Source organism: Juglans microcarpa x Juglans regia, chromosome 8S (genome assembly GCF_004785595.1).
Source record: "Juglans microcarpa x Juglans regia isolate MS1-56 chromosome 8S, Jm3101_v1.0, whole genome shotgun sequence".
Lineage (NCBI taxonomy): Eukaryota > Viridiplantae > Streptophyta > Magnoliopsida > Fagales > Juglandaceae > Juglans > Juglans microcarpa x Juglans regia.
In genome coordinates, this window is record NC_054609.1 from 11596465 (window position 1) to 11668553 (window position 72089).

The 72089-nt window shown below is 37.4% G+C and overlaps 1 protein-coding gene and 1 long non-coding RNA gene across 2 annotated transcripts; one reads left to right on the top strand and one right to left on the bottom strand.

Moving 5' to 3' along the window:
- Window positions 1–13328: 13328 nt before the first annotated feature.
- LOC121244444 (ribonuclease 2) lies at window positions 13329–43853 on the bottom strand. Its single transcript, XM_041142518.1, has 9 exons — window positions 43560–43853; window positions 42108–42136; window positions 41673–41746; window positions 28252–28353; window positions 28135–28138; window positions 27226–27317; window positions 15075–15236; window positions 14567–14666; window positions 13329–13557 (listed from the first exon to the last, which is right to left on the bottom strand). The coding sequence occupies exons 1-9, from the start codon at window positions 43772–43774 to the stop codon at window positions 13502–13504; spliced, it is 834 nt and encodes a 277-aa protein (XP_040998452.1). The 5' UTR covers window positions 43775–43853; the 3' UTR covers window positions 13329–13501.
- On the top strand, window positions 37340–38188 carry LOC121244445. The gene is made up of 3 exons (XR_005936429.1): window positions 37340–37409; window positions 37513–37582; window positions 38145–38188. It is a non-coding gene; the product is annotated as an uncharacterized LOC121244445 (long non-coding RNA).
- Window positions 43854–72089: the final 28236 nt, after the last annotated feature.

Here is a 72089-nt window from a genome sequence, read left to right on the forward strand (position 1 = left end):
AATTTTCATTCAAACAAAGTAAATATGACACTTTATTGTTTTTTCGGAAATCAGACATGGGTATTGTTGTCCTTTTGGTTTATGTTGATGATATTGTGATCATTGGTTCTGATTCTGCTTTACTTGTGCAACTCAAGACTCATCTCTTAGAGTCTTTTCTTATGAAAGATCTTAGGTCTCTCACATATTTTCTTGGTCTTGAGGTGCATCGAAGTCCCTCTGGTATTTCACTTAATCAACATAAGTATGCTAGTGACTTGGTGGCTACAATTGGACTATAGGAGGCTACCTCTGTCGATACTACCATTGAATTAAATGTCAAGCTTCGCAAAGAGGAGGTGACTTACTTGTTGATCCCAGTTTATACTGGAAATTGGTGGGTAGCTTGTCTATCTCACCATTACTAGATTGAACATTTCTTTTGTTGTACAGCAAGTCAGCCAGTTTCTTCAAACTCCTCGTCATGTTCATTAGGCTGTTGTCTGTAGGATCATACGCTATGTTCAGGGCACTTCTGCCCATGGCTTATTCTTTCCTGCAGGCACTTCTCCTTGTCTTGCTGCTTATAGTGATGCTAATTAGGCTGGTTGAGTTGATACACATCGCTCCATCACTAGTTGGTACGTGTTCTTAGGTGATGTGTTGATCTCCTGGAAGACTACAAGCAACACAAAGTTTTTAAGTCATCTACAAAATCTGAGTACCAAGCGATGTTTCTTGTTTGTTCCTTAATTATTTGGCTTCAAGGTCTTCTTGCTGAGTTACACTTCTCTGAGACCGATCTACACCTTTACACGCCGATAATACAAGTGCGACTCAGATCACGACCAATCCTGTCTATCATGAGCACACAAAGCAAATTGAAGTTGGCTGTCACTCTATCTGTGAAGCCTTTGAAGCTCGTGTTATCACTTTTCCACACATTTCCACTGAACTACAAATTGCCAATATCTTCACCAAGACTCTCACTTGTCATCGACATTGCTTCCTAAGTAGCAAATTGATGCTTGTTGATCAACTCGCATCAATTTGATGGGGGCTGTCAATTTTCTGTCCATTATTCGTTTCCATATTTCTTTCCTTGATTTACTCTTCTGTATAATTAGCATAATATTTGACAAATTGTATAGGAATAGAATTAGTATATACCTATTTCTTTCCACGTATAGAATTCTTTGTATAGTTTATATAATAAACAGAAATCACAAGGCCCATTGATTCGGCCATTCTCACAAACTTTGACACTTAAAAGAGCACGCAAAGCTTGAATGTGATTATGATTAGCCCCACAGAATACAAGTGTGTCATCAGCAAATAATAGGTGGGTCATCCCAAGTGTGCCGATTCTTGCATCCCCAACAATAAATCCAAGTACAAATTTCCTTTCCATGAGATCTATGATCATTTTACTAAGAACTTTCATTATGAAAACAAGTAGTAATGGGGATAAGAGATCACCTCACCTCACACCCCTTGAACTTCCAAAGAAACCGATTGGGGTACCGTTTACAAAAATAGAGAAAAGAATTGTGGAGATGCAAAATTTGATCCAAGAATACCATCTTGCTCCAAGTACACACCTCTCAAGCATGTGTAACAAAAAGTTCCAGTTTACATGGTCATATGATTTCTCCATGTCAAGTTTGCATAATAATCCTGGTTCACCCGACTTGAGAGACTCTCCAAACATTCATTGGCAATGAGCACCAAGTCAAGATTTTGCCGACCTTGTATGAATGCATTTTGGGGCTTGGATATGATCTTCTCCAATACCATATTCAATGTATTAGCCAATACCTTTGAAAGGATTTTGTACGTACCGCTCACCAAGCTAATAGAACAAAAGTCCTTAATCTCCACCACCCCCGGCTTCTTTGAAATAAGAGCAATGAAGGTAGAATTTAGGCTTTTTCAAACTTACCTCGTTCATGAAACTCATGGAAAAAGCTCATGATGTCGTCTTTAACTATCTCTCAACATGCCTTAAAGAAGGTCACAGTGAACCCATCCAGACTTGGAGCTTTGTTGCCTGCAATACTTCTCACCACCTTGCAAATCTCCACCTCCCCAAATGGCCTTTCTAACCAACTTGCTTCTTGTTGGTCAATTGACTTAAAAAGAAGACCACCCAAACATGGTCTCCAAGAAAACTACTTCGAAAGTAGTTGTGCATAATAATTGGTAACGTGATCCATGATCTCAGTCAAGTTTGATGTAATCCTCCCATCTACCAATATGGACTTAATGATATTGTGTATTCTATGTGAATTAGCCATGCGATGGAGGAACTTGGTGTATTTATCCCATTCTTTTAACCATAAAGCCCTCAATTTTTGTCTCCACGAAGTCTCTTCCATTAGAGCCAACCTTTCAATATCCAAGATGAGATGCTTTTGGTGAGCCTTTTCTTCTTCTAAAAGCCCCATCTCCTCCTCCACGTCTTCCAAGCCCTATAAATTGTCGAGAATGGACTTTTTTTAGTGTTCCGCATTCCCGAAAATCTGCTCATTCCACTTCTTCAAGTCCACTTTGAGAGCCTTTAGGTTACAAGCCAGCACATAACTCAGGTTGCCTTGTATGAGATATGAAGACCACCATTGTCTAACTCGCTCAACAAAGTCTTCTGATTTCAGCCACATGTTCTCAAACTTAAAATGTCTTTTATCTCTTTGGATGCCTCCACAATCAATGAGAATGGGGGAAGTGATCCGAATATAACCTTGGAACCCGTTTTTGGATTAAGTCCGAAAACTGTGCATCCCAATCAGGCGAAATAAGGAATCTATCAAGTCTTGACCAAGCTAGATGTTCTCTATTATTGGACCATGCGAATGTTCCACCCAGTAGAGGAATGTCCAAAAGTTCTTGCCACCCACAAGAGGCACTCCAATGCTTAAGTTAGTCATTCTTATTTTATCTTTAGTGAAATTCAAGAGAGAAAGTGAGAGTATTCTCTTCCCCTTCTTTGAGTTTTCCCCCGTGCCCTTTCCATCTTAAAGAGTGGCATTTTATAGGATTTTTAGAGCTCATAGATGCTTGCCATGTGTCAACTTTGAATCAATTAGATAGTTGAGAATATATGGTTATTCATTGAAAATGGGGCTCATAGCCATATCTATGAAGTGACTTTATACAGTTATCACCGTGCAGTGCACTTTGTGAGTGGAGACCACTAACTATTCTTATGATTCCCAACAATAATCATTCGTTGACCGTTGTGGATAGGCATATTTTATTTTGCTACATTACCCTATATTAGAAACTTGAAAAATGCTAAACACAATCCGCTGGGGGAATTGTCGGGAAAAAGTTGCCCATATGGCATAGAAGAAACAGTGTCATTTATATCACTATATATGCACCAAACTTTCTCTCCTTGCAGCCCACTCTGCCCTTAGACTCACCACCTTCTCTTCATCTTCTTCTTTATTTTTGTCATCTTCCTCCCTTCGTCTTCCCACAGACCCACAAAAACTTCTCTATACTATTTCTTCAGTGTCCTTCGAGCCTCTCTCCTAAAGTCCTTCATCTTCGTAGCTTCGTCTTCGCATCTCTTCTTCTTCTTCTAACTCGGATCCAGAGCCATGGAGCCAGAAAATCTCTACTACTCACCCAAAAAATCTGATCTTTTTTTATTTTATTATTATTACAGAAGCATATGGAAGTCAAATGCACGCATTGAGGTCACAGAAGCACAAACCCAATAATAGCCAGAACCCCTAGTTACCAAGATCCTCAAGAATATCCAACTAAAGAAGTTCTACGAAGTCTAACTCTGTTTGAAATGTCATGGACTAATCCGGCCCCATCATAACAATACCCAGATGCCCAAATCAGTAAAAAAACTAAAAACCCCTTAATTCCAAGCATATTTAATTTAGCATGAGAATGATTATTTACTCGAATTTACAGAGAAAACAAAGTTAATGCCAACATCAAAAAAAGAGGAAAAAAAAGTCCAAAAGCTTTTCCATGGACACCCAAAAGTAGAAAAGCAGGTGATATGGAGATGGAGAGGGATGGATTTAGGATACGATATGGAGAGGACGAGGGAGAAGCAAACAAGATGGAGAGGGAGAGGGAGAGGGAGAGGAGGGAGAGGGAGATGAAGAAGGAGGGAGGGAGGGAGAGGGCCAAATAGTTAGGAGGATGATGGACTTCTGAAAACATGGAACACCAAAACGCAAGATTGCTTTTGATCCAGAGGATGGCAAGCCACAGGATGTTGACGTGTCAGTCGATTGTATCACGGTTTCGCATGGGCGGTTGTACCTAGCAGGATTGTAGAAACTTATTGTTTGGATATCTTCATATTTTCCGTGTAATCCTTTAAAAAACTCACTTTTAGACTGTGGGAGGTTTAATGCAGTCTCAATGAGATTTAATTGATTTTAAACATGGCAATATATGTTCTCCTATACTACTTTAGGTAGCTACAACTTCTTATCTAATGCTAACATATGTAGATTTCTTCTTTTGTAGGGATGAAAAGAGAACATTCCTGGCCTTGGAAATTTAGTACTAGTATTTGAAGTACGAATCTACCTTTGGATTTTAACTCTATGATATCGTAAAAGAAAAATTCTATTTATCATCCCCACACACCATATTTTTTTTCTCTTATCAAATGTGTGGTATATGGATGATGAGTAGAAGAATTCAATAAGTTTATAAAGAATAAAATAAAAAACAAAATTTAAAAAACTGAAAAAAAAAAAAAAAAAAAAGGTGTGGTGTGTGGAGATGATGAAAGCTCTTCACTGTGCTTGTTTTCTTTATAAGATGACTTGATTATCATCCAAAAGATTCTTTTAAAAGTTAATCGACTTTTACATTATTTATCTTCATGCCCAATTGATTTTTTTTATTCTATATATTCTTGGTGGTTGTAAAAATGGTGAGGCTAGTTTTTTGGCTTTTGGGATTTTTATTTGAGTTATTTAGTGTGATAGAGCCTGTACTAACAATATTCTAAAAAAAGTTGAAAAAAAAACAAAAGAGAAATACTTTTATCTCACATATTGAAAGACCACTATTCCTACAAATCCTTCCTGAGAATATTTGATACTCTTTGACATTTAACTTGAAGACCATTTAACTGTCAATGACCCTTGTGTTTTTTTGCACTTGCATTCATAGAAAAGAGACTAGAAACACGCATTGGTCGCATAATCTATTTCCTAGTATGAACAAGATTGAGAAAAAATTAAAAAATGCAGAATTGGGACCTTGCCCATTGTGTGCGAGTGGAAGATATAAGAGAAGGGGCGACGACAGTGGCAACACCCATTGACCTTAAATGTAACGTCTGACCATTATAGCTACGATGTTACACTTGCATTGAAGTGGCCAAACGGCCTCTTCGTTACAAGATAAGAGGCTGGCCTTTAATGGCTAGCCAAGGGGGCACATAAAGGGAAGCTCATGGAGAGCTTCTTCTAATTCTTTCCTCTTTCTTTTAGAAAGAACGGAAAGAATTAGAACTCTCTCTCAAGTGTTGATTCTCTTTAGTCTTGGTATTTAGGTCATAGAGTATGCAAGTGTTGCTCTAGTTTTTACCACGTAATATACTCCACCATCGACGATGATGAATTCAGACAAATAACAATGGTAAAAAAGTTTGTGGAACCACACCCGATCCAGTATTTCCTTCTAAAGGTAACATTGCTTCTGTTGTACTCTGATCTAGAATATCTAACACATACATTTATAGAAAAGAGACTAAGAAAGTGCATTTAAGAGAATACAATAGAACAATTCTCTAGGGTGGCAATTTTTTCTTCTAGTTTGTCTAGCGTGGGTTAATCCAAGTGTTTTACTACACAACCTCCACCACACTCCACATTCCACATTTTTTTAAATTTTTAAATTTTTTAATATTTTTTTTAAATATTTTTTGAGTTTATTCTTTTTAAATTATTTCAGATTTTCTATTCATTATTCATATAATAAATATTTGATAAAAGAAAAAAATAATAAAAATTAAAAAAAAAATGTAGAATGTTGAGTGTGAGGAGGTTGTGAAGATTTATTCTTAATCCAAGGGTATGAAAAAAAAATTCTTTTATTAAATATTTGTTTAGACAAATAAGTTGTCAAACACTGTTTATAAATCTAAGTAGGTCTGACTGAGTTGGGCAAACTACATGATTTTGATTGGACTATATAAATATATTATTGCATATACATTAGAGGGAGGTGTATTCTTCACATGTATTAGTTGAACACATTTACCTACTGATGCCTGTAAGGGAGGGCAGTGGGGGAGGGCCCCGCCCCAGTATAGCAGGGCGGCTTACCCCATCCTCAGTATGGGGGGCGGGTGGCCCCACCCGCATTTGGCTCCCGTCCCGCCCCGTATTATATATATATATATATATATATAAATATATAAGTATTTATGTATATATATATATATATATATATATAAGCCTAGGCATGAAACGGACGTCGTCTCGTCGTTTCATGCCTGGTTTTTTTTTTTTTTAAGAAATATGACAAAACGGCATCATTTCATTATTTGTTAAGATCTACCCCCACCTCCCGGTGGCGTGAGCCCCTTTCTTCTTATTTATAATTTTCTCTCATCTCTCTCTCCCCAAGTCTCGTTCCCTCTCTCTGCATCTCCTATTTTGGAATCTTCATCACCATCGAAGAACAAGTAAACTACGACATCGCCGTCATGAGCCCTACGCCGTTGCCATAGCCTTCCATTTTCATCTCCATCGCCAAAGGTAAGAAACCCTAAATTAAAGTTTTATTTTTTGTTATTTATATATTATGGAATGGAGATTGGAGTGGGGTTTAATCGGAGATGGGGGATGAGATTTTGTGAATTGTGTGCTGTGGAGACTTGATTATGCATGTGGTTTGAATCGTTGATGATTGATGAACGATGTGTGATTGTGTGAATATGTCCGTGTTTTTTATTTTTTTGGGTTTGTATAATGTAATGTGTGTGAATTTTGATCATTGATGACTTTATTTGTAGCTAATTAATTCAGATTGAAATCCTAAATTAATTTAGGGCATTTCAAAATACCTTAAATTTAATTTGGATTAAGTTTGAAAACTTTGCTTAAAAAGAAATAAAGTTTAACCATACAAGCTGGCTCTTATATATATATATATATATATATATATATATATATATATATATATATGTATATATATATATTGCTTACTCGATATCCATTGCATTCACAGCTCTAAATTTTTTTTTTTTGTTTATGTTTGAACTTTTTTTTTTTTTCGTTTTCTTATATCACAAAGCTGATCTATACATATATATATATATATATAATATAATATATATATATATATATATATTTATTTATATGGTTCAAAATCTCAACTCAAAACAGAATATCATGAAATAAGTGACTTTCTATTTTAAGAAAAAAAATTTGATACCATTTCCTCAATTTTCTTAATCATTTCCCCCATCTTCCAACTTCCAATATATATGTTAATGCTTGGATGTTAATTGTTGGGACGTTAGTTTTCATAATTAATATTTGGATGTTAATGCTTGGATGTTAATTGTTTGGCATGTTACTATGTTTGCTATAATTTCATATTTCTTGTTTGTTTGAGTTCATGGATATGCCGGCAGATTCTAGTGCTAGCTCCCCTTTCCAGGCCCAGGGTACCCCTACCCCTACACCTACCCATACTCCTACTCCTACTCCTGGCCCAACACCTACTCCTACAACACCTTGTCCCGCCCCCAAGCCCAGCAAGAAATCTGCTTCCATAGGTTGGGCTCATTTCACTAAACTAGAGGGTGGTGACTCCAATAACCCCCAGGCCAAGTGTAACTACTCTGAAAAAATTTATGGATGTCACTATAAGAAATATGGCACCTCACAATTAAATGTGCACTTAGAAGAGCAATACAAAAAGGTCCAATATTAAGATCATTACAAGAGAAGAGCCAATCTAGATTAGAAATTGGACTTCAAAAAATGGCGGATGAGACTAGTGGGGGTGCAACTTTGAGGGGATATATTAAGTATGATCCCGATGAGTGTAGAAGACACCTAGCTCGTATGGTCATCATGAATGAGCTATCTTTTCAAGTTGTTAATGGGAAATGGTTCCAAGCGTATTGTTGCTACTTGGAACCAAGGTTTAATATTCCTTCTCGTTACACGGTGGAAAATGATATAAAAAAATATTTTTGGTATGAAAAAGAGAAGTTGAGGGGTCAATTGGCGGGTCAATTTGTTTACCTTACCACTGATACTTGGACATCAGTCCAAAATTTTAATTATATGTCTTAACTGTGTATTTTGTTGATTGTCGTTGGACATTGCATAAGAAAATTATAAAAAATTTTCAAATCATCGATCACAAGGGTGAGACAATTAGGAAGGTCTTGGAGGCCGCAGTAAAGGAGTGGGGGTTGACCCGAGTTGTTACAGTCATAGTTGATAATGTATCGTCTAACGTTGAGACATCTGAATACCTATCTTAGACAGGCAAATAAGACAATCATGTGTGGTGAGTGTCTGCATGTGAGATGTGCAGCATATATTCTGAATCTTATTGTCACTGATGGTTTAAGGGATCTTCATGACGTGATTGCTCAGGTTAGGACTACTATGAGATGTGTGAGATTTCCCCTTGGAGGTTGGAGAAATTCAAGGTTGTTGTGAGGTCTGCCAGCCTAACATCCAAGAAGTATCTTTGTACTGATATGCCTACACGATGAAACTCAACATTTTTTATGTTAGAGCTGGCCCAAGAATATAAGCTGACATTTGCATTATTGGGTGACGAAGACATCTAATATCTTAAATATTTTGATGATCACAAGGGATTGGGGAAACGCGTACATAATGATTGGGAAATTGTATTTATTTTTGTAAAGTTTTTAAGACTTTTTTACGAGGTCACCACGACGCTATCTGGAACTTTGTACCCTACATCCCATCAATTATGTCAGCAAATATGTAGGGTAAAAGAAGAATTAGATGACTTGGTCGCAGATGGTTACATTAGGCTGCGGTAGATGGCATTAGTTATGAGGACAAAGTACGACAAGTATTAGGGAGATTTTAGTAGAGGTAATATTTTGTTATATGTAACTATCGTCTTTGCCCCTCGGTTTAAGGTGGATGGCATGGTATTTGGATTGAGCCTTGCATACGGGCAAACATGAGCGGAGCTTATTACAGCAAGGGTTCAGGAAACCCTTAGTAGATTATTTGATGAGATTACCATCCTGCGGGGTGGTAATATTGCGGCACCTACACCTATCCCCCCACAAGTTCCAGAAGCCGAGGTTAGGAAGAGACGTAGAATGGACTGGGGTGAGAGGTTGGAGCAGACCCCCTTCATCTGAAGTTCTGTAAAGGCTCAGTTAGAGATAGACAGATACTTAGCAGCGGAGCTTCTACTATTTTCACGAGATTTTGATATATTAAGTTGGTGGAAGGTGAATGCCATAAAGTATCCCGGCCTTGGAGAGATAGCTCGCAATCTTTTGGCCATCCCTGTTAGCATTGTAGCCTCATAGTCGGCCTTTAGCACTGGAGGGCATGTATTGGATTCATTTCAGAGTTCATTAGCTCCTACCACTGTGGAGGCTTTGATTTGCATGCAGGATTGGATCAATGGAACTTCGATTTATGTTCCGGATGTTCTTGAGTATGAGGAGGCCTACGTCGAGGAGGAGGGTGGTGATCAGCCTGGATCTGGTAATCGTGGGACTTGAATTTCATTTTCTAATTTCTTATTTTAATTTATTTATTTTCATTTAATTGGTATTCATTAATTTCATTTCAAATTTAGTTGTTATAGTGATACATGAGACGGCGTCTACGGCTACCTCCGATGCAATATGACTTTGTATGTATTGGATCCACCATTGCCATGGTTTGCACAATTTGTGGCTTAATTGATTTTTACATTTATAATTTTATATAATATTTTCGTATCTAATTATTGTTGTCTAGCTTTTATATTGTCAATATACATATGTCGAATCCTAATGACCGATTTATGCTCATCTGCCTCATCTTCATCCCAAATTCCAATGGCCTAATCTCAATCTCATCTTGGTTAGTACTTTTAATATTTTATACTTTAAATTTTTGTTTCATCTTTATAACTTTATAATTCGAATTTGTTTTATTTTTAACTTATTAATATTTCAGGTTTTATAATTTATTAACTTTTATAATCTTAATTTTCAGTCTCACAACAGTCGACACAACTCATCACTCAGTGAACTTACCGCCATAGCGCCACCCCAAATTGATCAAATTGAAATATTATGATTTTGTTAATTGACAATTAATTGTAATGTTTCTACAATAGTTAATAATACAATTTGTAATATTTAATATTTTTAGAGAAGTTTGTAATATTGTAATAGTTTATTAGTTCTCTTAATTTGTATAATTGTAAATTGTAATAGCTTAGTACCTTAGTGATGATTATTACTTAATTAGTTAATACTTAATAGTATTAGTTGAAACTTAGTGTATAGTTAATAGTTCTATCTATATATTTTATTTTCTTTTTTCTTTTTTTTCAATATATTTATTTATTTTAGTTAAATTTTAGGCCAAAAGTAGCCCAAAAACATATTCTGGGTCCAAAGTGACCCAAAAATAAATTATGAGCCATTTAGGGTTCAAAAAACTGAACTGGGCCGAAAGAGGGGCGGGGAGGCGGACGGATGGAAGTCCACCCCTGCACCCTCGGCAGTGGACGGGGTATCCCGCCCCCAAATGGATAGGGGTCGGGTACGGGAAAGGGGTGGCCCCATCCCGTAGGGGCGGATAGCACCCCTAGATGCTTGTATCTTGTTAGTTCCCCTTGTTTTTATTAATTGCATTATTTACTCTTGATTTGTTTGGTTTATGCTCTTTTCTACTACAGTTTCTGCTGAGGACCCAATAACATGGTGAATCAAGAAGATAGCACTATTTCTTATCAAACACATTTGAATGAACGTTTGAACAACTAGGGTCTTCGTAATTATTCACACGCATTGCACGAGTCTACGACTAGTATGAATAAATCCCAAACTTTAGCATCGTCATCTATAAAGATTAGAACTTATGACTTTCAATCTAACTTTCAAAGGGGGGAAAACCATTTTCATTAATTAAAAAAAAAAAAAAAAAAAAAAAAAAAAAAAAAAAAAAAAAAAACAAAGGGGAGAAACCATATTGATCTAAATGGCCTGGAAACGGCCATCCCGGTTGGCTGAAAGTTAAACATCACTTGCAACGTCTTTTGTCTTTTTTGTTTTCTCAATTTATGTCATTTTAGAGTTGGTTTGGATGGTGAGATGAGATAAGATAATTTTAAATGAATTGAATAAAATATTATTAAAATATTATTATTATTTTGTAATTTGAAAAAGATGAATTGTTTATTATATTTTGAAAGAATTTGATAAAGTTGTAATGATGAGATAAGGTGAAATGATTTCTGTATCTAAACGAGCCATAGTTTCGTAACAAATAGAATTATAGAACTTATTAAACATTCAAGAAAGTCAACGAACTTATAAGTTATAATGTACTCTTACCCTCTCTCTCCATTCAGATAAATTTTTTGAAAATTAATGTACTAATTCAACACTCTTTCATAGATTTTATTTATTGTATAATGCCTCAAAGTATGTTATTTTAGTAAAATATAATTTTTTTCATTTTATAAATAAAAAAATTTTCTCATCAACTACTATTCACTACCTCACACCCTACACCTTATGAAAAATATCCTAAAAAAGCTATAAGTGTGGAGCGTGTGAGTAAATAGCTCTTATGCATAATATTCATCTTTATAAATTTAATCATTCATGCTCATTGCGCATGTTTATGCCGAGTTATCATTATTACCGAGTTAGCATAAGATTTGGTTCTCTTTAGTGAGACACGTATCTCATAACAGAACAAAAAGGACGTGCATCCCTCATCTAGCATATCCCATAGAAAGTCATAATATAGGTGGTGAAGTTCTTTCTTTCAACGGTAGATCGTTGTTCGATTGGACCACTTCAGCACTATTCTCGACTATTCACATTTGAAAACAGTTCAAAAAGAAAACGATAGCAATTATAGGGACTTGAGAAACAAAAACCTTGTTGCTGCAAAAAAAAAATTGAGAATTTTATCTGAAAAGTAGAATTAAATCATAAGAACAACCAAAAACGTAATCTATGGGTGCTGGTGGGGCATTTTGAAATGGTGAGAGAATGACATTTCGGTCAGTTTGAAGCATTTGCACATGAATAATGCTACTATGCCGTCTCATTTTGACCGCTCATGTATTTATTTATTTTTTTTATTTTTTCTTTTAGTTACTAATTAAAGAAGTGACTATTAGTGTATTAATGTATTTTTTTATTTTTTAAAAATATTTAAATATGTTAAAAAATATAAAGAAAAAAATAAGAAAAAATCAAAAAGTGAAAACTATACTAGTGAGCACCCCCAACGATCAAAGCTGGCGGCACAATAGCACTACCCTTTGCACATATAGGACACTTATTGTACATATGACAGAAAACTCAAACACGGCATCGTTCCGTTCACGAGTGAACAGAAATTTTAACAAAAGGATCTTGAAAACAATATTGTTAAGCAAAGGGGGGTATCACTAAAAATGAAGCACAAGATAGAATTAGAAGTGTTTATACATGTAAGTGATCATATGGGAGAAAAGAAAAGCTAAGATTGATGAAAGGAAGCTTCATGGGAGAAAAGAAGAGGAGTCCGTATGCATTTGGGAATTGGGGATGGAAGAAATTGGCAGAATTTTGTTAGGTCCAAAATGAGAGGGAGCAGACCATCCGACCAATTGAAGATGGAATTTGAAGCCGCCCCCACCACACCACCCCCCCCCCCCCCCCCCCCCCCCCCCCCCCCCCCCCCCCCCCCCCCCCCCCCCCCCCCAAAAAAAAAAAAAAAAACAGAGAGAGAGAGAGAGAGATCCGAGATTACATAGAAGGAAAAATAGGAAAAGGGTTCTGTGCATTTCATGTCCTAAAAGACAGACTGCACAGAACCAGGATATACACAAAATGCACCCCACAATGTTAAGAATGGAACATACTTTAACCATAAAAGAATTATACAAAAGTCAACCCATAAACTGATGTGACTTGATGTGGTATGTCAGATTATAAAATTACTTTTATTATAAAATAGATCTAACGGATTTCATGAAACTACGTCAATTTGTGAATTTACTTTGTACAATCTCTTTGTGTCTCTTTGTGTCAGTAACAATTCTCTTTAAGAATTTTGTGACAAGACTTATAAATAATGCTTATTTTAAGAGTAAAGGGAGGGCTATTCAGATCATTTATCATGCTTTATAGATACATTAAATATCTATAATGGTAGCAATTTACATTTGAATTTTCTGGCCTTCACTTACACAGGATAGAATACGTTTATGCTGATGTTTATTTCTGATAATCGGGTACAGAGTAAAATAAAGCATTTTACAACACATACTTGCTGCCAAGATCTTAAACAATTCCATTATCAGAAATCCATGAAAGGGCAGCTTCAACATGGCCAACTCCTACAAATTAATAAAAAAATGGCAATACTAGTGTCAATCTCTATCAATTACAAGGCTACTCTTCATATAAAAACTATTATGATCAAAAGAGTAAACCTAAATAATAACAGCAATTCTCAGGCACAAATTTATAGCACCAAACCTCAAGGTGTAGTGAAAAAGGTTTATATATTATGATATTTTTTTTTATAAGTAGTTTATATATATATATATATATATATATATATATATATATTTAAATAGACGAAGGTCCCCTATTTATAAGTAGTTTATATATTATGATATATCAATGTAATGTTAATTCATTATAGTATCCGTTTGTATAAATTTGTTAATATCATCTTGAAAGAATATTAACATTCTGATTCACATTGTGGAAATCTAGATTCATAGGTTGCCTTGATGAACTGACTTAACACAACAAAAAAAAAAAAAAAAAAAAAGAGGAACATGATAACGTAACAAAAAGAGCGAAAGAAAGATCTTGCTAGATGATTGAAACTTTAAGGAGTTGCAAAAACATGAGAACCCAGATTTTATTATGAACAAATATCTATCCAATTCCTTGCTTAATCAATCACGTAGACTTTGTTATTGCTGTTGTATAAGTAGTGGAACAACTGACAACACTATTCAGCCCCAACCGTACAATCTAAAAAAAAATTACAGCAAGGGAAATGCTAAATATAAAAACCAGGTCTTAACATACATTGGATGCAAGTTGGATATTTCCCATAATTTTATTTCCTTTTCAGCAACAAATCTACAAGTAAAAAACAACAGCCTTCGAAGATAGAAGGGCAACGTATAAACTCTACATCTTAAGGTGCATATTGCAAGGGTATGCATACGAGAAGGATAAGTAAGATTCAAAAGATCCTAGTTGCAGATTATTAATAATGGGAACTCATAGATCAATGAATAGTTAACACTATACTCGTGCTAAATGTTTTTATTTTTACTTTTCATTTCACGAAACGAAAGTAAGCAAAAGGATCTTCTTTCTTACCTGGTGGAACATATGCTGGCAGGCTAACATAACGGGGACAAGAACTTTTTGAAGAGATCATGCCATTTTGAATGGTAGATCCAAGTGCACAATCCCGTGGCTGTAAAAACATCAAAGTTTTCACAACATACAAAATCTTCTAAACAAATATGACATCAAATCAAAAGTTTTTTAGACACATAGGATGGTATTTCAGCTGGAAATACTTGAACCATTATAGATCTTGAGTTATCTTAGAGAACCTATTAGAAGAAAAAAAAAAAAAACCAAGCATCCACGCTGTTCCTTTCTTAGCATGTACAGAGTTAATTAATTTTAACAATGGAAGGTACACTTGGTAGCAAAATTCAATCAATCTAATGCCTAGCTGCGAGAGTCAAAGATGGTATAAATCAAGTTGGGTGGGCCATGACTGTTGGCATCTGACATGCAAACACCAGATTGAATCTTCCTTGGTCTAATTCAGTTCAACACCAGATCTAATTTTAATAGCATTAAAGAAGCTAACCTGGAAATCTTTATAGAAGCATAAACGAAGTTCCTCCACAGAGTCTTTTGAGCACACCAGTAATGGAGTTGCGTGGAAAGCATTCTCAATTGCAGAAACAATTCCTCCAAGGGGATATTTTTCCGTATTAGAAGGAAAGTATCCAGCTTCGTTAAGAACTTGCTGAGTGCAAGAAAATACAAGTAACAAATGAGCATAACTTCTAACAGGGGAGAACTTAAAAAGAACAAGTTATAGATACCATGTCATGGAATCAGAAAGAAAATTTGGAGAACATATTGGTTAGTAATTCAGCAACAGTGGGGAGAGCCATGATATATTGGCAACATCGAGGTGATTATGCCTTTAGTTGAGCCAAGACCTAAAATTAGGTGCCCATCGCTATCCTTCGATGAATTAAATATCTATCATGTGTAAAAGGTCAGAAGGATTTAATCCAGTTAGACTAAACCTGTGCCTGCACCATTTCTCCAGCTTATTAAAAATTTGTGATATTATCCTTTGTTTAGATCCACGCTCCTTTAACAAGCCTTTTGAAAGAATCTGCACAAAACTAAATTTATTTTTTCCAATATATATATATATATATATATATATATATTCTAAGAAAGTGAATTATGTCCATGTGTTCTATAAAAATATATATGCCTTGAGTAGTAAAACTATATCATTCTAAATTTTTGTCCAGCAAGGTACGCCTGCATTTAGAGGGTAAGAGGAAACGTCATCTATCCAACATTCAATTAACAATTGCTAGGCTGCAGAACTAACCAGTGCCAAAGTCCTAACTAAAGCAGGGATGCACTTTTGTTCCAACCAAGTAAAAGGATACCATTTCCAACTTCCAAGCCATTCATGGGTGGTTCCAAGCCAAGCAGACCTCCAATCCACGGGATTGGAAGGAATTTGACTAAAAAGGTCAGACTATCGCTATATGTGTGATCTGGAGTTGTGGAAACCATGAAGACCTGTTTTGTGAGCGGCAGCAAGGAGAGAACTGGAAGGTATGAAGAGTTGGTCAAGAATGTCTTGCTTCTTTTCTTTTATTTTATTTTTTTGTGCCTAGTTCATCTAAAGAAAAAAATCAATGCATGGAATAATGGATCCCACAATACTTTAGATACATAAGTTCAAGCCCTTTACAATGATTCCAAGGATTTTCATCGTAATAGGTACTAGTCCTTTAGGAGTATGGGCCCAAATGTGTCTTGGGCCTTCCTCGGGTCATTACAAATGGTATCAGAGCTGAGATACCATTTGCTTTTTTGTTTTTTTATCGGTAAATACGAATGTTATTAAAGAAAGGTGAAGCCAAGTATATGGGAACATACAAGAGCAACACCTAAGCATGAGTGTCTAAAGATACAAGGAAGTCATGTAAGTTCATGTCGTTAAAGTCTATTACAATCGACCAATGGAATAAAGTTCGAAGGAAAAAGGTTCTAAGCTTGTCAATGGTCTGTTCACAATTCTCAAAGCTGCGACCATTCCTCTCCATCCAGATGCACCACCATAGACAGATTAGAATCATCTTCCACATAGCTGCAATTTGAGAATTACCCCGGAGGCCTTGTCAGCTGACCAAAAACTCAACCCTTCTTGACATCACCCAAAGGAGCCCCTCTCTAGCAAAGATATCATTCCACAAACTCATAACCATGTCACAATGCAATAATAGGTGATCCACAGACTCCCCACTTTTCTTGCACATATAACACCAATCTAACACAATGAGTCATCGTTTCCTTATATTATCTAAGGTGAGAATCTTCCCTAGTGAAGCTGTCCATACAAAAAAGAAGCTTTTAGAGGGGCCTTAGGCCTCGTTTGTTTTCAGGAAACATCTCATCTCATCTCACTTCATCATTACAACTTTTCCAAATCCCCATACAAAATAAAATAAACAATTTAATTTTTTTAAATCCCAAAACAAAAATAATATTAAAAAATATATTCTAATAATATTTTATTCAACTTTTTAACTTTAATCTCATCTCATCTCATCTCATCTCTGAAAACAAACGAGCTTTTAGTCTTCCAAATGTTCTTCCATGGGCATGCTCTTGTAGCATGTTTCATTAGGGACTTATAGTACGAGCAGATGGTAAATCTTCCCTTCTTGGACCGTGACCACATCATCATATCAGCTCCTTCATTCACTCTATAGTTATACACAAGATGGAAGAAATATGCAAATGTGTCAATTTCCCAATCTTGCGCAACTCTAATGAAAATGATATTCCATTGAGCAGAGCCACTAGATAGATCCATGAGTTTTGCAACTGTAGCCTCTTGTTGTCGTGCAATGCCATATAAAGTTGGGTAGGCTTCCTTAAGAATTTGGTCTCCACACCAAAGGTCATTCCAGAATTTAATTCTGGATCCATCCCCAGCTGCAAAGTGCGTATATCGCTGATACCATTTGAAATACCTAGGTTGTGTATAGGAAGGTGCTAAATGGAATCCCAAATTGCTTGAGACGTAGAAGTTCAAGCCCTTTGTAATGGTTTAAAGAAGCTCCAATTGTAACCTTCTTTCGAGTATGTGCCCATATGCCGCTTAGGTCTTCCTTGGGTCGTTACACATTAAGACCTCTCAATGCATGGGAGGAATATACATAATGGCCGTTGAAGGCATTAATATTGATGCATTGAGGCCTTAACTCATGTAGATGTTTTACTAGAGGTATTCTATAACAACCCAATGAAAACACAGTCAGATGCTACATGGTGTTACTAGGTCAGCTCTGATTCCATTTATAATGAACCAAGGAAAGCCCTAGTCACATTTGCACTTATACTCCTAAATGACTAGTCAAGTTTATAATCGAAGGTCCTTGGAATCAATCTGAAGCAAATTTCAACCTAGCAAACAACCAATGTGATGCCAAACAGAAATTAGAACTACAATAACACCTTCCACCAGCAAACCCGAAAAATTATACACGGACACTTGTTGACTCGGTTTGGCTCAAAATGGTAATTCAGGTTGACTTCTATTGAATTTTGATAACCCTAAGGAAAACACAACTACAAAGTTATCACCTACAGGCTACAACCAAACAAGAGACTGCCTTGCTAGTTTGACACTGGAGCATTTGGATGGAAGTAATCTTTTAGGATTCCTAGGAATTCTACAAGATTAGCATGTTTGGAGGCAATTAAGTAAATCCAGATGCCCATAGAATGATTCACTCCTAAACCCCCTTTGATGAGAATGTGGATTCCCTTGCAAGGAGGTGGGAATCCGCATTCCTATTACCCTAGAAATGCATTTTTATTTCTTTTATAAGCAGCATATTATATTAATAAGAATAGGCATAGCCAAGTACACGGGGTATACAAGAGTTTACACCTAGTTAAGAGGAAGAGATAGAAACAAGAAACTCAAGAAAATCTAGCCCATTACAATCTACAACATTCGCCCATAGGAACAAAGTTTTAACAAAGAACAATCTAATCTCCTTCAATGTTCGCTCCTTATCTTCAAAAATCCAATCATTCCGTTCTTTCCAGAGGCACCAAAGAAGAAAATATAGGAACCACTTCCACATAGTTGTAATTTATGGAATTCCGCCCAAATTATTCCAACTGGCTAGGAGCTTAACCACTGCAGCAGGCATAACCCAGACTAACTCCAATCTTCTAGAAACATCATCCCAAAGCAATCTAGCGACCTCACAATACTGTAGAAGATGATCCACAATCTCACCATTCTTCCTGCACATACAACACCAGTCCACAACAATCACCCGGCATTTCCGTAAGTTATCCATAGTCTCTTGCCTAGAGAAGCTGTCCAAGCGAAAAAGTTCGCCTTAAGAGGCGCCTTATTTCTCCAAATACTTTTCCATGGAAAGCTATTATGATGTGGATTGATGAGGGATCTATAAAAGGAGTGGAAAAAAAAAAGGTCTTTACTAGCAGGTATCCACCACAACTTGGTATCCACCACAACTTATCAGTCCCTGAGTTCTCAATCTCATCACGTCCAAGATTCTGAAAAAATCAGCAAAGTTGTCAACTTCCCAATCATAGGCCGCCCTCATAAAGTTCACGTTCCATTGGATTGAGCCATTGGACATCTCCATGAGATCAGCCACTAATGCTTCCTATTCACATGCAATCCTAAAAACTCTAAGGAATGTGTCCTTACGGGCACGATCTCCACACCATAAATCATGCCAGAACTTTATTCTATATCCATCACCCATCACGATTCTAGTGTGTCGAGCAAGCAATCCCCCCCCCCCCCCCAACCTCTTCGTATGTGCTTCCAAACTCCCATTCTACACACCCCTTGTACCTCCCTAGTACTCCACCCTCCCCCCACCCCCCACCCCCCGCCCCTAGCCCACATACACTCGTACTAAAAATCCAACTTCCTTAAAGCTTCCCTCTCCATGGTTTTTTTTTTATAAGTAGCTTCCCTCTCCATGTTATACCGCTACAACCATTTCTCGAGAAGGGCCTAATTGAATGCCCTCAAGTTTCTAATTCCCAACCCACTAGTATAAACTGGAGAGCAAACATTATCTCACTTGACCAGGTAGAACTTAAACTCGTCCCCCAACCCACTCCAAAGAAAATCCCGCTGGAGTTTCTCTATTCGGATCGCTACACAAGCCAGAATTGGGAACAAAGATAAGAAATGAGTGGGCAAATTGGACAACATGCTCTTGATTAGGGTGGTTCTACCACCTTCTGACAAATGCAATCGCTTCCAACCTGCCAATCTGAGTTTAATCTTCTCTATTATTTCATCCCATATAGATTTAGCCTGGAAAGATGCCCCCAAAGAAAGGCCGAGGTATTTCATGGGGAATGAGGAGACCTTGAATCCAAGAATGTTGGCAAACCACCGGTGATTACAAACGTACCACCTGGAACCAACTCCAACTTGGATAGATTCACCTTCAATCTGGACACAACTTCGAAGCAAAGTAGGAGTGCCCTTAAGGAACGCATCTGATTTTGGTCTGCCCTACAAAATATCAAAGTGTCATCTGCAAACAACAAATGAGAAATCTTATGAGTGCCCTAATTGGCATCACCAATCGAACATCCAGCCATAAAGCCATTGTCAATCATAGCTGACATCATTCTACTAAGTGCCTCCATAGCAATGACAAAGAGAAACGGGGAAAATGGATCACCCTATCTGAGACTACATGAACTAGAAAAGAAACCAACTAAATTGCTGTAACATACAGGTCCAAATTTAGGGCTTAAATCTAGTATTTTATATTTTTATTTATTTATTATTTTTATTGTCCTTATTATTTTTATTATCATTTTAAGAAAATATGCTATCTGTTAAAATGATATTCTTTTCCTATCAAAACCTTCGTATAGTTTATCTGTTAGCTTCCCATATTAGATTTGGTTCCTAGTTCAAGACTAAGTCCAACTCAAACTCTTCAAAATACTCTCAGAATGTGACTCCTCGTAGGAGATTGTTCCTAAAGTTTAGGCAATTTTGAATTATAGTCAATCTCCTACAGATTCACGTTGCTTTCCTCCCGTCGCCTATAAGAAACCCACAAAGGCTCTGAGTTATACACACCAAAATCCCTAGAGAAAAAAAAAAAAAAAAAAAAAACTCTTCCACGCAGAGAAAGAAACCACTCCCGCAAGCACCACACAGCCTCCCTCCCGGCAACCAACAGCCACCTCGACGGACCACCTCCCACACCACCACAGAAAATGCCGGCCAACCTATTTCCGTCGCACCCACTCCCTCAGGTAAGCCCCTACTGTCGCACGCAACCTTCCTCCCTCTCGGTGAGTAAGTTTTCAATTCCATCTCTCTCTAAACTCTCTCTTTTTCTCTCTCTCCCTCTCTCGGTGTCGCACCACTATAGGAACCTCCCTGTTGCACCGACGTCGCTTCCAACCACCCCAGAGCTGCCGTCGCCTCAGCCTCCTGCTCTCGGTAAGCATCGCTTAACCACATCCTTTGTTCTTAGTTCAGCCCCTCTGTTACACGATGAGAGCCTTCTCCCGTAAGCCTATATCTTTCCTTATATCCAGTTTTCCCATAATACCCATGCCCATTAGGATGATTTCCCAAAATACCCTTAAAAACCCTTGTTCGTAGGCCTCCGTGAATCCTATTGAAGAAACTTTTTTTTTAAGTAATTTTATGGTAGCCTACAGTGTCTTTGGGAGATATCATGTTTTTAAACTTGTGCATTATGTGGGTTGATTTCCTATATGGGTTGGGTGAGTTCAATTAAACATGTGATTTAAATTGGACTTGCCCTAAGTGTGGGCTGTGTTGTAAGAGTTATTACTCTAAGGGACCACATTATGTTATTCAGGGGGAGGTTTGCAAACCATTTTACGGCAACAAGTCTAAAGGGATTTAAAACATACACTATTGGGTAATAAATCATGATCAGCCTATCGTATTAATAAACATATTTCGTGAAATCAGTATATAGCTAGATATTTTATTAGATTTAAAGTTTATGATATGTGCTCAAGTGGGAAGGATGCTAGGACATTTTTCCTAGAAGATTAGTAACGTCGTGTACCTCGTATAGGTAACGCGCTATCACTTGGAAGTCAGGAAACATCGCTAAGAGGTAAATAGTATGATCATATAAATGCATGCGTACTGTGAATATTATTGTTATGTATGAAAATATGATGTGCTTGTGATGGTTAACTATGCTACGCTAAGAGGCAAGTCAAGGTTAGATTCCTTTTTCGATTTTTGATTAAATGTGAGATTATGTTTGAATGAATGAATTTGTTGCCAATTGATTGAATGTTACTAAAATCATATGAAAGCCATGAGGTGTCCATGTAGTAATTCAAGTCAAGTATGCCACGTTCATATAGTACTTAGATCATGTATGCCATGTTCATGTAATACTTAGATCATGTATGTCATGGAATGCCATAAAACATTCAGAGCATGTTATGTAATGTCATGTTATGCTATACTATGTACAAGAATATGCCATGCTATGCTATGCCATGTACAAGAATATGCCATGCTATGCTACGACATGTACAAGAATATGCCATGTAAAAAAAAAAAAACAATGTTCATGAAACCTAATAAATTCTCATGCATTAAGAAAGATCAGAAATGAAACGGTGCCACGGACTCAAGCGTGGTTAACCACCAGTTAAGTGAAACACGGAGACAAGCATGTTTCACTCCATGTTGTGCAAGTTAAGTGGAACACGGACCCAAGCGTGTTTCACTCCATGTTGTGCAAGTTAAGTGAAACACGGACCCAAGCGTGTTTCACTCCATGTTCAGACAAGATAAACAAGATATTATGCATTCACGTTACATGTTTGCCATGATTAGATATGCTTCCGCTTATGTTAATGATGAAAACGTATGCTATCTGAGTCTGTGACGATATATGTATGTAAAGTCTTTCAGAAAGTCATGTTACGTGTATGATTGTAAATCTTTGAAGCTGTATGTATGTTATGAAGAGTATTCAGAAGTTAAGTGCATGTTAGGCAAAAAAAAATTATATTTTCCAGTATGATGTGCTACTTACTGAATATTCGACTCATTTGTGTTTGCTTTCTTGTTTTCTTCCATGTTTAATTCTCACAGATGGTGATTATGATGACGCAGAGCTGGATGGCTAGGAATAGATCTAGTACAAAGACTTAGGAAGGAATAAGTGATATTCACACAAGAATTAGATTTATTTTATGTCATTCATAGGATTAGTTTATGTTCTTCTATTTTACGTTCAGTTTTCGAAACAATCATGTTCAATTCAGTTTTAACATTTTAATTTTTTTCAATGAATGAGGTATTTCAGGATATGAATCTCTTTACCGGGCATTATGTTATGAATGTTAGTAACATCACTATCCTACGGGAACGAGGTGTTACAATTGCCATTCACCAAAACCAAGAACCTCGTAGTCAAGATGCAATATCTAATCCATAAGCACCATCTCTCCCAAAATCCACACCTCCCAAGCAAGTCTAGTAGGAAGTCCTAATTAACATGATCGTAAGCCTTCTCCATATCCAACTTGCATAAAACACCCGATTCTCTAGATTTATCTACTATCTAAACATTCATTGCCGATTAGTACTAGATCCAATATTTGTCTTCCTGTTAGAAAGGTGTTTTGGGGTCTCGAAACAATCCTCCCCAAGACCTCCCCCAAGCGGTTTGCTATGACCTTGGAGATAATCTTATACACCCAATTCACAAGACTAATAGGACGAAACTCTTTAACTTTCAAAGCCCCAACCGTCTTGGGAACAAGCACAATAAAAGTGGCATTGAGACTTTTCTCGAACTTACCAAATGAAAAAAAATTCCTGGAAAACCTTCATCAAATTAACCTTCACCACTTCCCAGTAGGATTGGAAGAATCCCATAGAGAAACCGTTTGAACCAGGTGCTTTGTCTTTGACCATCTTTCTCACCACTTCAAAAACCTCTATCTCATCGAAAGGCCTCTCCAGCCAGACAACACTTTGCTGCTCAATGTTCTCAAATGCTAGTCCATCAAGTTTTGGCCGCCACACTACCTTCTTGACAAATAATTGTTCAAAAAACCCAGCAACGTGCTCCTGAATCACTACAAGCTCTGTTGACAGAGCATTATCAATGTTTAACATCTCAATGTTGTATGCGAATTGGCCACTCTATGGAAAAACTTCCGTGCTTCGATATCTTTTCAACCACAATGCCCGAGATTTTTGGTGCATGAAATTTCCTACAATAAGGCAACTCTTAAGTTTTGAAACTACTTCTGTCTTCCGAGAGAATTCCTCCATAGATTGTGCCCAACCCTCTGCCCTCTCTGCCTCATGTAATTCCTCCAATAAAGACTTTTTCCAATCGCCTACATCTCCAAAAACATGTGCATTCCATATCTTGAGATCTATTTTTAAAGCTTTTAGTTTACCTACAAAAACAAAACTTGGGGTGCCATGGATTAGATAGAAGGATCACCATTACCTGACCCTTTCCACAAAGCCTTCAATTTTCAACCACATATTCTCGAATTTGAAATAACTATGCCATGTCTTTTTATTGTAAATTGACAAACTTATCATTGACAGTTTTTTTAATTACATAAATTATGCTTATATAATAAAGTTAGGGTTGTTTATGTTTATTTTTCTTGTCATTCTTTATCTATGCCATATATTACAAATAAATATCAGTTTATACTAGTATTTATTTTTTATTTTTTAATTTGTTGGCTGTCACTATTGGTTTAGAAGAAAGTTTCTTCTTTATGTTGAATGCTGTTACAGTGTTTTTAATGCTACTTTTTATGGCATTGTGACCATTTCGAAAATCTATCTATAAAAGTGAGAAAGTATTTTATTCCATAGAAAAACATAAACGTACATGTTTTAATTGGTACTAAATAAAAAATAAATAAATATTTCAAACGAGATATACAGTTTTATATTTCAAGAATGAAAGAAAAACCATAGTTTGTATATAGTTTTTATTTTCTATAAATCTTATTAAACTTTTAAATGTTTTGTAATAAACAATGTTATACATTTGAAGTAAAAACATAAGGATATTTTTGGGAAAGATAATTAATTCCTATAGGATGCCTAGAAATAAGTCAAATATGAGAATATCATATTTCTAGGAATCATATCAGATTCCTATTCATTTGCAAGCATGGTCACATTTCCAGAAATCTATATTCCAAGGCATCACATTCCTGGGTATGTTGATGCTGAAGAGAACGTTGGATTCCCTTAAACAAACAACTCAATAAAGGTCTAGGCCTTGCCAACACTCTAATCCCAATAGAGCACCCGGCACCTAAATAGGAAATCAAATCTAAAAGGTACTGGATAACATAGGTGTGAAAGAAGGATAGCTAGAGGAAATCATGCAGGAAGTAAACCCTTGTTACTTGCGCGCAAGTCATCAAAATGAGAGTCCCAAGTATTTCACAGCTTTGGCCAATTTGGAGGACCCATCATTAAAAAGTGAATTTTTTCAAGTACTGGATATAAGATGGCCATAGAGATGCATGGTATCAATGCAAATTATGGGTGGATGTGCAAGTCACGAGCCTAAGCATGGTCCACCACAGATATTTATGATATGTTTGGCGGTTACCCTTGTGGCCACAAGCAGTGGGACCAATTCACAACCTTGTACACGGGGTTAATGTGTGTTGGCCAATTAAGATAAGAAAATGGAAATCAAGTTTTACAAGTCATGCATGCCATGAGCATAAGTGTGAATGTTTCAGATTTTATATCAATATTATGCTTATTTTTAGAAAAACCTTATGTTTGTTACATTTATGGTATGGTGTGCTTCTTATTGAGGCTACGTTTGGACGTTGAGATAAGTTGAGTTGAGTTGTGAATAGTAGTATTTTGTGGGTCCCATTGAGATGAGTTTAACTTTTTTATAGAAAGTTGAAAAAATAGTGGATCCCATCAATGATTGGTTTGAGATGAGTTGAGTTTGGTTCAACAACCAAACACAACCTGAGTCTTCGACTAGGATGAGCAAGCGGGCTAGGGACCACATCAAGCATAAAGGAATCATCTTCCAAATAGCAACAATGCTATGAGAACCCATAAAACCTTTCTAGTAAGCCAAGAGGTCAACCACCCTCTTGGGCATCACCCAAGCAATACCCGATCTGCTGAAAATCTTGTCCCAAAATGTCTTAGCCACCTCACAATGAAGAAACAAATGGTCAACTGATTCACCATCTCTCTTACACAAGTAACACCAGTCAAGACAGATTATACCACGTTTTCTCAAATTATTTGTAGTCAAAATCTTCCCAAGAAACACCAACCAACAGAAAAAAGCAACTTTACTGGGCACCTTTGATCTCCAAATACACTTCCAAGGGATTGATTGACACAATGACAAGTCAGCGATTTATAATAAGAGCTGAAAGTAAAAATGGAATATCCAGCTTGTTGCCACACCAGTCTGTCTTCCCCTCCCTGCACAATTTTCATATCATAAAGCCTATTGAGGAAAGCTGAAACAGTGGGCACTTCCCAATCATGCAAGTTTCTAATGAAACTCACATTCCATTGAGGGAAATTGTTAGGAAAAAATACAGAATCAGCCACGGTGACTTCTTTGTCCCTAGCAATCCTAAAAAGAGAAGGAAATGCATTCTTAAGCGCCAAGTCCCCACATCAAAGATCATGCCAAAAACAAATCCTCTCCACCTTAAATGAAACAGGATTAAGGAATTCCCCCCAGCCATTCCGGTTATACTTTCACAAGCCCACACCATACACACTTCTAACCTCGTTAGAGCACCAACTCCCCCAAGCCCTCCCATATTTAGCATCGATAATGTTTCTCCATAATGCCTCCCTCTCTAATTGATATCTCCAAAGCCATTTCCCAAGAAGGGATTTATTAAAAAGCCTCAAATTACGAATCCCCAAATCTTCACAAGCAGCCGGTGAGTAAACTTATCCCAATTTATTAAATGGAACTTTCTATCATCACCAAGACCACCCCACAAAAAATTACAGAAGATTCTCTCAATTCTACAAGCCACCCCAACAGGTAAAGGAAATACATTTGAAGGTTAGATAACGTACTCTTAATCAGAGTAATTCTTCCCCCTTTAGACAAATAAATTCTTTTCCAACTAGCCAAAACCTCCTCTCTATTTTTTCAATCACACCATCCCAAATCAATGACACTAATAAGTCGGATAACTATTAGTGTCCTCGTTTACTTCAAGGCCCATGTAGGTTCTGATAATTAATATAATTGTTACCAACTGAATAAATCAACCAACGTATATAACAACTTTCAGGTGCACTACAAGATGCAAAAGAATAATGTGGGTGTACAAGCCTTGGATGTGCAAGCCTCGTGTAGTCCCTTTAAGAAAAGTAGACCCAGCACTAAAAAGTGAGTTTTTTCATGTGGGTCCCAGCTTTGCCGACTTTTTTCATAAGGAGTGCGCATGGCTTGCATACCCTAGGAATGTATAAATCATTTTCTGATGCAAATATATGCAATCAAGCAATTTTGATACTCAAGGAATCACAAGGTGTCAAGGAATCACAAGGTGTCAAACTTCAATTCCCTTACGAGTTCACGGCTTAGACTGAAAAAGCATTAAAGGATTTAACTTGATGTATAAAGAAACAGTTTACAGAAACTTACCGTGACATTATATTTTAAATAGAGGTTGAGAACAGTTAAAAAATAACTGTATTCATCTTGAATTACAGGATGGGAGCAAGTTCCATGCTTCTCTGCAAAAGGAAAAAGAAAAAGAAAAAAAAAAAAAAAAAAAAAAAAAGGAAAAGAGAGCAAGATGACATCAACAACATATAGAGAAAATATTTGATCAGCTTCATTAAATAGATAAACCATCACACTTACAAGTTAGGTAGATCTCACCATAATAACGGGGTATGCAAAAACATCTTAATAGCCTAATGATCTTAACCAAGTGAATTTCTTTTGACCAACACTACTCTGAACAAATATATTATACACACACACACATAGAAGTATATATAGTCTTGTATTATCCTCAAAAAAACTTGCAATCATCTTGTTAACATAAAATGCCTTGTATATGATAACGTTGTCAACATGAGCAAACATGTTCAATAAAAAAATGTTTGTTCCTTTGTCCTGATGATAAAAGTATCAAATCTGGATTGGCAAGCTTTTTGAACAAAACATAAATTCATAAAACAGCATAGCATTTATCACTACAAATTAGCATGTAAATAATATACTTTACCACACCTCAGCTGCCTTTTTTGCAGAAAGGGATTTACTCAAACGTAAAATTTTATTAGTCTGCCTTAACAGCCAGAGAGAAGCTAAAAGGACAGAAAAATTTTACCCTTTTGAGAATCAATATTTCAATAAATTCCTGGGGAATAAAAAAAATGGTAGGATTTAAAACACTTCGGTGTTCATCAAGACTATTGCACATATGCCACATGCATGGCACAAATCCCATCATCCCCTCCCTCCTATACAAATCCAAGAGAAAGTAGACAATCAACATTACATATCATATCAGGTAACTGAGCAAAGGTGGAAGATCGTTACCCCACTGTCATTGTATATCACCGATTCAGCCATCAAAGAACACAAATGAAGAATTGTTAGTCTGTGTCATCATAGTAGAATATTTAGGGAAAAACAAAGCCAACAAATTATGAGCACCTCATGTGCCCAAAATAGTCCTTTTCCACCGTGGCAGGTTGATGAAGAACCACAACTTAGAGATGGCCAATAGCTGTCTAAACCGTCACGCAATGTTGAGATCTACAAATCATCACATTTGGACATATTCTGAGTAAAGAATCTTAAATTTAAAGAAATAATGGTTAAGATAGTAGACAATTTACAGCACAACCTGAAAATTAACATACATGAGCCAAGGTTTTGGGGGAGGGGGGATAAGTGTAGCCAAATACACAGGTGTATACAAGAGGAAAAAAAAAATACCTAGCTAGGAAGAAGAACACATACAGGGAAATCATGGACATTAAGCCATTAAAATCTAAAGTTATTGCCCAGAAAAATAAAAAATAAAAAGCATGTTGAAACAGAATCTTTTGAGTTCCACTAATGAATGTCCCTTGTCTTTGAAGTTCCAATCATTTCTTTCCCTCCAAATGCACCATAAAAGGCATCTGGGATGGTGCATCTGGGAACCATCTTCCATGTTGCTGCAATTTGTGGGATACCATGAAGACTTCTCCTGGCGAGAAGATCGACCACCCTCCCCAGCATAACCCAAGCTAACACAATTTTGCCAAAACAATTCATCCCACAGGGACTAGTACATCTGAAAGTATACTATCATTAGGTATGACACATGTAATCCCTTTTTATTGATCGTTGATGTTTAATATAGATAAATATCAAACACAATAACAACTTTAAACATTGTGTTTAAAACATTTTAGGAGACCTTATTGAATTATATCGTTGAGCAAAATATATTGAAGCAATCATCTTTTCTTGGACATGTGTTATCTTTTTGGTAGAGCATAAAATCAGAGGTTTGCCACTGTCTCACAATCCACAAAATTCCAATTTCTTCTTTGATTCCAAATAGACCACATTACATGTGACGAGATCATTTTCCTGAATGCTTCACTTTGAGAACAACAAAACTGGCCTTTCCGGCTAGCCAAGAGTTCCACCACACTTTTAGTCAAAACCCAAAGTAGTCCATACAAATCAAAAATACAGTACCATAGGGCACATGCTACCTCACGATGTAGTAGAAATGATCGTCTGATCCCCCACACTTTTACACAAATAACACCAACCAATAGCAATAATGTGTCGTTTTCTTTGATTGTCTAATGTCAAGATCTTTTGTCCATACAAGAAAAAAAACACATTCAAAAGAACTTTTGTCCGCCAAATATTATTCAAGGCAAGGAGAATCTATATTTGGGATATGTAGCATACGGATCCAAATTTAGGGCTTAAACACTAGTATTTTATTTATTTGTTATTTATTTTAGATTTTATTTATATTATATTGTTTTTTTTTTCATTTTAGAAAGTGTGCTAACAGATAGATTTAAATTAGTGATTTTCCCTATCCAAAATCTTCATATTCTTATCCATTAAGTTCCTGTACTAGTTTCGGTTTCCAGTTTGAGTTTAACTCCAACTCAAACTTTTCAAATCCTCTCAAAATCTATATCCTCGTAAGAATAGGTTCCTAAAGACTAGGCATTTTCGAATTTCAGCCAATCTCCTGAAGGTTTCCCTCCCATCGCCTATAAGAAACCACAAAGCCTCTGTTTTAAACATCGAAATACCCAGAGAACCAACAATTTCGCACAAGCCTTATTTCTGCCCAGCCACTGCCGACCACCCTAGGACGTCGGAGCACCACCCACAGTGCCAGAAAACGCCGGCCAACCCAACCCCTTTGAACCCAATTATTTCCGGTAAGTTCCCGACGAGATTTCTCTCTTCCCGTGATTTTCCTCCGTCTCGGTCTAACTCTCTCTCTCTCCCCTTCTCTCTCACTCTCTTGCATCGCACCACTGCCCAGAGGATCCAGTCGCGTCGCCGGTCACTTCCAACCACCCCAGAGCCGTTGTCGCCTCAGCCTTTTTCTCTCGATGAGCATCGCACGACCACTTCTTTGTTTTAGTTCAGCCCTTTGTACACGATGAAAGTTTTTCCCTCGTAAGCCTATAGTTTTTCTTCCTTATAATCAGTTTTCCCCATAATAACCATGACCTTTAAGATGAATTCCCAAAATACCCTTTATAACTCTTGTTCTAGGCCTCCGTAAATCTCATTGATGAGATTTTCCTTTTAATTACAATGTAGCTTACAGTGTCTATGGGAAATTTCATGTTTTAAATCTGTGCATTACGTGGACTGATTTCCTATATGGGCTAGGTGAATTCAATTTAAACATGTGATTTTAAATTGAATTTGCTCTAAGTGTGGGCTGTGTTGTAAGAGTCATTGCTCTAAGAGTCCACATTTCGTTAATCAGGGAGATGTCATAAACCATTTTACAGCAGAAAATCCGAAGGGATTTTAAAATATGTTTTAAAAACAAAGTATGCTATGAAGCCTATTATTTTAGTTAAGTTCCTTTATATGTATTTAATTACATGGAATAGTACGACACATTTTTCTAGGAAATTAGTAACGTCTAGTACCTCCCATAGGTAACGCGCTACAAGTTGGAAGTCAGGAAGCAACGCTAAGAGGTAAATAGTATGATCATTTGAATGCATGCGTACTGTAAATATTATTGTTATGTATGAAAATGATGTCCTTATGATGATTATCTATGCTACGCTATAAGACAAGTCAAGGTTAGATTCCTTTCACGATCTTTGATGAAATATGAGATTATGCTTGAATGAATGAATTTGTTATTTGATTGATTGAATGTTACTAAAATCATATGAAAGCAATGAGATGTTCATGTAGTAATTCAAGTCAAATATGCCATGTAATAGAATAGTCAAATTATGCAAGCCATGTTCATATGATAATTAGATCATGTATGCCATGTTCATGTAGCACGTAAATCATGTATGCCATGCTCATGTAATACTTAGATCATGTATGCCATGGAATGTCATAAAGTGTTCAGTTCTAGTTATGTTATGCTATGTCATGTTATGTTATGTCATGTACAAGAATATGCCATGTTAAGAAAGTTCATGAAGCCTAATGAATTCTCATGCATTAAGAAAGATAAGAAATTTTAATACAGTACCACGAACTCAAGCGTGGTTAACCACAAGTGAAGTGAAACACGGACCCAAGCGTGTTTCACTCCATGTTATTCAGTTAAGTGAAACACGGACTCAAGCGTGTTTCACTCCATGTTACTCAAGTAAAGTGAAACACGGACCCAAGCGTGTTTCACTCCATGATATTCAGTTAAGTGAAATACGGACTCAAGCGTGTTTTACTCCATGTTACTCAGTTAAGTGAAACACGGACCCAAGCGTGTTTCACTCCATGACTCAGTTAAGTGAAACACGGACCCAAGCGTGTTTCACTCCATGTTATGCCAGTTAAGTGAAACACGGACTCAAGCGTGTTTCACTCCATGTTAAACAAGATAAACAAGTTATTATACATTCACGTTACATATTTGCCCTAATTATATATGCTTCCGCTCATGATGATGGATAGATATGTGCTATGTGAATATATGACGATATATGTATATATGTTGTTAAGAGTCTTCAGAAACTAAATCCATGCTAGGCCAGATTATGTTTTACAGTATAATGTGCTATTTTCTGAGTATTCGACTCATTCTTGTTTGTCTTCTTGTTTCTTTCATGTCTAATTGTTACAGATGATGTTTATGACGATGCAGGGCTAGATGGCCAGGAGTAGATTTAGTACAAAGGATTAGGAAGGAATAGATGATAATTCACACAAGAATAAGACATCTTTTACGTCATTCCTAGGATTAATTTATGTTCTTTTACTTTACGTTCTGTTATTGAGACGATTATGTTCAAATCAGTTTTTAATATTTTATCGCTTTTCAATAAATGAGGTATATTCAAGATATGAATCTCTTTACCAGGCATTATGCTATAAATGTTAGTAACATCTCTATCCTATGGAACGGGGTGTTACAATTTGGTATCAGAGACAGGTTGAGAGATTCTGTAGATAAATAAATAAAATAAAATAAAATTTAGGATAGCAAACACCTAGGATGACTCCTGGTCAGCTCAAAGTTCAAGAGAGACTATTGACTTTTATGTTTGATGTGTATTGTCATGATTTACTTGATTGCATGATTGAATTATTACTTACTCATTGCATGAATGGTGTTATTAGATAATGGCACCAGGAACTAGGTGTAAACGCACCTGGAAGGTTCCTCGGAACCTCCGCCGAACGAACCAGAGGTGTTAGCTGCTGCTGCTACCAGGCATCTTCGGTGTTTTATTGATGAAGAAGGCTTGGTAGCCAGGAATCCCAGGGGCGGTTGTACCCTGAACCAGTTTACACAGCAGCATCCTCCGACTTTTGATGGCAGGGCAGAAGCACTCGATGCAGAAAGCTGGATCAAAAGAATGGAGAAGATTTTCAGGGCTCTATTCTGTACGAATGAGCAAAAAGTGGAGTTTGCCACTTATATGTTGGCAGACGAAGCGGATGAGTGGTGGACCTCTACAAGGGAACTGCTACTGCTTGAGCTTAACGAGGGGGTGTCCATCACTTGGGACCGTTTCAAACGGGCATTTTTGGACCGATATTTTTCCCCAGCACTCCGTGAAGCAAAAGCTAGGCAGTTTCTTGATCTGGTGCAGGGAACCATGACAGTGGAACGCTATACCAAGACGTTTGTGGCATTATCGTTGTTTGCAAGTTATCTAGTTCCAGACGAGGAAAAGAAATGTGAAAAGTTCGAGCGGGGCTTACATCCGAGAATTCGAAGTCGCCCGATACCCCTGAGGATCTGTAATTTCACCGACTTGGTCACACGAGCCACCTTGGTGGAAGAAGACATGAGGGTGAATACGAAACTTTTCAATCAAAGGAAACGCCAACAACCTCTACCTGAGTCCATTAGAAACAAGAAGCCTGCCCCCAACTACCGTCCACAACCACCTCCGAGTATTCCAACGTATCCAATTTGCCAAAATTGCGGAAAGAGGCATCAAGGAAGTTGTTTAATGGGCCAAAATGTTTGCTTTAAATGCGGGCAGCCAAACCATATTGCTCGAGACTGTCCAAGGAACGTGCCGCCTCCAGCTACAAAGAGTGATCAGAGGACTACCGCACTAGCTAGAGTTTTTGCTCTTACCCCAAGGGACGCTGAGATATCTAATGATGTGGTCACAGGTACCTTTCGTTATCCTAAATTTAGATGTGTCTTTTGTATGATGGATAAACCATATGATCCTGATAGCTCTAAGTTGTTATGACATTCATATAGGCACATTATCGTTGTTTTCACGTCATGCCTCCATTTTATTCGACTCTGGTGCCACTCATTCTTTCATTTCAAATCATTATGTGCCTTTGACTGAGAAGATACCTGAACCACTAGAACCTAGTATGTCTGTTGCTACGCCCTCGGGAGAACATGTTAATTGTGATTATGTGCTAATTGGATGTCCGATTGAGATTCAAGGGAGAATTCTACCTGCGGACTTGATCATATTTAATATGTCTGGATTCGACGTGATTCTGGGAATGGACTGGTTATCCAGGAACCATGCCTGTGCAGATTGCTTTAATAAGAGAATAGTCTTTAAATCCACAAATGGGGAGGAGTTTAGTTTTCAGTCAGTACAAGGAGGTTCCCCTCCTCGTGTAATCTCAGCTTTACAGGCCACCCGGCTTTTGAGACAAGGATGCATGGGATTTCTAGCGAGTTTGGTCTTACCACCAGAAGAAAGACCCAAGATTGAAGACATAAGCGTAGTTAGAGATTTTAAAGACGTGTTTCTTGAAGATCTTCCAAGGTTATCCCAAGATAGAGAAGTTGAGTTCGCGATTGATCTCACTCCAGGAACGGCGCCTATATCTAAAGCACCCTACCGCATGGCTCCCGTTGAGTTAAGAGAACTCAAGGATCAATTGCAAGAGTTACTGGAAAAAGGGTTCATATGCCCCAGTGTCTCTCCATGGGGTGCTCCAGTACTTTTCGTGAAGAAGAAGGATGGGTCTATGCGTTTATGTATTGTCTACAGGGAGTTAAATAAAGTGACTATCAAGAACAGATACCCCTACCTCAGATAGATGACTTATTTGATCAACTCCAAGGAGCCCAAGTCTTTTTTAAGATAGATTTGCTATCCGGTTACCACCAGTTGAAGGTTAAGGAGACAGATGTGCAGAAAACGGCTTTCCAGACACGGTATGGACACTATGAATTCCTTGTTATGCTATTTGGTCTAACTAATGCCCCTGCAGCTTTCATGGATCTTATGAATAGGGTATTTAAGGATTATCTGGACCAGTTTGTGATAGTTTTTATGATGATATTCTCATTTATTCTCGGAGTAGCACAGAGCATGAGGAGCATTTGAGGATTGCCCTTCAAACACTAAGAGAAAAGAAGTTGTATGCAAAGTTTAAGAAATGTGAGTTTTGGTTGCAAGAGATTTCCTTTTTGGGACACGTGGTATCAACAGAAGGAATTTCAGTGGACCCAGCGAAGGTTGAGGCAGCGGTAAAATGGGTCAAGCCTAGTAATGTCAACGAGGTACGAAGTTTCTTAGGCCTCGCTGGCTACTATAGAAGATTTATAGAAGGATTTTCAAGTATAGCAGCTCCGATGACAAAGTTGACAAGAAAGGATGAGAAGTTCCTATGGACAGATGAGTGTGAGGACAGTTTCCAAGAATTGAAGAAAAGATTAGTGACAACACCAGTTCTTACAGTTCCTTCGGGAGATGGAGGATTTGTTATATACAGCGATACTTCACTAAAGGGTTTAGGTTGTGTTTTAATGCAGAATGAGAAAGTTATTTCATACGCTTCCCGACAACTAAAGAGTTATGAGCAGAATTACCCAACCCATGATCTGGAACTTGCAGCAGTGGTTTTTGCCTTGAAGATATGGAGACATTATCTTTATGGCGAAAAGTGCGAGATTTATACCGATCATAAGAGTCTGAAATATTTCTTCACACAAAAAGAACTAAATATGAGACAACGGAGATGGTTGGAACTTTTGAAGGACTATGACTGTAATATTAACTACCATCCTGGTAAAGCAAACGTTGTAGCAGATGCACTTAGTCGGAAGTCATCCTCTAGCACCCTGGCTACGATGTTTACTCCTCAGAAGCATATTCTACTAGACATGGAGCGAGCTGGCATTGAGGTAATCCAGGACACTCAAGCTAAGATGAATAGTTTGACACTAGGTTCAACATTGATAGATCAAATTAAGGTCACCCAAGCAAGTGATATAGAATTGATGAAGATTAAAGAAGAAGTAGCAGAGGGTAAGAGACCTGATTTTCTAGTGTCAAATGATGGCACTTTGAGATTTAAGGGAAGATTTTGTGTACCCAATAATAGAGTAATCAGAGAATTGATCTTGAGAGAAGCTCATCATTCCCTCTACACAGTTCATCCGGGGAGTACCAAGATGTATCGAGATCTAAAACAACACTATTGGTGGAGTGGGATGAAGCAAGAGATAGTGACATATGTAGCACAGTGTCTGACATGTCAACAAGTTAAGGCAGAGCATCAGAGGCCTTCGGGGTTATTACACCCACTCCTTATACCTGTTTGGACGTGGGATGAAATTGGTATGGATTTTGTATCAGGTTTTCCTAAGGCACCAGGAGGTTAGGATGCAGCTTGGGTAATTGTTGACAGGTTGTCCAAGACAGCTCATTTCATTCCGATTCAGATGACATATTCTACAGACAGGTTGGCAGAATTATATGTGCGTGAAATCGTCAGACTGCATGGAATTCCCTCTAAGATTGTGTCAGATAGGGACACCCGTTTCACTTCAACATTTTGGAGGAATGTACAGAAAGAGTTGGGGACAGAGTTGACTTACAGCACAGCCTTCCACTCTCAGATAGATGGACAGTCAGAAAGGACAATACAAATATTGGAGGATATGCTTAGAGCCTGCGTAATGGATTTCAAGGGCAGCTGGATTAAGTACTTACCTTTGATCGAATTTGCATACAATAATAGTTACCAGGAGAGCATTCAAGTAGCACCATATGAAGTTCTCTACGGCCGCAAGTGCCGGTCACCCCTCTATTGGGACGAAGTGGGAGAACGTAGAATCCTTGGACAAGAGATTATTCAGGAGATGCATGAGAAAATAGCAGTCATCCGAAAGAAACTCGCCATTGCATAAGAGCGACAGAAAAAGTATGCGAATCAGAGGCGTCGAGAGTTACAATTTGAGGTAGGAAGCAAAGTATTCTTGAAAGTGGCGCCGATGAAGGGAATTATGCGATTCAGTAAGAAAGGCAAACTGAGTCCAAGATATGTAGGCCCTTTCGATGTACTAGAAAGAATTGGAGCTGCAGCATACAGGTTGGCCCTCCCACCACAATTATCGGCTATTCACGATGTTTTCCATGTCTCTTTGCTTCGAGGGTATGTTTCGGAGCCTACACATGTACTAGAGTACGAGCCTCTCCAAGTTCGCGAGGATCTGACTTATGAGGAATTTCCAGTCGAAATCCTTGCACAAAAAGCTCAAGCACTCCGCAAGAAGACCATCCCGATGGTCAAGGTACTTTGGAGCAACCACACGGAAAAAGAGGCCACATGGGAGCTAGAAGAGGACATGAGGACCAAGTATCCATATTTATTCGATTGAGGTACGTTATCTCGAGGACGAGATTTCTTTTAAGGGGGGGAGATGGTAACATACGGATCCAAATTTAGGGCTTAAACACTAGTATTTTATTTATTTTTTATTTATATTGTTTTTTTTTTTTTTTCATTTTAGAAAATGTGCTAACATATAGATTTAAATTAGTGATTTTCCGTATCCAAAATCTTCGTATTCTTATCCATTAAGTTCCCGTACTAGATTCGGTTTCCAGTTTGAGTTTAACTCCAACTCAAACTTTTCAAATCCTCTCAAAATCTATATCCTCGTAAGAATAGGTTCCTAAAGTCTAGGTAATTTCGAATTTCAGCCAATCTCCTGAAGGTTTCCCTCCCATCGCCTATAAGAAACCACAAAGCCTCTATTTTAAACATCGAAATACCCAGAGAACCAACAATTTCGCACAAGCCTTATTTCTGCCCAGCTACCGCCGACCACCCTAGAACGTCGGAGCACCACCCACGGTGCCAGAAAACGCCGGCCAACCCAACCCCGTTGAACCCAATCATTTCCGGTAAGTTCCCGACAAGATTTCTCTCTTCCAGTGATTTTTCTCCATCTCGGTCTAACTCTCTCTCTCCCCTTCTCTCTCTCTCTTGCATCGCACCACTGCCCAGAGGACCTAGTCGCGTCGTTGGTCACTTCCAACCACCCCAGAGCCGCCGTCGCCTTAGCCTTTTTCTCTCGGTGAGCATTGCACAACCTCTTCTTTGTTTTAGTTCAGCCCTCTGTACACGATGAGAGTTTTTCCCCCCGTAAGCCTATAGTTTTTTCCTTATAATCAGTTTTCCCCATAATAACCATGACCTTTAAGATGAATTCCCAAAATACCCTTTATAACTCTTGTTCTAGGCCTCCATAAATCTCATTGATGAGATTTTCCTTTTAATTAAAGTGTAGCTTACAGTGTCTATGGGAAATTTCATGTTTTAAATCTGTGCATTACGTGGACTGATTTCCTATATGGGCTGGGTGAATTCAATTAAACATGTGATTTTAAATTGAATTTGCTCTAAGTGTGGGCTGTGTTGTAAGAGTTATTGCTCTAAGAGTCCACATTTCGTTAATCAGGGAGAAGTTTATAAACTATTTTACAGCAGAAAGTCTGAAGGGATTTTAAAATATGTTTTTAAAAAAAGTATGCTATGAAGCCTATTATTTTAGTTAAGTTCCTTTATATGTATTTAATTACATGGAATAGTACGACACACTTTTCTAGGAAATTAGTAACGTCTAGTACCTCCTATAGGTAACGCGCTACAAGTTGGAAGTCAGGAAGCAACGCTAAGAGGTAAATAGTATGATCATATAAATGCATGCGTACTGTAAATATTATTGTTATGTATGAAAATATGATGTCCTTATGATGATTATCTATGCTACGCTATAAGACAAGTCAAGGTTAGATTCCTTTCACGATCTTTGATGAAATATGAGATTATGCTTGAATGAATGAATTTGTTATTTGATTGATTGAATGTTTACTAAAATCATATGAAAGCCATGAGATGTTCATGTAGTAATTCAAGTCAAATATGCCATGTAATAGAATAGTCAAATTATGCAAGCCATGTTCATATGATAATTAGATCATGTATGCCATGTTCATGTAGCACGTAAATCATGTATGCCATGCTCATGTAATACTTAGATCATGTATGCCATGTTCATGTAGCACTTAGATCATGTATGCCATGGAATGTCATAAAATGTTCAGTTCTAGTTATGTTATGCTATGTCTTGTTATGTTATGCCATGTACAAGAATATGCCATGTACAAGAATATGCCATGTTAAGAAAGTTTATGAGGCCTAATGAATTCTCATGCATTAAGAAAGATAAGAAGTTTTAATACAGTACCACGGACTCAAGCGTGGTTAACCACAAGTAAAGTGAAACACGGACTCAAGCGTGTTTCACTCCATGTTATTCAGTTAAGTGAAACACGGACTCAAGCGTGTTTCACTCCATGTTACTCAAGTAAAGTGAAACACGGACCCAAGCGTGTTTCACTCCATGTTACTCAGTTAAGTGAAACACGGACCCAAGCGTGTTTCACTCCATGTTACTTAGTTAAGTGAAACACGGACCCAGGCGTATTTCACTTCATGTTAAACAAGATAAACAAGTTATTATACATTCACGTTACATATTTGCCCTAATTATATATGCTTCCGCTCATGATGATGGATAGATATGTGCTATGTGAATATATGACGATATATGTATATATGTTGTTAAGAGTCTTCAGAAACTAAATCCATGCTAGGCCAGATTATGTTTTACAGTATAATGTGCTATTTACTGAGTATTCGACTCATTCTTGTTTGTCTTCTTGTTTCTTTCATGTCTAATTGTTACAGATGATGTTTATGACGATGCAGAGTTGGATGGCCAGGAGTAGATTTAGTACAAAGGATTAGGAAGGAATAGATGATAATTCACACAAGAATAAGACGTCTTTTACGTCATTCCTAGGATTAATTTATGTTCTTTTACTTTACGTTCAGTTTTTGAGACGATTATGTTCAAATCAGTTTTTAACATTTTATCGCTTTTCAATAAATGAGGTATATTCAAGATATGAATCTCTTTGCCGGGCATTATGTTATGAATGTTAGTGACATCTCTATCCTATGGAAACGGGGTGTTACATGTACACATCTTGTTGTACTTGGATTGCGCCTTTTGCCCTTTTCAATGAAATTTTATTACTTATAAGAAATGTATATGGGAGGAGATTTTGTAATAAGAAAAGTGTTATTCGTCATCCTTTTAATCATCATCTCCTAATGTGGCACTAAATAATTAGAAAACTATTTGTTATCTTTTACTTATATGCCAACCATTTGATACCATATAATAGAATGTTGATGGAAAAGAATAATCACCATCTTTCTCTCGTTTTCTATTCAAACCCTATTTTTACAAACACAAAGCATAACAATGAGCCAGCATTTCCTTATATTTTCTAAGGTGAGAATCTTCCCTAGTGAAGTTGTCCATACAAAATATGAAGCTTTTAGACTAGCATTAGTCTTCCAAATGTTCTTCCATGGGAACGCTCTTGTAGAATGTCTCATTAGGGACTTATAGTACAACCGTACAATACAGGGATGTTTGGAAATATATCTCATTTCATCTCATCTCATCTCATTTAATTCCCAAATATCACTCAAACATTAACATTTTCAAACTAATCATTACAACTATCTCAAACTTTTAAACAAAAAACAATTCAACTTTTTCAATTCCTAAAATAAAAATTATATTAAAAAATCTATTTTCTTGAGAAATCTAAATGGGAGATAAATACAGTTTTTCTACATTGCATACATTTCATGTTTATCATTCTTTATGCATAGTCTCTCTTTGTGCACATTGGTTGTCTAACTTACTGAGATTCGAGTAAATCTCACCTTTTGTGGACCCACTATCATTTTCAAAATGATAGAAGTTGTATATGCAGATGGACCCAATGAACCAATGGATCAAGAAGATTGAAGAGGAACCAGACGTCGACGGAGACTTAATCTTATTTTGATATTTCTAGGTCTGACCCTTCATGCCATAGAGCACATAAAGCAGCTGGTTTAGATTTTTTGGAAACTTGATATTTTGTACTAAGATTAAGCTACCTGATGATTTAAACTTATGGTTTAATCAATATTATTGGGATGATTTTAGTTATTCTGGCATAAGTTCATTGTCACCCTTACTTTCCACTGAGATTATTGCATACTGCTAACTGCATTTCTAAGATGCATTGTATATTAACCGTCATGTACAGGGGTATGAAACTTTGTGTTACATGTCCCAACACTCTAAGTCTCCATTACATTCCAAGCGGAGGTTGAGGACGTCACAAGAGCTTCATGGGATCATCATGAAGCCTAGTTTCATCTAGAAAGTAATCAGAATTGGTACTCATTGCAACTTTATATTGGTGCAATGAGTACCAATTCTGATTAGATTAGGTTAGATTATTCTTTTTTAATACATTATTCCTATGGGCTAAAGCTATTGACTTCAATGGGCTCAGTTTTCATAATTTCCTTGTATATATTTCTTCCTCTTAATTAGGTGTTTCTTTTGGTATACTTCTTGCGTACTTGGGCTATGCCTAACTTTTCCATTATGAATAAAATCTTTTAATTATCAAACAAATAAAGTGGACTACATGGTGTGAGAAAATTCAAATGTTCAATAGGATTGAGTCCCCTCTAGAAAGAAGACTAAGGCTGCGTTTGGTTCCCAAACTCAGCTGAGTTCAGTCTAACTTTAAGTTGAGTTTAACATCCAAACACTCAACTCTAAAATTACTGAACTCATCCCAACTCAAAACCTTCTTACAAGTGGGACCCGCAACTTTTTTCAACTTAAAACATCTTTATACGTGGGACCCACTTAACCTCACTACTAACCTCAAAGTTATTGATGAATAGATCTCCAATTAAGTTCTGTATACACAGCCACTTAATTCCTTGAACTATCCAGGGGACAAAGTCAAAGTGCTTACAACTGGACAGTGTCAACTAGCTATATTGCACAAAAAACATGCATATCTAGATTCATAAGTCAGCAAACTAATTCACTACTGGACATATATTGCGCACTATGACCATATGCACCTACCAAACGGCATCCTCCTCTATGAGCTATCTAAGAATCTTGAATAAACTTATAAAAACAAATATTGAAATAGCTCAACCAGTATGCATGTCAGATTAAAATAGACTGCATAAAGGAGTTGCAAACAAAAGAAAACATAATATACCTTCCTTTCATCAAAACTGGATCTGGTGCAACAGGCAGGCCAGGTTCCATCATTATAGTCGGGCCACAATCCATCTGTTGTACACGTATAAAAAATAAATCAACATGTTTCTCACAATTCCTTCAAGAGATTCATGTACACAAGCTCGATATACTAGTACAAATTAATTTAAAAGGGCTAAAACATGGTATATTTCCCAAACAAAAATATTGGTGTGACGCTTCCTAGAAGGGACTACTCTCATGAAATTTCTCCAATAAAAAAATAGTTTCCAAAAACATGCTACTAAAAGACTGAAATTTCATGAACAGAAAACATGTTGTGAAAACAGTACTTTTTGGCACCAACCATTGACCTACAATATAAATAGAATACTGATATATGTGGCTCAGATTTGCAATACTAAAAGACAACATATCCATAACTCATACTCACGTATTGTAAATTCTGTTGGAGCATTCGAGCTGGAAAAATAGGAAATACAAAAAAAAAGATGTAAGTTTCAATTCCAAGGTTTCAACGAGTAAGCTGTAATGCATAAGAACAAGATTCACATGCCACAGAAAACAAAATTAATCTTATAGCAAACATTAAAAAGCACAAGTTGGAAAAAAGGTTAAGTGCACAAGTGGGAATAATCAAGAATGCCACACTTTTAAAATGCCAATATCTTCCCTATTTTAGTTTCTGTCCCCTTCTTTTAGGCAGATAAAATAAGACTCCACTTTATTCACTGTGCGTCATCATCAAATAGTGAGTTGCTAAAATGTCATCAATTGACTGCAGTATCAAGAACGGGAGGTGCTTCAAAGATTGTGAACGCACAATGGGGGAATTTTGGGATTTTTTCTTCAGCACTTTAAATTTTTGGGTGAACAATCTAGTGAAGGACATGAATATTTGTAATGATTTTTAATTCTACTTTTCTTTAGCTTGTATTTAGGTGTATTCTCATGTCTCCCTATGTACTTGGACTATGCCTATTTACTTGGAATAAAGTCTCTTATTACCTATAAAAAAAAAAGTATCAAGAACATAAAAACGTTAAAACCCAAAAACAACTTCAACTATCATGCATGAAACATGTAATTCTCATCGAAGGAGCTGCTCAATGCTTATGACATTTCTGTCAACCAAATGCACTCTCAAGACCATAAACATTGAGTATTTAACAGATGTTAGTATAGTTATTTATCATCTGGACAACGGGGCTGAAAGCTATTCTTCTTCAAAAGCTTCAAACAATTTGGTGAAGACAGTTAATAACAACATAAAAAGGCAACAGAAGATCATTAAAGAGTGGTGCCCATTCCAATATTGAGGTTCTGTCATGTTTTACACCAACTGAATTTGGACCCCATAACATAAGTGGGGAAAATAAAGACCTACACAGGTAACGAAAAATAAGAATAAAACTAATGCAACGACTATATGAATATGAACGTAGCCAGAATAATTGTAGAGCAAGTGTGAGCAAAGGGTTCCTATATTTTTCCACTTGCCATAGTTTACTTAGCAAAAAAAGAAATTCATTCAGCAAGGCATCTTAATGGGAAGGGAATAACAACAACAACAACACTGATGCGTATTCAGAAAATTCATCAAGAATATAATTCTGAGAAGAAGTCTGAGCAACCCTTCAGCGCAGAATAAGGATTACCGAGAGGAATGTCCAGAAGGTCATTTCGAAAATTCCCGCAAGGTGACACTTATAGCTACACCCTTCTTTGGTCATTAAAAAAATCCTTTTTTTTTTTTTTTTTATAAGTGGTCATTAAAAAAATTCCTTGAAAGAAGAAGTTTATTTATAGGCCATAAAAATTCAAAAGGAAAGAAAACAGAATAATAAAAATAAAAAGAGTAGAAAAAGAAGGGAGTTAAATATACCGTCGGCAGCAGGCATTGGAGGAACAGCAATGGCGGGTGCGGCGACAGACGGTGCCAGGCCATTGCAGTGCCAGCGCGAAGTAATCGAACTCCCTCTGTTCATTCATATTCACAGGCATCGAATTTGATCCCATCACCGCCGCAATCATTGCAGCAGCAGCAGCGAATTGCAGAGAGAGGAGGACAAGAGGTTGGGCACAGAGAGACGCAGCCATTCTTCGCGCACACGCAATCCCTCCAATTCACCGTTTATATTTCGGACCTGCAGAAGATACGGATCCGAGACGAATTTTTTCCTTAAAAGGACAGAAGACAGAAGAAATCTAAAGTTTTCGTAACTTTTCTCAAATACTCTTATTTTATTTAATTATTATAATTTTTTAAAATTTTTATATAAAATAAAATAAACAATTCAACTTTTTCAAATTCTAAAATAAAAATAATATTAAAAATATATTCTAATAATTTTTTATTTAATTTTTTACTTTAATCTCAATTCATCTAATATCATCTATAAAAACAAACGAGACCTAAAAATTTCTTCAAAAAATCATTAATGAAGTATGTTTAGGTCTCGTTCGAAAACTTTTTGCCATAGATTTTATATAATTTAATAAGAGAAACCCTTTAGCTAATACATTTTATAAAAATAAATTTATAAACTGATATGACTTAATATGATCTATTAAATTATAAAATTATTTTTATTATAAAATAGATCTAATATATCATTTTTTTTAAAAAAAAGAGCCGGTAATCACACATATAGCAGCCCCATTCCAAGTTTATTAATCAGTTTATGGCGGAGGAATACCGTGATAACATCATTACACTTGGGGTGTATAGGATAAAATGTTATAAACTAACTCAAAACCAAGTGTCAAAATAAGCCAAAAAAAAAAGAAACAAAAGAAATTTTAACAAACCTAAACCAAAAAACCAACAATACTCGAAAAAACTAAACAAGCCTGAAAAAATAACAACAAAAGCAATAAAAATTAGCGACGGCGTAACGAGGGAATACCCAGCTTGTCTAAGCGGATTAAACCTCTCGGCAACCTCGACACTTCCCCAATTACTTGATGTTCCATGTGATGACCAAGCGCACCATACTTTGCAAGCCAATCAGAAGCTTTATTACCTTCTCTGAAGACATGACAAATAGAGCAGACCATCGAAACCAAAATACCAAGAATCTCCCTCCAAAAATCCTCAAGATACCAAATCCCACACCTCCGTTGTTTCCACCACGAAACCACCACCTACGAATCTAGTTCAACTTCCACATAACCGATTCTCAAAGCTTTGCAAGCTTTAAGGCCATACAATAAAGCTAATGATTCGGCTCTATTATTCGAACCAACGACAAGAGGAGAGGCAAAAAAGCATGAATTAAAATATCATGATCATCTATGATAATACCACCTGCCCCAGACGGCCCAGAATTTCCAAAACTACTACCATCAGTATTTAACTTAAAACAACCCTGAGAGGGTTTGCGCCAAGTCACCAACCTCGAGCAACAACTTGGCAGAACAAGAGGCAAGATAAGCAAAGATTGCAAAATCTGGGAATCGTGCCTAAAGCATTTCAAAACTTTGTGAACACCCTGGCAGATTGCACGAATCTCATGAACAATCGATTGCCGAACCAAATTAAAAGGCTCAAGCCCACCTTCTATGCGAGCAACACATCTACGACTCCACATACGCCAAGAAGAATAGAAGGAAGAAGGCTCACAATAATACTAACCTGAGAAGGGGAAGATGCTCGACGAAACCAAAGGGACAGTGTCTCTTTCCAATTACCACGAAGCAGTAACCCAAAGATCACGCCACAATAGCGCCACATCCGTGCAGCAAAATCTCCTTCAAACAAAACGTGATTTTGATCCTCATAATTACCAGCATCACATCAATCACACTTACAAACAATCGGCACCCCTACATACTGGAGACGATCATCCACACTGAAAACATTATGCCAAGCCTTCCACATAGAAATCGAAACCTCCAAAGGGAGCAAATTATGCCACATCCAAGGATGCCCATTCATAGTAGAACCCCTAATACGTATACAATCCCACACTGATTTTGTAGAGAAACAACCACTATCTTGCTTCATCCATACCAATATATCCGATCCTCCCTTGTAAACTGCTAAAGAATCCAGAATATCATTCACATGATCCTAGCCCACCAAACTAACCAAGAAGTCCACATCTCACGAATCAGACAGTTGACAGTCCTTAACTTTGAGTAAAGGACTGCCCCCCACCGGAAGATCAGAATACAGGGGACCCCGATCTCTCCACTTATCATACCAAAGAAAAGGTTGCCTTCCCTGAGATGCCACTTTGAATTTTTGAGAACCAAAGGAATACATTTATCAATCATTTTCTAAAATCTCGTGCCTTTATTCGCATCAATAAGAAGCCAAGGTTTAGAACCCACATATTTATCTTTGAAGAACCGAGCCCATATCGAATTACCTTGGATTAAATTCCAAGCGAACCTCATATGCAAGGCCTTCTGCATATCATCTAGGTGACGCAAACCCAAACCCAAACCACCTTCATTCACTAGGAGACACATATTCTTCCAAGCTACCAATTTTTTCTTACCTCTCCCACTAGCCTCTCCCCAAAAAAAGGTGCTCATTAAATGATGCAAATCCTTGATAATAGATTTAGGGACCTGTAAAATAGCAAATAAATGAAGAGCCATGCTAGAAAACACATGCCTCAGGAGGATAAGGCGACCTCCCGAAGAAAGAAGCTTCATCTTCCAGCCACTGATTTTATTACAGACTTACGCTTAATAGCTCTCTTACGACACAAAGGAATTTTTTGAGAAAAAAAAGTAGCAGTCTTTTCTCTAATAATACTCTGGCCAGACCAAGTCTCATACTTATAAAAGATAGATAAAAGTTCCTGAATAGATCTCGTGCTACCATTCGTGAAGATCACCACATTATCAGCATACATAAGATGTGAAATTTGAATCATACCTCTAGCTTGAGAAAATTATCCAAATCTTCCTTTCATAACGCTATTCTTAAGAAGTCTAGAAATGACTTCTTGAAGAATAATGAACAGGTAGGGGAAAGAGGATCCCCCTGGTGCAACCCACGACCTCGTTAAAAAAACCCTTAAGGGTTCCATCCATCATAATTGAATACCATGGAGAGGAGATACAAGCCCGAATTAAATCATGAGCCTAAGTAGAAAATCCGAATGTGCGAAGGACCTCCAAAAGAAAAGACCAATCAACCCGATCATATGCTTTCGCCATATCCACTTTGAGAATAATATTGCCACCACGAGATTTCTTATTGAGAGAATGGACCATTTCCTACGTAAGGGAGATATTTTTTTATCTAATATATCATATGAAGTCATTCAGTTTATGAATCTACTTTTATAAAAACAAAAAAATTATAATTATAACACTTCTAATTTAATAAAAAAAAATTATTTTTAGAGACAGTGCCTAAACCTTGGTGCAAGACCCTTTATAAAAAGTAGTGTCTATTAGAAAAACCTAAATCCAATTTCACTTTTTTGGTATGTCCCAATTGTATTTTTCTAATAGGTCCACATACATCACCCACGCATTGGTAGAGAAGGATTAAGGATGTTCTACCTCGGACACATCCCTCTCAATTCCACAACGAGGGATAGTCCTCACAAAATTTTTAGGATGTGAGGACTTCGTTGAACCGAGAGAAGAGATCCCCTTTTGCAGACAAAATACTAGAGACAAGGAGGTAGTTGGGCGAACAACGTGCAACATGTTGTAGAGAACCTGGCATATGAGGGACAGAACAGGGCGACAAATAATGGTTCGCTTAACACCAGGCAAGCAAATTATGTGTTGACCGCATAAGGGTGAGCAATGGTCGAGGACAAGCTCGATTCAAAGATGGTAGCTCTCCGAGATAACATAAAGATGCTCAGAGGGCATCATGTATCATACCAAAGGCCCTTGTAACCGGCTGCTTTGGGAGCATCCCCTTCCGATGCTCTCTCATGTTCTAGCTCCTCCGCTAGGTCCGGCGTCATGAGACATTGGTGAGACCTCACCTCTATCCTCCTCTTGGTAATCATGTTCTCCAATCATTAGTCTCACTATGAGTGATCTCATAGCATCATCGGCATGTTCCAACATTTCTATGATCAGGGCCCTAGCCCTCCAATCATCTTCTTCATCCCGTCAACATTCCTCCTTTTGTCGTTGACATTCCTCCATCAACCTTGTTGCTTCACGTCGTTTTTCCATAAAACATCGGATTATTTATAGTAGTATGGCTATTTTTTCATGCAGTCGTCTTCTCTCACACCATGATGAAGATTTCGAAGTTCTGAATATTGTTGCTACATAGTTTGAAGGTTATTTATAGCCACATCCATGCGTTCAAAATGGCAAAATCTCCCTTAGTGCGTTCCAGATCAGTTACTGCAACTCGAATAAAAGGGGGAACAGCTCCTGCATGACCTTCTCACTTTTCCATGTGAACTCCTCATTTCCTCAGCTTCTCTATTGCATTTTTACCAAGGGTATGGTTTTGAACCGTAGCCTCTATTCTTTCCAGTCTACGATTTGTACTGGTTTCTCCTGACATGTGAAATTTAGTTGCAACGGAACCTGATTCGGACTAATTACTCAGGGTTGCTGGTTCCCAAAACTTTTCCTTAATAAGGAGACATGATACACGTCATGCACCCCTTTTTATTCACCTGGTATTGCTTCTTTGTATGCCACTGGGCCTACCTTTTCCAATATTTTGATAGAGCCCAACATACCTTGGGCTCAGTTTTCCTTTTTGCCCAAACCTTTTCACTCATTTCATAAGTGATGCTTTAAGGTATACCCAATCACCTTTTTCGATGGTCAATTCCCTTCTTCTTATATCAGCATAGCTCTTCTACTTGCTTTGTACAGTCGCCATTCTTTCTCATATGAGCTTTACTTGCTCTTTCATCTCTTGTATTATTTCTAGTCCGATCAGCTTATCCTCTCCAATTTCATCCCAACATAAAGGCTATCAACACTTCATTACATACAAGGTTTTGTATGGGGTCATTTGGATAGTCGCCCGATAGCAGTTATTGTTGCGCCCTATCCTTCGTGTAAAGGTTCAGGCAAGGTTCTATGGTGCCAAGGGTGTCAGCTAGGTGATCAACACCCAGGGTTTGATCGGATCAGGCGTGCCTCATCCGGATGGAAGTGCATGTGTGGGATATGGGTATAAGATAGCAACAGAAAAGATAAAGGTATAGTTGGTAACTAGACCTTGTAGTACCAGAGTCTAAAATATATTTAGAAATAATATTACTCTTATTCATATCAACAAATTAGTTCGAGTTACATACAACATAAAATTGTGTGTTCATCGCCTAATAGGAGGCAGACCGAAAAGAATGATTGCCCATTTCCAAAGGCTAAGTACAACTTACAATGACGCATGACGCCTACGACAAAGATAAGCCTCCATCTTCAACGTTTGAGTGGGGTTGGCACTTCCTCCTCGGGCTTCATTTCTAGTCCTAACTTTGCACCAAAGTCTATGGTTCCGAGAATGAAACCATAAGTAGGTTAGGCATCCATGACAAAAATTGCTAATAAGAGATAATGCTCTTAAAGATGCAATGAACAATTCATGTAAATAGTGAGACTCGACCATGCACTTATTATTTTATTTTGTCAGTTTTGTTAGCATCGTGAACGTGCACCAAGCACAAGCACATAACGTGCATGGCCCTGTGCACTTGCACGTCACCATGCGAGAATCACTATGCATGACTAGCTTGCTGCCCACCACCTTCGTATATGGCCTGGCACAGTCCCGGCCACTAGGCCGAGCACCATGATAGTGCCGATGGGGGTTTCCCGCCGGTATCTCATTGCTAGGAACCCAAACACTACCGAGAAGTCACCCTTTAACTACCCATGGATCGTTAAGGCTGCCGGTGGCCACGACTAGGCCTGTCGGCGAGGAGTTCCCTACCCAATGGCATGCCCAGATCCAATGAACGAAGGCAGGCAGAGGATTCGTGCACAACACATGCTGCGGGTAGTGCCACCCACCGACAACTAGCAAGCCATTCCATGGCTACACCGCTGCACCACAATTGCACCAGAGTTATTCCACCGCGTTGCCCAGATCAAATTGATTGCCTGCCATGTTTGCTCGCCTTTGCCCACCGAAACCATTTGTCGGCACTGCTAGTTGTTGCCAATGTATTTCCTCGCCACACATGAGTTTCACAGAGTATTGCTTGCCAGTTGCTCACCACACAGGGTATCCATCACCATACACATGAATTTTGCTCACCAATGTAGTCCAAAAAAAAAAAAAAAAAGAGTCGAGTTACTTGACTCAGAGTTGAACTCGACTTGCCTCGAAGAGAGAGAGTGAACGAACAAAAATCATCCAGAGATAGAACAATTTTCATTGCTACAAAAACACTCAAGGATGAACAATTTTTCCGTGCAAAAATCATTCAATAGCGAACGATCTTAGTCGAGGAAGATTTGAAAGCAACAACTAAATTACTTTGATTTGTCTCTTTCAAACTTGCTATTTTATTTTTACTAATAAATTTGATTTTTGGAAGATCTTCCCACAAAAATCCTCGAGGTTCCACAAGAAACCTAGTGGTTGTACGCCTCAAGAATATACTTTGCTGGAAATTACCTGCGTGGCACGAAAACACTGGTTGTGAAGCCCCTCTGATGCACTGCTTGAGCATCTTAATTTGTTATCATCAGATTAGACTATTCAGTATCGCAGGCATCACATGTCCTCATTGTTGCCAAAGCATGGTTGCCTATGAGCATCGCCTGTGTGTCACTAGCATTCACCACACTCAAGCGAGATGGCTTAGGTTTGTAAATCTCAAACCTGTGATTTGGATTATCTAATCTAACTTGTTTGGTTTTTTTTTAGTATGATCGAGCTCCAGCTCCCACCACAGAGTGCGGTCGAGTTTCAACTCCCACCATGACTAAGCAATCGAGCTCAATTCTAACATCAATGTGGTTAAGTCCATCTCCCGCCAAAGGCGATGCTCCGCACTCTCACTTATGAGCCGAGTTCCTACACTCGCCCCATTTTACGCGATCGAGGCATCCTCCCGCTAACACCTAAGCTAAGTTCCTACACTCACCCCTGGTGACCAAAGGACGAAGCAACTCAACAAAGTGTTTCTCTCCTCGCCCCCTTAGCGTGGCAAGGAATCCTCCCGCCAAATACAAGCTGAGTGTCTCCACTTGCTACAACTGCTGCCAACAGATAATTTCCAAGAATGAGCCTCTGAGCTCTACAACTGCCTCACGCAGGTTTCCTTCAGGAATGAGTCAATGGGCTCAACCACTTCCTAAGATGGACTCGGGGGGTTGACGGACTCCTTGACCACTTAAATGCAAGTTACTACCAAAAGATCCTTACATATACACGAGAGTGGAAACATTAAACACCAACAAAAAATTGCAGTACGGGGCAAAAATCCACTGATGTCACCAAAAACGATCACCAAATACAAAAATGTGCGTACTTTGCTAATGACAAACAATCACATGTAATTGTCAGTACACTCAATTATCACGCAAATATTCTTACAAACAAACTTTCTAGAAGACCATCCTCGAAGACTTTACTACAAATTTCATAGATTGTTCTTGAGGACCACTCAGGGAGATCTCCATTACATTGCATAGGAGCAGGAAGCTATGGACCAGTTCATGGTTAAGGTGAAGATTCTCAAGGTCTTTTTGTCGAGCAAGTCAACCTTAAGAATCATGGGCATCTATTAGGGACAAAGTTGACTAGGTCCAACCTATTGAAAACCTATCACTAATAATAAGGGAAGAGATAAACCCAAGAGATAAGGCATAGAAGATATAAGTCAAGGAAGAGATCAACTAAAAGAAGTTGACTTAGACTCCTAAAAGGAAAAGATTTTAGAAGGTAAGTTGGACTCAAATCACTCCAAGGAAGGAAATAGATCTCTATAAAATGAGGTGATCTCTACAAATGAGGGGGGCTCTCTATGATTTCTCTATGCATATACTCTACCACGCATAATGACTCCACCAGATCTCTCTCAAGGGATGCATCATCTTCAACATCTTGAAACCCTAAATTTTTCTATTGTATTGAGCGATATATGAGACCACGAGAGATTTTAAAATCACCAATCATAGTGGATTTTTACCTCCAAATAACATGCAGATGTAGACTTCTATGTCGGACAACATAAATCTCTATGTCTCACTTTATTTATTTTTATTTACTTATTTACTATTTATTTTATTGATGAATGCAAAGTGCACCGATACCCAAATCATCATCGTAGGCTAGAGATATTTCTTTCCTCCATTTGAACCTGTTGTTCGAATTTAGACATTAACAACAAGGAATCACCCATCGCTCGTTAGGTCAAATCCATAAATCATATTGGTTTCATTTGGTAGAAGTGCCATTGGATAAAGGTTTGTCACATAGACATTCGTCACCTGATGGAAAAATAGAGGATGAGTTGCTTCACCACTCGACTTCAGGGAAATACCTTCTACCTGATCGGCCTCGTGCAAGCCAACTTACTTTTGATGACCCAGACTTTGCTAAGTCCTTACTTGCCACTTTTATTATCCTAGTCTTATCCCACTTATATATTTGTCCAAGTTTTGGCATGTAAGGAACATAGGAAGCAATGAGGGCCTTGCTTAGAGAAGAGGTGCCCAAGCCCACTAGGAGACCGATCATGGGCTAGTGAAAGTCAGCTACAAGGCCTAGGGCTTAGGAAACCCTAATCAGGGTTTTGGTCGTGGGAGACGCCTACATGGAAGAGGAAAAGCTTTTAGCTTTCTCTAGAAATCCCATCATTGGAACCTAGAGAAGAAGCACCTTGGTTAGCACAGTGATCCCACTTGGCAAACATGTATGAAGGCTTCTAGAAGAAGCTAAAGTGATGGAAGGAGATGTGGGGTTCGGCACACTTAGGGCACACGCCCACCTCGCCTACCCAAATGCCACATGACCAACATGCAAACCTACATCCAGGGTACATTGAATCTGGACATGAAAGTGGAAGAAGGGGGAGAGAGAAAAGAAGGTTTTGGAACCCCAAGAGCCACACGCCACCCCCTCCCCCCATGCACTTGTGTTTGTATGAGTTCCTATAAGATTGAGATGATGAGGGGCACATGGGAAAGATTTAGAATCTGATGCACAAGTCTTAAAGAAACTCTAGGGTTTTGGTCAAAGAGATGCACGCCTTCCCAAGGGGCCTCAACCCCATGTCTGCCAAGTGTCACGCGTGCATGGAGTAGGGGAGTTTCTAAAGGAATGTAATCATGAGGAAGAAGGAGAGATACCTAGAGAAGGGACGCACACAACTTTTGAGGATTCTAGAAGAATCTTAGTGGGAGATGAAGACAAGAGAGAGAGAGAGAAAGAAGGTCGGCTAAGGCAACACACACGCCATTGCCAAATGGCAACCATGCACATGCCTAGTAGCAAGAAGGCTCTAGAATTGAGGAGACAAATTAGGGTTCGGCCATAAAAAGACCTATATGCCCTTGAAGGTTTATTGAACCTAGACTGCATGAGGGAACATGCCAAGGGCATTAAGGTTTGTGTCGCTCATGCATAAAGGCTTGTGACATTTCTGAAACAAGCCAATGATAAGGAAAATATAGAGGGGATTTCGGCCAAAGCTAGAAGCTTTGTGCCACTTGGCGCCCATTTACATTAGACCTTTGATTTTCCTATGTCAAAAGAGGGAAAGTTAGTGTGAGAAATAGGGAAGTATTTAAAGCTTCATTTAAGGGGGTCGGCGCCCATACACCCCAAGCAAGGCACCCAAAGGTCATTTTCTATTTCACTTACCTTTCTCTTTCACTCCCTCACACGTCCACCCTTGTGGAAGCAAAAGACATCATTTTTCCTACATTTTCTCTCCAACCAAACACCATCACACGCACCATACTATTCCCACCATCCAAGCATACTCCACATCCAGTTGAGAATAAGAGCAAGAAGCTCACGTTAGAAGAAAACCGTAGGGTGAGAAATACTAAATTTCCACTACAATCTCTTCACATAAGAAAACACGGTCATAAGAGTTGTTGGGATAAGAAGGGGCTCGAATTTGAACAAGAGAACGCCATCACATCCAAGCCATGGGAAAGTGTAACGTTCATCCTTGTGGTGGAACATTTTATAAAATGATTATAGAAAAGACGACGGAAATTATCGTTCGGTTTAAAACTTTTTACTTCCATACCCAGGGTGCAAAACTCTACGTTATAAAATAAAATGTGATCTGAGAATAAAATAGGTTTATAGAGGAAAATATTAATCTTAATATAAAAAGGTCTCCCATACAGTTAAAACTCTCATGCCTAGACTTCCGTGCTCTTCTTCTTAGGTCGTGTCCGTCCTAACGCGTACTGCTCATTCAGTTCCTGTGGGGGGGGAGGGGCACACGTAAAAATTAAAATAAGTCGAATACTCATTAAGTATTACTTCATATAGTTAAAATATAATAATATTGATTTTCATTCTTACATTCATCATTCTATACATACTATACGTATATGCATTCATTTGAAAACATCACTAGACGATTTTTTTTTTTAAAAGGATTTTCTTTCATAAAACGTTTCTCTCGTCAGTGCCTTCATTTCTTAAAAAATGTGATGCATTCATACATTCTTTCTTATCACTTTCTTTGGCTGATACACACTGTTACGTGCCGTGTGTTGGGGTTAGTGGTCTTCCTTTGGACCCGGACTCCGTCCGTGACCACGGGTTGGGAATCTTTTTTCAGTTAGTGGGCAACGCTGGGTGCACTACCAGTACTTCTTACCCGGCATTGCAATCTGCCCATTCCTTTGGTACACTTTTCATTCATTCATATGGTCGTTACGTAATTTCATATATTAAACATTCAGTCCTTTCTTTCAGTTCAGTCCTTTCAGTCCTTTCATTTTCAATCATTTTCATTTAACAGTTCATTCATGGAAAAACATCATTTAAAGGCAAGAGCTTAAGCATTATCTTCTATGGCATCATTTAAAGCATCATTAAACACAAGGCATAAGCCTTAACATTTCTTTTCGTAGAAAATACATACAATAGATACTACATATAGTTATATATTCACATGCATACAATTAATATTTTAGTTGCATAAAAAAGGGCTGCCAAGAAGGGCCATTACATACGTATACATTTAAACACTTAGCATGTTTTTCATAAAAATCGTTTCTTTTTGTTTCGTAAAGCATCATAAAGGAAAAACATTTCATTTTCATTTTCATATTCTTTTAGAAAACTCTAAAAGAGTATGAACGTAATACTTACCTAGACTCCAAGCTATACTCAAATCATGCAATCCGTTCATGTGCGTGTCAGATAGAAACCAACATGCATACACGTAACCTTAGCGTCATTCTTTATCTAATGCATAAGCAACCAAACTTAGAATAGAACTACACTTCACTTGAAACACTCTCATTCTATCATGTGCTCTTACGTGTCCTTTACTACGCTAAAACCTTTAAAACTACTTACTATTTACGGTCACTACCTCTTCCAAACTCAAGGTCTTACCTCGAGTGCTCATCCACTAAAGTGAACTCATGATTCACCTCAGGATTAAGACACTAAGACCTTCGTCTTACTCTTCTTATTGACTCCATCCCGATGCATGACTCGGACTGACTAAGTCATGCATCTCAATCCTAGATAATACACCCGTCACTACCTTCATACATCTTAGCTCACACTAGATCCTCATTCCCATCCATACACGCCACACAGTTTTAAGCCAACTCTGAAGCTTAAGAACCGTGTAACCATATTTAGAACAGATTACCCATTACACATGGTAAATCCGTCTGACACATGTGTCTAACTAGATTACACACGTACCTTATCCCTTCATTACCTAAGATCAACATATAACACGTTGATCACCTGCTTGTATAGACAAGCTCATACTCCAATACCAACCTTCTCCTAACCCGGCTAACATAACACTTCATGCTACCCGTTCCTTTTAACATTTCATTCTAACACTTAACACGACAAGACTCCATTCATAGTTACACCTTTCGTCACGTCATAGCTCGAGACTACTCCCAAGTTACACCATGACCTTGTCACGTCACTTGACATCCCGCTACATCACTCTAACGCTAACTCCTCACCCATCACAAGCACGACTTCTGGTTTAACCATGTCACTTCATGAAATTCCCCAGTTATGCTTTCGTTGCGCACTCTTATACTTATTCTGTCACTTCGCACATACTCTCAGCCATAAGTCAAACACGGTGACACCTGTCACCTCAAACTACAGGCCACATCACAGCTACTTTAGGACACTATTCTACAATTCTTGACACTACTCACCACGCTCTACGCCCATCAACTACGCAACTATCCTTATCTTTGTGACATGCCACACGGTGTATCGCTTCATCTCATGGAATACACTCCACGTGTACTCCCTTCACACACGCTACGCCACATCACCACTACAGCATACACGCTATATGGTGCATCACTCCACCACATGGAGTACACTCCACGTGTACTCCCTTTGCACACTACGTCACATCACTACTACAACACACACTTCACACCCACAGTTCACAGCACACTACACAGCGAACTCCACAATTACTAACAGCACAATCCACAACCTAACCAACCAACTAACATAAATAATAAGGGATAGGGGGTCATACCATCGTCGGGGTTGACCCATGCGGTGGCCGTGGGAGGTGGAGCTCGGTCGTGGGTATGGAGAACCCATGCTTGGAAGAGCTGCTTGTGTGCGATCTAGGGAGAGGCTACCGGCTTCGAGTCAAAGGGACGAGGAAGGCGGAGCTCAGGGGGAGCTCGTGGTGGTGCTCAGTGGCCTGGGTGGCCACGTACTGCTGCGCTAGGAGCTACGCACGGTGAACTCATGTGCGAGGAGCTGCGAGAGTGCGTGGGAGAGGGTGGCTACGAGATGGCAACTGGGTTCGGTGGTGGGAACTCGCCAACATAAGAGGAGGCCATTGGTGGTGCGGCACACGGCAGCATCAGGCTATGAAAGGGAGAATCGGGTGAGAGGGAGAGGGGCGTGCGGCGTAAGCTGGGAGAGAGAGAGAGAGAGAGAGAGAGAGAGAGAGAGAGAGAGAGAGAGAGAGAGAAGGGAGAAGTGATGGAGAAAGAGAGGGGGCTTGGCTATTTAATCCAGGCCCTTCATCTTGGGATCTTCAAAGCGATCAAACGGTGGACTTTAAATATTGATTTGAAAATGCGTAAATATTATCTTAACTAAAAGCACTGAGAGGAATTAAGATAGAATATTATTTAAACTAAACTTTAGTTTATAAAATAATATTCCTTCATCATTAATAAAATAATGAAGTCTTATTTAATATCTTTAAGAGAATAAAACCATTTAATTAATTAGAGTTTTCAACATAATTTAAATATCATAATATTTTAAATAACTGAAATCATTTTAATAAAATAATTTTCCACAATTATAATATTTTTGGAGCTCTTCAAAAATATTATAATTGTCTTATTTAAAATCAAGCGTGGTTCAATAGAACTGGAAATACCATATATAAATATTTCTAGGGCATTTAAAACACTGGACGTACTTTAGAAATCACATAATATCTTTAAAAACATAACATCAGGAGTCGACAAGCATAACGAGACTCTTGGCCATTAGAGAGAGAAATGAGTGGGTTGTTACAAAAAGGCTAGAGTGTTTGGAGTCCCATTTTGGTGAATGTTGTCAAAACATAAGGAAACTAGGGGTCTTCATTAAGAGGAAAACCAAACCACCACTAGTAAGGCACGAGTGAAAGGGATACCTTTGGAAGAACAAGAGACCTTCAGCCACCACTTAGGCAACTAGGGTTTCCTTTTCTATGTAGTTTCGGCCATGGGAGTGATATTCATCATGCATGGCATGCACCACTCACACATGCCATGCTCACTAGAAAAACACTAAGACCGAAATATTGAGGAAGGAACACCATCACCTCTTGGCCTAGGGCTACCCTTTAGGCCTAAGCACTTGAAGACGTTACGAAATAGAGAAAAGAATCCTATAACCGAATGGGAAGACCCTAACACGCCACTAACACACCCTCTCGGATTAGGGTTTCGTTATTTCGCTAAGTTTAATGATTTGCATAATATATTTACAGCTTGCTTGCTCATTGGTATTCCTTTACTTCGGATATTTGTAAGTTAGCTTCTAACCTACTGTTGGATAATGTTTGAATGTAGCATGTAAACTTTGCATGTTGTTGGTTAAACTTGATTATGGAATTGTTGTTTGAAGTATGCTATGTTTCGGCCATGTCCATTTATGCCATACTTAATTGTTGTTCGTAGACTAAAATGCCATGTTTTCATTTTGAGTAACAACGTATGCCTTGGTTGAGCATTGACATGTTATTTTATATGTATAAGAATAATGCATGTTCTAATTCTTTTAAACCATAAACGTGATGCACTTTGAGGAAAACGAGCTTTGTATAAGAGTTACACAATTCATGGCATACATTTTCGGGTCTTACATTTAAGGAAAACGAGCTTTGTCACAAAAAATGTCACATGCATTTTGGGTTGTGTTTTTGAAAAAGAAAGGGCATGCATATTTTTTCATGATCCCAAATGTTATGATGTGGGATTATCCTAGTGGAACTCATATGTCCACTCTAGAGTGCTTAAATTAAAGAGGTAACCCTTGAGTTGATGAAGAATAGTAAAAGTACTTTGGATGGATTCTTCTTAAAGGATTTCGGAGCGAAGTAGTGCTTAACGCTAATGGGTGCACTACATTGAAAACGGTGAAGGCGAATTGTGAACTGGTGTATTATATGGACTCTAAAATACTTACACCCGGTCAAGAGGGCTGCTAATGCGATGTGGTAACTAGAAAGGAGTCCACGATGCTTAGGGGAGCCGTGAAGTATCCACCTACATTATTGTATCAAAAAGATTACAAGAGACGATACTTTATTATTTGGTTATACTGTTATTTGGTTACAAGTTCACTGTTTTTTTTTAAATTTGTTACATGGATACACGTTCAATGATTTTGGAAAAGAGCACAAGCATGAAACAAGTTTTCGGGTTAAGTAAAGGTCCATGCATTCATTCTCATGGTTTGCCTCTGCATGTTTATATTATCTTATTGTATGTTATTGGTTAACTTGCTGAGATTTCTTGAAATCTCACTGTGGTAGTTTCCACTTCCATTCCCCACCCGGAATGGTAGAAGTTGTGACAGGTTAGAGGACCATGGTAGAAACGCAAAAGGGAGGGTCCCCAACCATTAAGGAGGCCCCAAAGAGCCCTAAGCACTCAGCGAAGCCAACAGTAAAGGAGAGGCTAAAAGCTACAGACTGCTTCATCCTTGAAGTACTTAAGCTTTTTGAGGAATTACGGAAGATTATTGACAAGGACAAATCCAAATAGGATCCTTTAGATTGGCAATGTGAAAGTCGTATTGTTTTGCAAACTTGGTATAATGAAGGTGTTATGATTTAAACATGTAACATATAGGTCCTAAATTAGGGCTTAGAATTATTACTTTTATAATCACTATTATTATTATTATTATTATTATTATTATTATTATTATTATTAAGATATGTTTTGAGATAGTAATTTGATTTGAGTAGGATCTTCCACTCGGTAGACTGTACGCCCCTTTTATCTCTATTTCTTAATTTGAATAGTTTCATAATTGAAACCAACTTTAACCTAAAAAACCTTCCATAAATCCTCTCTTTTTCCTAACGCTTTTTCCTCCATCAAACCAGCAGCTCCCTTGCAACCAAAACCTTCCCATTAGCCATTGCCCATACTTACAGCCAAACCCATTCTCAAAGCAAGCCCCACGTCAAAAACAGAAGCCACCATAGCATCCATACCAAGCCGCCACCTCGCCGAGAACTACCACAAAAGACGCTGCCGGTAAGTCTCCCCTTCACTCACGATGTGCGTCGGCCCTTGAAACCCCCTGTTGCTCTATCTCTCCACTGTTAATAACCAAACAACCCATGTGTGCTTTTGCTCAGTCCTCCGTCGACCACTAGAAAAGTTGGGACACCTTTTAGGCAACTCTGAAACTATCGGCCGATCACTGCCCATTGAACTCACACCTTCTCGGTAAGCCCATGTCGGAATCTTCCCCCTCTTTCTCCTTTATGTCGTGGTTCTCGATCTAACAGACCACAAAACTTATTTTTCCTCTCAGTAGCTTGTGCCACTTGTCACTTCCAGCCACTCAGACCCACGTCGCAGTTGGTTCTTCTTCTCTCGGTGAGTCCCCTATTATTGCACGATTTCCTGGTCTCTCCATTGTTATGTGAATACAAGTAGACTTCTTTTCTTGTTTTTGGTCTTCCCATCATATACCCATAAGCTTAGAACATTAAAAAAATACCCTTCCAACCATGCACATGGCAACCCACTTTGAATTGCTTAATTATGAGTTTGTTGCACGCACCTTTTATTTTTCAAATTCTTTTGATTTCCAGGTTGTTCTTACGTCTTTAAATTAGAGATGGGCTATTGGGCCTTTACCCTTTGGGGCCTAATGAGCAGACCATCACCTTGATGCCCTTTAATGTTTAAGTGGTTGATTTTCCTGTGGGATTTAACTTTTAATTGTGCTAACCTCTTGCTAGATGATTTTTATGTTAAGTTGGGCTTAGTTTTTAAATTAAATAAAGATATTAGCCTAGAAACTCTATTTTTACAGAATATATGTTATAAGTATTAAATTAAGATTTGATTATAGTAATGGCCTACAAGAATTTTAATATTAAGTATTATTAAGTCTATTTTATGACTCAAACATTTTCACTGTTATTTTATAAAATAGATAAAATATATCTCATACTAAATTATATTTGAAGGACTAGATAGGAAATTATTATTTTATTAATTATATGATATTAGTAATTATTGAATTTAGTATATAGCTAAAGATCTTATTAGATTAAAGTTTATGATATGTGTTCAATGGGGTAGAATGCTACGACACGTTTTCTAAAAGTTTAGTAACGTCTAGTACCTCATATAGGTCATGAGCTACGAAGTAAGATTGTGGAAGCAACGCCAAGAGGTAACTAGTATGATCATACATTTATGTGTGCTGTAAATATTCTGATTTTGCATGAAAATGTGGTGTTTACCGACGCTATGCTAGGAGCCAAGTCAAGATTAGGTCCCTTTTCACGAATCTTGATGAATTACAATGATATGCTTATGATGCTATGCCGGTATGGATTGTTAGATGGATGAGATATTATGAAAATCACATGTATGCCGTGTAATGTTCATGTAATATTTAGATCATATATGCCATGTAATACTCATGTAATGTTTAGATCATGTTATGCCATGCCTATGTTATGCTATGTGGTGTAAAACTCATATTAATATGTTATGTATAATGTTATGCCATGTATAAGAGTATGTCATGCCAGCTAAATTCATTAAGTCAAACATGTTCTCATGCATTATGAAAGTTAGTAAGAGAGGACATGAATGACGGGGGAACTTAAAATTGGTCTTATGTTATGGGTGGATGTGCAAGCTACGGACTCAAGCGTGGTCCACCACATGAAAGATATGATGTTTTAAGGTGATACGGACCCAAGCGTGCTTCACCACATGTTATGTTATGTGGTGCCACAGACTCAAGCATGGTTCACCAGATATTAAGTGATGATACGGACCCAAGTATGTTTCACTACATGTTATGATATATTATGGGGTGCCACATACTCAAGCGTAATTCACCATATAATATGTGATAACGCAAACCCAAGCTTGTTTCACTACATGTTATGATACGCTATGAGGTGTCACAGACTCAACCGTGGTTCACCATGTGATATGTAATAACACGGACTCAAGCGTGTTTCACTACATATTATGATACATTACACGATGCCACAGACTCAAGTGTGGTTCACCAGATGTTAAGTGATAACACGAACTCAAGCATGTTTCACTACATGTTATGATATGTTATGTACGGTCAACGACAATTGGATCGATGTACACATGTAATGATTGCCACTAATTAAGTAAAAGATAAGATGAACAAGTCATGTATGATTGTTAGGAAATGCATAAAGTCAGTCATTCATGCATCCACGTTACATGTATTGCCATGATTATGTATAATTTCACTTATGTTACTAATGAATGATATATATGTTATGTGAATGTGTGACGATATATGTAATTTTTCAAAATTAAGCCTAATGTTAAACTAAGTTAAGTTTACAGTATGTTGTGCTATTGCTGAGTCTTCAACTCATTTGTTTGTTTCTCTATTTTTATGTTTTTATATCCCAGATGATGATTTCATAGATACAGAGTAGGAGTGCCAGGAGTAGAATAAATTTCCAGAGACTTAGTGTATGATTTAGACATTTAAGCAGTGTTGGTTTCACATAGAACTAGCTTATATCAGTTTTTTTATTTTTTAGCTTTTATGTTATGAAAAACTGTTATGCTAGACAAGTTTTATGATCCAATAGATGAGATATTTTATGAGACGGAATCTCTTTATCGGGCATTATGTTATGAAAGTACATAACATTTCAAACCTATGGAGAAGGGATGTTACAAAACCCCTTTCTTGTATTTGGAAGATTTTGAAGAAGTACACTTTTGGGAGTTACATTATATTGGTACCATGCAGTAATTGCTCAAATTTTTACTTAGGATCAAACTTTTTCTGCTACAATTATTGTATAATGCTAGTAACATATTAGGTGCATTGCATATTATCTATCATGAACCTAGGTATGTAGCCTTGAGTTACATGTACCGACATTTTAATTTCTGTCCAATCCCAAGTGGAGTCTGAGGGTGTCACACATTCATACTAAAAACAAATACACAAATAATAAGGAAATACCAATGATGACGCCAGCTTCTTCAGTCTGTAATGCGTCAATATCGATATCACTAGGGGTTATAGCATACGTGAGCGCTAGGACGCGGGGCCTTGGCTTGTTATTACCAGCTCCACTATCTTGTGCGACGTTGGGACAATCTCTGATCATGTGTCCGAGTTTCCCGCATAAAAAACAGACTCCATATCCATAACGGCATTCTCCAGAGTGCTATTGTCCACACTTTGGGCACTACTGGTGGAAATATGGTGTCTGCCTTCCTATTGCTATTCCCTTGTCTTTAGCCAGGCTGGGAAAAGATATTCTCTTCTCGACACTACCCCTTGTAGTAAACGACATGGTCCTCTTCTGTTCGAAATTGATTTGGATCGCCAGACCTCTTTATTCAGCTTCTGCTATCACAACTACGTTTACCAACTCCTGGTAAGTTTCTATTCGGTGACAAGCCACTTGGTTTCGAAACATAGGTTGAAGTCCCCCTTGAAACTTCTGCGCCTGCATCCTTTCTATAGAGATCAAATGAGGTGAGAATGTAACAAACCACGATTTTTAAGTTAAGAATTTTAAATTTTTATTTTTTATTTTTGTTATGTTTATATTATTAATACCACTATTATTACTAATTTTAGTTCTTAATATATTTCCTTAAAACTTTCAGATTTTTCAGCTTTTGTTTCCATTTCCATTCCTCGGACAATCTGTTTGATTTTCAAACGTTACATAGTAAGAACCGAATTCTTCAGTTTATATTCCTTATTCTCCGTAATTTCAGCAGTGCAGCAAATACCCTACCTCCTTTATTCTCTGTTTCCATCTTTTTGCATCAAGCAAAATTTCTCTTGATCTCATCCATCATGCCACAGATTTTTTTTTTTATTTTTAAAAAAAATATATTCTGCCCATGCTCGGCCTTTTTTTTCCTCTGGTGGCAAGGCTCATTGGTTTGCCCTTTCCTCTTCCTTTCTTCTGATATTTCTTGTCAGTTTAACAAACAAGTAATTTGCTCACCTTTGTTTTTGCTCCACCGTGCCTGTTGGAAGAGGTAGATCTCTGTCTAGCCGTCGTTTTGTCGCCTAACTTCCTCTTGCACGAAGTCGCTTTGTACACAGTAAGCTTTCAAGTTTTTCCTTGTCTAGGTTTTCTTTCAGAATAAAATCTTGTCTAACAGATATAAGTGCAAATCACTATTCTTATGGCTAAATTGACGTTAGTGCCCTTATGTAAGGTTTATCTTTGTTTTTCCAGAATCATCCTTGTCTTTTTCTTGGCTTGGTCTCTTTTAGTCAAATTTATGCATGGTTTTTATACTTACAGAAAGTCAATTACGTATAACTTTTTCATTCCTAGTTGCTTTTTCTTCTCTGTTATTTGACAAGATGTGTATGAGAAGATGAACATAAGGTGTCATATGTGCAGAGAGGTAGATGAGGTTAAGTTGATTTTACAAATTTGCCCTTTAAACAATACAGTTTTTTAATTAATGTTAGAGGTCTCAAGAAGCCTCATGGGCTCACAAAACGTGTTGATCTGCAAAATTCTTTTATGTTTTCAGCTTTTGAGGGCATATGACAATCAGGTTTAACCTATTCTATTTACATGAGTTTGGGCTTTCGACTGGATTTAATTTAAACTTAAGTATTTTATTGTTAATTTCACTATAAGATAATAATAGGTTAAAGCTTAACAAAACATTTTAAATTGTTTAAGTTTATGGTTTTTCTTCACTAATTGTTCTGATAGATTTTAATATGAATTGCTATGGGTTTATGATTTAAAAGAATAGATAATTATTTGAATTTAAAATAATAATAATATTTGTTTTGGACGTAACAAAATAGTTATTAAAGTTGTTATGTACTATAGTGTGAGTTCAATTATTAAATGGAGTGTCAAAATACGGTTCCGAGAATTCTTAGTGACGTATAGTATTTTTATAGGTAACGGAATACGAGGAGATTATTCGATATCATTATTTTGAGGTAAGTAATTTGATCACAAATTAGGACTAGCATATAGATAGACTATTACTATGAAAGCCAGTTCTTTGATAGCCATTCTTTTTATGTACCATGCATGTTACGATCTGTAGAAGCATATCAGTCATCATAGCATATGATTATATTACTCTTTCGCATCATGTTCAGGTTCAGTATTTTACAGTTATTTATATTAATACGAATGTCATGCATCTCACATCGCATAAGACACGCAATTTATCTTAAATTCAAGAGTAAGATAAGATAAGATAAGATCAGTTAAACAGATGATCTTTCAGTTCAGTATTTAGGGTGAATATGCAAGTTACAGAATCAAGCGTGATCCGTCGTAGTATATAAGAATACTACTCAGCGGCTCTCCTTGTTGTAGCGGGATGTGGGGCCTATGTACAACCTTGCACACGGTTAAGTGTGTGGGCCAGTCAGATTAGTCAGTTAATTTAGATAACTCAAGACAATCATGCATAGCATGGACATCAGCATCAGCATGATATGACATGAAAATTTTATTAAAGCCTTTTAACTATTATGTTTACTTTGTGGTGAGTTTTTACTAAGTCTTTGACTCATTTTAGTTTTATCTCATTTTTTACCACCAGGTGAGGAGAATGAGGACTACGAGCAGGCGGACCAAGTTTAGAAGGAGTGGACTAATGAACCTTAGACTATATTTATGATTTTTTTTAATTTAGTTGGTTTGAAAACTTGCATATGACTATGTTTTTTTTTTAAATGGTTTAACTTAAGTTTACTTTTAGAATGAACAATGTTTTTTTTTTTAAATTATGCAAGTCTCTTACCTGGCTTAGGTTACGTATGTACGAGACATTCCTAACCCTAGGGAAGGGGATGTTACAGGGAATCTCTCCAAAGCCATGAACTTGGCAGTGTACTGCTCCACAGTTAAAATGCCCTAAGTTAAAGATGCAAACTCTTACGCCTTCTGTTGTTTGACAGAATTTAGGAAAAATCTATTATCAAACTCCTCTTTGAATCTCTCCCATGTTAAAGCAGCGAGGGTTCCTAGTTCCCTTATCATAAGCTCCATTCAGGTATCCTACCAAATTCTAACTTCTCCTTGGAATAAAGATCTAGCGTATAGAACCTTTTGGTCCTAGTGCATCTGCATATCTCGTATGTCCTGATGAGATCTATAATCCATTTTTCTGCCCTCAGAGGTCTTAAATTACTAGAAAAATTCAGGTCACGGTGAATCAGAAACTTCTCATAAGAAAAACTTTTAACTTCGAGTCTAGGTGCGTGCATTTGTTGCTATTGCTGATGTCTAAGCACGTCAATCGATAGACGTATTACTTTAGTAAATCCTTGTTCTCTATCCATCACGAGATTTTGATTCTCTTGATTGGTATCTCCACCAGGGTTTCAAGGTATCCTATCGCGAGTCATGTGTCACTTCCTGAAACACACGGCCACGCATATCAAAATCAAGTATTAGCTCTTATACTTCAAGAAATTCAAGCCTAAGAAAGATTAAAATTTCAATCATAAGATTTGGTGCAATTCCTAAGGACATGTGGATTTAAAAAAAAAAAAAAATTCAGAGACATGTTGCTCTGATACCACCTTGTGAAGCCTCCAGATTGTGCTTGAGATCAAATGAGCATCTAAAGTATCGGCACATACAATACAAGGTTAGTTACTTACTCCAATTAATGACAATTAAAGATGCAATACACCTAACATGCATATAACAATATGCAATATTCGTATCGGAGAATTTCTTTTTAAGCAATACTATGTATCAAACTAAAAGTATCCTAAATAACTCTGAAACATATTACATAAACATGAAAGTGATAGATATCCACGATTACAGCATAAGTCCAAAATGTTTGTAATCTCAAAGGTACGGGAGACAGAGCTCTATAAGTACATGTATAAAATAAAACTATTGGGATAGTCCGTCGAGTAACTCGCGTAACTCTACTAAGGACACCAAAATACTATCTATAAATCTGATCATGGAGGCTACGAGCTCCGCGTTGTGTCTACATCACCTAATCAGTCGTCTCCAGTCGATCAGAGTTTGTCGCATTTTCTAATCCTGGCACATTATCTACCATTCGGGAGGAATGGTAGTTGAGACTACCACGACTAGGTATAACATGAAATTGAAGTGTGGTTGGCACCATCGGCGTTAGTGTCTGCTAAGCTTCGGTGACCAGTTAATTAGGTCACATTCGTAGCTTGTTGATCTTTACCTTGCCAACCTATGGGATTCCACACTAATTTAGACACTTCAGCGTGAATAAAGGAGTTTCACTAGGATATGACCCTATCCTAGCACTTAAGGTCGTGATAAGCGTAAACAGTCTTGACTTGAAAAACTGTTCTCAAGATACACAAACTGTACTCGAGACAAAACGTGACATGAAACAAAAGGAAAGATGACCTGACGTAATGTAACGTGACATGTACGTGAGTTACATGACATGACTTAACATAAAACAAACAAACATTTCGGGATAGGGCATAACATGTAACCAAACAAATGTTTCGTGAAATGACATAATGTATAACATATAAACATTACGTGACATGGTATAATATGTAACAGATAAACATTACATGACAGAATATATTGTGTAACAAATAAATATTGCGTGATAGAATATATTTTCTAACAAATAAATATTGCGTGATAGAAGATATTGTGTGATAGATAAATATTTTGTGACGGAATATAGTATGTAACAAGTATACATGTAGAGACGTGGCATAGCATGGCATATGATAATATAAGTAAATAACCATTAATTCCCTTACCAACATACATACATAATAATCTGATAGTAAGTTAGAAGATAACTTACAATGATTGTTGCTAATACTTTAGAAACTGTAAGTATGGATTTTTAAATATTAGGAATTTCATCACTAATAGTTTAGAAACAAAATACTATCTTAGAATAAAATTACAATTTTACCCCTAACTTAAGGATTTTATATCCTAACTTCAAAACTCACCAAAATTTACATTCATTATAGAAATTTTTTCCTAAATCCAAATATCTAATTAGAAAAAATTAAAACACAATACAACCATAACAAAATCATCAAGGTCGAAACACATGCCATTTTTCTTGATTTTTGTTATAATTCTATCAAACATCATTTCTCATGCTTAAACCAAAATATTTCAACATAGAAAATCATACCTATGGCCAAATAGCACACTAACAAAAAAAATCCACTTCACAAAATCACAATCCTTTTTAATAAGAAAACGTCAAGCTTTTTAATTAAAAACACAACCCTTGGTTCTCAAGATTTTGTCTTTTTTAAAACATCTCAAAAAACCCCAAAAGTTCAAAAATTTCTTCCAATATGTTCATAACACACTCCTAAGAACTAACATGTTTTGAATCATCAAGTAAAAATCACAAAAGTTACAAAAATCAACTTCTAAACTTTCAGCTTTAACACTTTCTCATAAACCGATTTCCTCAAGGTTTGGTTTTGATCAAACCACTTGATCTAAGACATTTCATGAAAATAATCATAAACCAACAACATCATATGGCTTAAAATCATGTCTTAGAGTAGATCCAAGCATTAAACTCAAGAACACATGCCCAAAATTAAACCAAAACATAGATCTATCCAAAAACCTAAAATCTGTGACCTAACCGAACATTATCATGAATAAAAAACATATCTTCGAAACCAACACCAAAAATACTTAAACTAACATCTTAACATGTAGATAAAAGTCTTAAGATCATCATATAAAAATATCAAAGCCATTGGATCAAGTTTTCTCATCAAGATTCAAGTTTACACAAAACAAAAACTGTTTTACTCTTTCCAATTTGCAACTTTTTTTTCATCTACGTAAAATTTTTATCAAAAGCTTATAACATGCAGCTAATCCTTATCAAGATTTCATAATGTTATATATACTCCATAAAAAAAAAGACCAAGAGTTTGGCAATAACTTGGTCAAAATCATTAAAATATCATACACTCTCCAGTTTCAGACTGACTTTTACATGCTTAAACCAACTTTTGACTAGTCAAATGATCACGAAAATCATAATAACACATATCCAAGAAACTAGACTGAAAGAGGAACAACTTTTTGGAGGAGACTCTGTGAGAAAATACTTACAACTGTTTCAAAAAAGGTCACACAAATTGAGCCACAAATGAAGTGGGATGAGACTTGAACGCCTTTTTAAAATTCTGAAGGGTGATGGGAGGTTGTGAATGACTCTTGAAATGATGGTTGTGTCAGCCAAAACAATGGGCGAAACTAGCCCATGGTTTTCTGCCATGGATTGTCGAGTGAGAGGGAAGAGTGAGGTGGCCTTTTGCCTTCACATCATGTACTATTTGGGGCTATTTTGGATAGTGTTTGGTCAGCCATGGCAGGGGAAAACTTCCTACATAAGTCTTGCCAAGGTTGCTCAATTTTATAAGCCTTAACCGAATGGGCTCCCATTTAAGGTTTCAATAGGGTTTGGTTGGGGTTTGGGTTGCTATCAAGCCAAAATGCAATTTTTTTTTACCCAATAAAATTTCTAAAATTTAAAACAATAAATAATGATATCATAACATGAATGTTAGTAGTTAACAGCATATAGAAGTAATTTAATCAAGTGATTAAATACTAACTTAAAACCGAGTCCATTTAGGATTTGAGGAAACTGTTTAAGGTCATGGTTTCAACCAAATTTTTTGGGTTTCAATTGGATTTCCAAGTGTTTAGAGTTTCACTAGGGTTGAAATCCTTTTTGGTTTTGCACAAATTGAATAGTTGGATGGAATAGTATTTTGGTTAGGTGGCATGATCACAAAGCTTGATTTCCTTTACTTTTTCCACCTCATGGTTTCTCTTAGTGCCAAGTGTACACTGTCCAACACTATTCACCAAGTGTGACTAAGATCTTGTCAAGTGTCCAAATAAAATTTTCCTAACCTAATTTGGACATTTCACATTGTATTTTGAAAACACTGCTCGTAGGTAGTACTATCATGGTTACTATTTACTCTGAAAAAGTGAAAAATAAAATTTTTCACTGTAAAATACTACATAATCATACTAACCTTAGAGTGAAAGTCATTTATTAAAATTTGACTTCGAAGTGTCTCGAAAGAATAAAAACGCGTTTTCGAACAAGCATTTCGTCTGAAAATCGAAAGTTATTTTATTGCGCTATAAAATCTTAAATATTCCGCTGATTCCAATGGCTCAAATCGTATCTCATTCTGACACGTCTAGGTATTTCAAATAAATAAAATCACACTTCTAGCACCATAGTGAGTCGCAACACTGACTATACTGACAGACTAAAATCTATGCAATTGAGTCGATTTGTGAAAACTTTCGGATTTTCATGAGTTTTCTAAAGCCTAAAGAAATTCATCCCTTGAATTTCAGGTGAGCTGTTACAATACCCAAAATATTTATCTCACATTTCTCAGTACTATCTTAAAAGGTTACCTACATCATAGTAGTACACTCACTACAGCGATGCTACCTTGCTATTCCTCTTATGTCGCTCTCTTGAAGACTTCGGCTCCAAAAAGACTCGAATACTTAAGACTCGTTTAGTTATACAGATGATATGAGATAAGATGAGATGAGAAATCTATAAATAGTAGTGAGATAATTTTTGAATAGTAGTGAGATAATTTGTGTTAAAATGTTTTACGAGATTTTGAGAAATGAGAGAAAAGTTGAATAAAAGAACTATAAAGTTAAAAGAGGGTTAGAATATACTTTTTTAATATTATTTTTGTCCTGAAATTTGAAAAGGTTGAATTATTTTTTGTGTTTTGTTTAGATGTTTGGAAAAATTGTAATGATTATGTTAAAAAGTTAAAAATTTGAAATTGAAAAATATTTGTGTTTAAATGGTGTTTGGATGTTGAGATGAGATAAGATGGAATGAGACTGTTTGAAATATTTGTGAAACCAAACCAGGCCTTATCTCAAAAGTGAGATTTTAGCTTTTATCTTAAGCCATTTATAGAATGGGACCGTCAGGTGCCCTTTTGATGTCCTTCTGACTCTAGGCATGCTTGAACAGGAGCATTTTGGTCTCAATCGTCGTATTGCAAGATGACAGAGACAAGCTGTTAGGTCAAGGCACGCACGTCCTTACAGCCTACCTTGGGTTTAATCCATTGTCTCTCCTTGATTGGGGGTCTCCCACGTGGTGTTGGACCATATCTTTGGGTTCAAACGGTATGGTATGCAATATTGTAGCCTTTTTCATGCAGACACACTCTAGATGTGACCTTTCAAATGGAGTGTGAGCTTTTGTGTACAACAAAGCTGCCTTTTGAGCATTTCTGTGTTATCTCGGAAAGCTCATACCTTCACACGAGTCTTGTCCTTCATCATTGCTTGCCTTGGGCTCGTTCCTTGCCTCTGTACCATTGGTGCATTTTCCATAACTACAAGCCTCTCTAGCTCCTCATTCCTCACCTGGGTACTTGCTCCCCGGCATGAGGTGAAAGTCCTTGTTACACTCTGTGTTGTAGTGTGCTTGCCAGGCTTCTTAGATGGCGTCGCTCGCCCTTCCGATGGACTAGCTACACTCCGCAGAGCACCGCTACCTCGTTTTCCACCAAACCGAAGGAAGATTATCTTTGCCTTCCACTCAGCAAGGAAATGCTCTCTTCTTCACCTTCCCTTTGCTCCTAGAAGGTGGTCTGCCCTCTTTTGCTAGCGCGGTCCTCACATAATACATCTCTAAGAATACCATCAACTATTGACGGAGATAGGCCTCCGATACTATCACTCGGGCAGGGTCGATCATTCTTTCTCGGGAACATCTTATAGGACTACATCTGCATCAAAGTTTACGGTTTAGATAAACGAAACCATAGGTTGATTAAATAGTTATGACAAGACTATTAATGAGAGACAATGTAATTGAAGATTCAATGCACCATTTCATGTAAAAGATTCGTGAACACATATATTTATTCATGGCGAGAAATCACTCTCTGTGCAAATCTCAAGTATACATATTTATCTCCTTGATGAGAAACCACCCTCTCTCAAAACATAAAACTCATCATATAGAACTTCATCACATAAAATACTAAGTAGGGAAATCACTCAACTCTGGGACTCACTCTACATAGCCAACGTGCAAGCTGATTTGCCGGTTTCAAATCATCTAACACGAAATTACTCAACCTTGTCACACACATTAAAATACACATGATCAACTTGGGGAATCTCTCTATCTAGTCAACCGACTCTAAAACACCACACATGATGCGCCTGGAGAATCTCTCTACTTATCTATAAAATAAGGCTAATACAAAAGCATTCTGCCTCGATCATCATAGGGATTCTCTCTACTAGTACGAAACCCATAAAAAGTGTTGTAAGAATGGCATGGGGACTCTTCTACTCGCCCATGCTAATTGAGACACGGTAAGACTCACGCACCCAAAAACCCACAAAACCATCAATCCAATCCATTCAAACTTGGCATCTCAAAAGCACAATGTAAAGATAATCTATAAATATAATGAAGCCGATGCATATTATTTTCATGAAAGAAAAAG

Bases quoted from the DNA above. Each gene is read 5' to 3' on its own strand.
- LOC121244444 (XM_041142518.1), bottom strand. From the start codon at position 43,774: ATGGCTGCGTCTCTCTGTGCCCAACCTCTTGTCCTCCTCTCTCTGCAA. The intron at 41,747-42,107 runs GTGAGTATGAGT...CGTGTACAACAG, and splicing joins TCCAACAGAATTTACAATAC to ATGGATTGTGGCCCGACTAT. The intron at 14,667-15,074 runs GTTAGCTTCTTT...ATGTTTTTACAG, and splicing joins GCTTCTATAAAGATTTCCAG to CCACGGGATTGTGCACTTGG.